This window comes from Triticum aestivum, chromosome 7B (assembly GCF_018294505.1).
Source record: "Triticum aestivum cultivar Chinese Spring chromosome 7B, IWGSC CS RefSeq v2.1, whole genome shotgun sequence".
NCBI lineage: Eukaryota > Viridiplantae > Streptophyta > Magnoliopsida > Poales > Poaceae > Triticum > Triticum aestivum.
The window spans coordinates 182,864,133-182,935,562 of record NC_057813.1 but is presented as its reverse complement, the minus strand read 5'-3'; the positions used below and the strand labels follow the sequence as shown (position 1 = coordinate 182,935,562).

General features: G+C 45.8%; 2 protein-coding genes, 1 long non-coding RNA gene and 1 other non-coding gene across 6 annotated transcripts; all 4 read right to left on the bottom strand.

Annotated features, from left to right (window-relative positions):
* Positions 1–28,574: 28,574 nt before the first annotated feature.
* LOC123157318 (peroxisome biogenesis protein 5) lies at positions 28,575–45,577 on the bottom strand. Of its 2 annotated transcripts, XM_044575571.1 has the most exons (15): positions 45,289–45,577; positions 44,438–44,563; positions 44,211–44,364; positions 43,930–44,123; positions 43,432–43,722; positions 42,480–42,599; positions 41,499–41,669; positions 40,654–40,823; positions 40,160–40,403; positions 37,600–37,684; positions 37,099–37,208; positions 31,577–31,801; positions 30,820–30,885; positions 29,080–29,174; positions 28,575–28,982 (listed from the first exon to the last, which is right to left on the bottom strand). In XM_044575571.1, exons 1-15 carry the CDS (start codon positions 45,403–45,405, stop codon positions 28,904–28,906), a joined length of 2,247 nt encoding a protein of 748 aa, XP_044431506.1. In that variant the 5' UTR covers positions 45,406–45,577; the 3' UTR covers positions 28,575–28,903. The 2 variants fall into 2 exon arrangements, with proteins under 2 accessions (XP_044431506.1, XP_044431507.1); XM_044575572.1 differs by lacking the exon at positions 41,499–41,669 and having other exon boundaries at positions 45,289–45,555.
* A 5,592-nt stretch (positions 45,578–51,169) lies between these two features.
* On the bottom strand, positions 51,170–51,276 carry LOC123163326 (small nucleolar RNA R71). Its single transcript, XR_006481845.1, has one exon. It is a non-coding gene; the product is annotated as a small nucleolar RNA R71 (small nucleolar RNA).
* Positions 51,277–61,437: 10,161 nt separating this feature from the next.
* LOC123159703 (uncharacterized) lies at positions 61,438–65,405 on the bottom strand. Of its 2 annotated transcripts, XR_006479853.1 has the most exons (3): positions 63,040–65,405; positions 62,881–62,927; positions 61,438–62,812 (listed from the first exon to the last, which is right to left on the bottom strand). It is a non-coding gene; the product is annotated as an uncharacterized lncRNA (long non-coding RNA). The 2 variants fall into 2 exon arrangements; XR_006479852.1 differs by having other exon boundaries at positions 61,438–62,927.
* Positions 65,406–65,547: 142 nt separating this feature from the next.
* LOC123162074 (NADPH-dependent aldo-keto reductase, chloroplastic-like) lies at positions 65,548–67,050 on the bottom strand. The gene is made up of 7 exons (XM_044579877.1): positions 66,940–67,050; positions 66,776–66,826; positions 66,626–66,702; positions 66,441–66,528; positions 66,077–66,349; positions 65,769–65,999; positions 65,548–65,701 (listed from the first exon to the last, which is right to left on the bottom strand). The coding sequence occupies exons 1-7, from the start codon at positions 67,048–67,050 to the stop codon at positions 65,618–65,620; spliced, it is 915 nt and encodes a 304-aa protein (XP_044435812.1). The 3' UTR covers positions 65,548–65,617.
* Between the last annotated feature and the right edge of the window lie 4,380 nt (positions 67,051–71,430).

Below are 71,430 nucleotides of genomic sequence, written 5' to 3'. Positions count from 1 at the left end.
CTTTGAGATTTTGTTGTTATCGGATTGAATACTTTTATGGATTTGAGAACACTTGATATATGTCTTGCAATTGAATACTCATGGTGACAATGGGGTATCATATTGATTCACTTGATATATGTTTTGGCACTCAACTCGCGTATTCCCGAGGTGACATTGGGGTAATCTATGCATAGGGGTTGATGCACGTTCTTGTCTTTGTTTCTCTGGTAGAAATCATGGGGCACTCTTTGAAGTTCTTTGTGTTGGATTGAATATTATAAATCTGAATTTGCTTTGGTTTTATTTTAGTATGAACTCTAGGATAGATCAAACGGAAAGAATAGCTTTGTGTTATTTTAGTACGAACTCTTGAATAGATCGAACGGAAAGAATAGCTTTGAGGTGGTTTTGTACCCTACAAACAATTATGTCTTATGTTCCCCGCTAGATAGGAACTTTGGAGTGATTCTTCATCGCACTTTGAGGGATGGTTATATGATCCAATTATGTTAGCATTGCTGAGAGATTGCACTAGTGAAAGTATGCACCCTAGGCCTCATTTTCCATCATTGCAATACTGTTTTTGTGCCTGTTTACTATTTGCTACCTTGCTGTTTTTATTTATTCAGATTGTAAAAATATATTTCTACCATCCATATTACACTTTTATCACCATCTCTTTGTCGAACTAGTGCACCTATACAATTTTCCATTGTATTGGGTGTGTTGGGGACACAAATGATTTCTTGTATTTGGTTGCAGGGTCGTTTCAGAGAGACCATCTTCATCCTACGCCTCTCACAGATTGATAAACCTTAGGTCATCCACTTGAGGGAAAATTGCTACTGTCCTACAAAACTCTGCGCTTGGAGGCCCAACACGTGTCTAGTGTCTACAAGAATATAGTTGCGTAGTAGACATCAAGCTCTTTTCTGGCGCCGTTGCCGGGGAGGTGAGTGCTTGAAGGTATATCTTTAGATCTTTCAATCGAATCTTTTAATTTCTTTTTTTATCACTAGTTTTGTTTATAAAAGAAATCTAAAAATGGAATTTAGGTTGCATCATATTATTGATCATCTTATAATGTCTTCCGTGAAAATGATGGAAAGGAAAATTGTGCTCAATTGATAGAAGAAGAATTATATAAAATGTTTGGCACAAAATATTTGAATGATGAGCATGATTACAATGTTGTTAGTATGAATTCCTTGAGTATCCATGATGCTAATGATATGCAAAGCCATAAGCTTGGTGATGCTATGTTTGCTGAAGATGATATTTTAGTCCCCCAAGTTTTGATGAGAAAATTTTTTTATGATGAAAGAATGCCTCCTATCTATGATGATTATGATGATGACATGTATGCTATAAAGAATAATGATGGCCATGAAACTTGTCATCATGATTTTAATTTTCAATCCCATGATAGTTATTTTGTTGAATTTGCTCCCACTACTATTGATAAGAAGAAATTTGCTTATGTGGAGAGTAATAATTTTTCTATGCTTTTGTGTCATGAAAAGAATGCTTTATATGATGGTTATATTGTTGAATTCATTCATGATGATATTGAAAATTATTATGAGGTAGGAACTTATGCTTGTAGGAACTGCAATAATATCAAGTTTCCCCTCTATGTGTTGAAAATCTTGAAGTTATGCTTGTTTTGCCTTCCTATGCTAGTTGATTCTTGTTCCCATGAATTATTTGCTCACAAAATCACTATGAATAGGAAGTTGGTTAGGCTTAAATGTGCTTTCCATGTGATTCATGATGCTCCTTTCCATGTTTCAATCCTTATCTTTTATGCGAGCATCATTGAAATCATCATGCCTAGCTAAAAGGCATTAAAGAAAAGCGCTTGTTGGGAGACAACCCAACACTTTTACCTACTGTTTTTATGTTTTCACATGATTAGGCTACTTTAATAATCATGTTTTCTAGATTTTGTTTCAATAAAGTGCCAAGTAAAGCCTTTGGGATCATGTTGGGTGATAGTTTATTTGATCTTGCTGAAAAACAGAAACTTTTGCGCTCACGAAAATAACTCTCATTTTTAACATAAGAGTTCTTTTGAGTTGATTCTTTTTGAAGAAGATTAATATACAAATTTATCACGTGGTAATATTTTTTTCATAATTGTTGGAGTAGCATAAGTATGGTTTGAGTACAGATTACTACATACTGTTCTGTTTTTGACAGATTCTGTTTTCAATGCATAGTTTGCTTGTTTCCTAGTTTCTATGGCTTATATTTCTCAATATAAATTGTAGAAATGATATAATACAGTAGGAAATGTGTGGAAACAATTATGAATCTTGTATTTTATAGTACCAAAAGTGAAATGGTTTGCTCTTTATCATACTAATCTATCTCACAAGGTTCCGTTAAGTTTTGTGTGATTGAAGTTTTCAAGTTTTGGGTGAGATGTCGATATGAGGAGAATAAGGATTGACAAGACCCTAATCTTGGGGATTCCCAAGGCACCCCCAAGGTAATATTCAAGAAAGATCAAGCAACTAAGCTTGGGGATGCCTCGAAAGGCATCCCCTCTTTCGTCTCCAACATTATCGGTAACCTCACTTGGAGCTATGTTTTCATTCGTCACATGATATGTGTTTTGCTTGGAGCGTCAACTTATTTTGTTAGGATTTGCTTGCTTAGAATAATTTTTTGTATCTTTTATTTCAATAAAAGTGGCAATGATAGCCTTTGCCATGCTTATTTTGCAAGTCTACATGTTGCTGTTTGAAAACAGAAAGTTTATCGATGTTGCAGAAATTCCCTAGAAAAGTCGGAATATGATAAAATGTTGATTTTTTGCATAATAAGCTCTGATAATTTTTCTAGAGTGTGATATTTGTTTCATAATTTTTGGAGTTTAATTAGTATTGATACTCTTACATTCTTTACAGACTGTACTGTTTTGATAGATTGCTATTATGTTTGCATTGTTTGCTTGTTTAATGATTCTATTTGAGGATAGGAGTATTAAATATGGAGAGGCATTTAGTATGCAATGTTGAATGATAATTTTAGTGATTTGCTACAGTAGAGAATGATACAGTTTTTGCATTGGTTTATACTAACTTATTTCACGAGTTCTTGTTGAGTTTTGTGTGGATGAAGCTTTTGAGATTTAGGAAAACCATGATATGAGAAGAATTAAGGAGACACAAAAGCTCAAGCTTGGGTATGCACAAGGCACCCCAAGATAATATTTCAAGATGTCTCAAGCATCTAAGCTTGGGGATGCCCCGGTAGGCATCCCACCTTTCTTCATCAACAATTATCGGTTAGTATCGGTTGAGCCTAAGTTTTTACTTCTTCAAATGAGTTGTGCTATGCTTGGAATGTCATTTTGTTTTGTTTTGCTTGTTGTTTTAATAAAATATTTAGATCTGAAAGTTTTTAAATAAAATATAGTACTCAAATAGTTGCCAGGGAGGCTAGGTAAGCGGCATTCACATCCCGTCAACGAAGCTCTTTTCCATGGAATTGCTCTTGTGCTTCACTTATATCCTATGAGTAAAATGTTGAATAAATTGAATGTCATGAAGTTGAAATCATATCATGCCTAGTGGTAGCTTCACATTGGGTTTAGAAAGTGAAAGTTTTTGAAGCTTGACAATCACAATATTGGTCATACAAGCAATTCACGAATAATTAGTATAAGGAAGAGAACTTTCACATGCAAATACACTACCTTGGAAATCTTTTGTGATTGTGAGCCCCCATCAAAATATTATATGCCAAAATTGTTGACGTTGGACAAGGAAGACAACGTAATGGTTTATGTTTGTTCATATTCACATAGAAGTTATATTGTCATAGATCCTTCAACATGTGGTGCTTGCCCCCTATCTTTGCTAGCCAAAAATTCCGCACCAAGTAGAGATACTACTTGTGCATCCAAAAGCCCTTAAACCCAAATCTTGTATTGAGAGTCCACCATACCTACCTATGGATTGAGCAAGATCCTTCAAGTAAGTTGTCATCGGTGCAATAAGGCAATAAAAATTGCATCTAAAAGTGTTAGATTATTTAGTGTAAGAGAAAATTGAGCGTTGTAAGAACTTATGATGGCAAAGAATAAAAGCGACCAGCTGCATAATAAAGGTTGCCATCATAAGGGGCAATGTAACGTGACGTTCTTTTGCACTAAGGGGTTGAGCATACAAACAAATAAGCGCATGGCAACCTCTGCTTCCCTCTGCGAAGGTCCTATCTTTTACTTTTATGTATTTACTTTTATGCAAAGAGTCAAAGTTTTTCTCTCTATTCCTTTCTATTTTTCTCTTTTGGCAAGCATCATGTGGTGAGGAAAGATCTAGGCACATATATCCAGTTGAATATGGGTAGCATGAGGTATTATTGTTGACATCACCCAAAGGAGAATACGTTCGGAGGCAAAATTATAAGCCCCTATCTTTCTATGTGTTCGTTTGAAACGTTTTGCTCATGTGTATGCGGTGAGTGTTAGCAATCATAGAAGACTATATGATGGTTGAGTATGTGTAGCTCTTACTTAGACTCTGTTGAATAAGTTGAATTGCAATTGCTTGGTGACTGAGAGCGTAGGTTGTTGAGTTTCAAGAGAATTCATTGTTTGAACCTTAACATGTGAATTGGTTGCTACTTGCTCGTGAGAAGTTTTATAAGAAAGAATTGTTGTTATGATGCTAGGAGAATTGATTGAAATTGTCATTGATCAAACTTATGCACTTTGCTAGCATTAACACTTCATAAATTATTTCTTTTATCATTTACACTCGAGGACGAGTAGGAATTAAGCTTGGGTTTGCTGATACGTCTCCAACGTATCTATAATTTATGAAGTATTCATGCTAATATATTATCATTCTTGGATGTTTTACAATCATTTTATAGCAACTTTATATGATGTTTTGGGACTAACCTGTTAACCCAGTGCCCAGTGCAAGTTGCTGTATTTTGCTTGTTTTTTACATTGCAGGAAATCAATATCAGACGGAGTCCAAACACCGCTTAACTTTTAGATTTTTTATGGACCAGAAGAAAGCCAGTGGGCCAAGGAAACACCTGGGGGGCTGCTCGAGGGGAGCAGCACCCACCAGGGTGCGCCAGGAGGCCTAGGCGCGCCTTGGTGGGTGCTACCCACCTCGGGTGCCCCTGGAACCGCCTCTTTGCCCTATAAATTCTAAAATATTCCAAAACCCTTTGGGGTAGCCCTAGATCAGAATTTCCGCCGCCGCAAGGCCTCTGTATCCATGAGATCCAATCTAGACCCCGTTTCGGCACCCTGCCGGAGGGGGGAATCATCACCGGTGGCCATCTTCATCATCCCGGCGGCCACCGCGATGAGGAGGGAGTAGTCCACCCTCGGTGCTAAGGGTTTGTACCAGTAGCTATGTGTTTAATCTCTCTCTCTTGATCTTGAGATGTCACGATCTTGATGTATCACTGGCTTTGTTAATATAGTCGGATCATATGGTGTTTTCCCCTCTCTGTCTAGTTGTGATGAATTGAGTTTTTCCCTTTGAGATTTTGTTGTTATCGGATTGAATACTTTTATGGATTTGAGAACACTTGATATATGTCTTGCAGTTGAATAATCATGGTGACAATGGGGTATCATATTGATTCACTTGATATATGTTTTGGCACTCAACTCGCGGATTCTCGAGGTGACATTGGGGTAATCTATGCATAGGGGTTGATGCACGTTCTTGTCTTTGTTTCTCCTGTAGAAATCTTGGGGCACTCTTTGAAGTTCTTTATGTTGGATTGAATATTATAAATCTGAATTTTCTTTGGTGTTATTTTAGTACGAACTCTAGGATAGATCGAACAGAAAGAATAGCTTTGTGTTATTTTAGTACGAACTCTTGAATAGATCGAACGGAAAGAATAGCTTTGAGGTGGTTTCGTACCCTACAAATAATTCCGTCTTATGTTCCCCGCTAGATAGGAACTTTGGAATGATTCTTCATCGCACTTTGAGGGATGGTTATATGATCCAACTATGTTAGCATTGTTGAGAGATTGCACTAGTGAAAGTATGCACCCTAGGCCTCATTTTCCATCGTTGCAATACTGGTTTTTGTGCCCGTTTACTATTTCTTACCTTGTTGTTTTTATTTATTAAGATTATAAAAATATATTTCTACCATCCATTACACTTTTATCACCATCTCTTCGTTGAACTAGTGCACCTATACAATTTGCCATTGTATTGGGTATGTTGGGGACACAAGAGATTTCTTGTATTTGGTTGCAGGGTCGTTTGAGAGAGACCATCTTCATCCTACACCTCTCATGGATTGGTAAACCTTAGGTCATCCACTTGAGGGGAAAATGCTACTGTCCTACAGAACTCTGCGCTTGGAGGCCCAACACGTGTCTACAAGAATAAAGTTGCGTAGTAGACATGACCCATCAGATAGTAACCTAGTTCCTGTTGACACAGCACCATCTCCACCACAGAGCTCCCAAACAAGAGCAGTTAGTAAGGCAGCTCCAGTGCCCAAAGCGCCAGTACTACCACGGCGAACTGCAAGTCCAGCTATTCATGTGGAGGAAGCACAACCAGCCATTCATAGTTTAGCATCTATCGCATTTGATGTTGTTAAATACTTTGTGAATATCTTCCCATCATGGAAATATTATACTGAAGATGAAGGAAAATGCCAGTTGCAGGTGTTTGTCTAGGAGTTATGTGTAAGTAATGTTATTCATGGCAATTACTTTGCTTTGTCCCATACATTCTACCTCCATGGTGTTCATAATACAACAAATGTTCCCATTTTTCTCTATAGAGAAGGACCGATTTGGAAACTCAGGATGAGGTAACCTGTGCTAATACCTCTGCTATCTTCAAGAATGCTTGGTAGCAGTATCAGAATTACCTGAAGAAAACTTACTTCACTGGCAAAGAAACTCATCAAATTCCCTTACGTTCTCCTGAGACACATTTACAGGACAATGACTGAGAACGCCTTGTTCTGTACCGGTCCCGAACCAAGAATGTGGTAAGGTCTATGAGCTCATTTTTTATTTTTAAGTACTATATGCGTGCGTCTTACTGTACTCCGTTCGTGTAGAACAAGTGCTTAAACCTAAAGAACAAATGTTCTCATTTAAGATTCCATTGCTATCGTGCATACTGCTTTGCTCTTGTATCACTGTATTTACTCATACAAACTTATTTTTAAATTGAAGGATCCAATTGAAACTCCAATGGCACAACAGGTATGTTCACGCATGTTTCTTTAACAGGTTTGCTCTTATAAATAGCTTTGTTGATTTCAATTTCAATTGTGTATATTTTTACTTTTCATATCATGCACATTACTAGCATCAACAGAGCCAATAGTGTTGTTGTACATGTAGACCCGTGGTACCCATCTGAAATCTTGTTGTGTCGTGTAGTTTCACACGCTTTGTATTCTTTCAATGCTGCTTTGTCTTGAACTGATATGATTTGAACTGTGTCTCTATTTTGATTTGGCAAGACAATGCAGTGACCATAGGACAGATATATGTTTGTTTGATGCTTTTATTATGTACTACTTGGCAATAGAAGACTTGGTAGGTTAATCCTGTCCACCTTACTAATGAACTGGTTCACCGAAATGAGTTTCATATACTAGTACAAGCTAAACTTGTTATGTGTCTGCTTGTTTCTTCTTTTAGAATGCTGACAGAATATTGGGGAAGAGTGTCTTATTAAGCAATGTTAAAGGAAGTAATGCAGGTAAGGTTCAGGATAGTGAGACATCCTTGTTGGTCTCCAACAAAGCTGATAAAACATCTAAGGAAAACTATCTTGAAGACAGTGAGACAACCCCAAAGTCATGTCTTGGTGTAGTGTTCGAGTTACTGGCCACTACCGCTGGCACAAGCTATTCAAACTCACTATTTGAATTAGTTCGGTTTCTTGAGTCTCAACTACAAGCTGAAAGACATCGATCAGTTGTGTTGCGACAAGAAGCCGAAGGACTGCGGAAGTCCCTGGAGCATTTAGATGCATACTTTCTGGTGCAACAGCAAGCATTAGAGGATTTTAGTGCCAAACAGGAGAAAGATAATAAGCTTGCTAAGTGCCAACATGGTGGATACACAGGATAACGTTTCTTGAGCTCTTCTAAAGTTTTTTCGGTTATGGACTTGTTTTGCTGCCGCATTTATTTGCACTGGTGGCCAATTTAGACAGCCAGTGTATGTAATATGCTGCTTTGTTCCCTATATTTGCACTGGTGGTGAACTTTGATGCCCAGTGGATGTAATATGTGTAATGGTCGTAATAGCCTAGCATTAGTTGCTTGCTTATTTATTTCCTTATTATCTTGTTTAGTTGTTTGCTTGTAGTCACTGTAGTTCTTTTTCCGTGCTTTTCTAGTGGCCACAATAACCTATTTTTATAACTAGGCCACAATAACCATGGCAACACACGGACTATTGTAACCATGGTCCTGCTACCTACTGTAGTGACCATGGGCGTCCTACGGGCCGTAGGATCCATGGGCCTTCTGCGGGTCGTAGGATCCATGGGCCTTCTACGGGTCGTCTAATCTATGGGCCTTCTACGGGTCGTATAATCGTTCCGCCAAACATGGGCCGTATTATTCGTGGACCAATAACGGTCCGCAAAATGGGCCATAAATGGGCTAGAGTGGAAACCGTTTGTTTTATGGCCCGACTATAACGGACCGTTAATAGGCCGTATTTGATGACGCTATGAAAACAGCCCAATGGGTTAACAGGCCACAAACGGGCTGACTGTAACCACGGCCTGAATTTGGCCCACAAGCGGAACACACTAGTAACGGACCGTAAGTAACCGAATTCTAGAAATGAGCCTAAGAATAAATGGGCCCTTAGAAGGCTGAAAGTTAACATGGGCTGGAAATGGCCAATGGAATAATGGGTCATTAATGGCTATAAAGCGATAAACTGTTCATTATGAGCCAGTTTCACCTCGGGCCTTTAATGGGCCTAGAGTTACAAAGGGCCTCGTATGGGCCGAAAGACGTCATGGGCCATACATGGGCCGAAAGTTACAACGGGATGGAATCATATTGGACGGCCCAGATGACGCTACTCGGCCTAATTCGGATAGGCCGTAACGGGTCGTGAGTTAGCGGGTTGTAAATGGGCTATATGCGAACAGGCCGTTAACATGCTTTCAATGGGCCGACCTGCTACCTTTTGACCAAGTCAAACGGGTCGTACTTTTCACCGGAATGGGCCTTTGTTGGGTAGTGCCACATGTTGACGTATCATAAGCGCCTTCGGTCCAATGAGTGGATGACATCTGTCCCAACGGTGAGCCGACACGTGGTACCTCTGGCCATTGAGAATTTTACAAGTAGAAAATCCTCATTGGTCCGGGCTGTTAATGGGTTATCGGATTCAAACCGGAACCCGATAACTTAATGGTGACCCATTACGGTGGATGCCACGTGTTGGTTACCCTTAATGAAAGAACTTCCATGATGCGCCATTTATCATCATGGAAGTGGACACTTCTATGATGATAATTTTGGTATTGTCATGGAACACTTCTACGACAGCATAGGTATGACTATCCTGATTCTGTCATAAAATCTTCATGGATGTACATGTATGACAGAAAACGTGACCTACTGTGACAAACATGTATCATCACGGAAGTGTATTTTTTTGTAGTGTTAATAAAAAGCTTCGTCAATATGTCGGGATTATTAAGTGTATCCAGATTCCCCTGATATTTATTGGTCGGAAGGTGTTCCAGGTTATGTCCACATATTTTGAACCTGTAGGGTCACACAGTTAATGGCTAGTAGCATGTAGGAGAACTAGGAGATTATGAACAATGAGAGAATGGGCTCCAAAAGTGTTCTAGGAGGTCTCGAGAGTGTCCCGGTGATACCGGGAGCGTCCCAGAGGGTGACAGAAGGGTGTAGAAGGTTTTGGAAGCTTCTAGGATATTATAGAAGGTTCCTAGGAGAACACCTCCATGTTGCCTTGGGGGTAAGGTTCCCACAAGTCTCCAAGTCGGTAGGACCACAGAGTCCAAAAGTGGCAAGGCACCTACGGGAGGACTCCTCCAAGGGTTGGTAGACCCCCTTGGCCCTTGCACCTATATATAGGTGGGGAGGAGTGCACCAAGAATCACACTAAGCCCCTCACCGGACCCCCTCCCTTGCAGTCATGCCATCTCTCTCTCTTCCCCAGTCTACACTAGATTTAGATCGGTACGTCACTAGGATGTCTTTCTCCGTCTAATTCTTCCCGTTGTTCTTCATGTTAGTTCCACGAAGTGTTGCAGTGTTTCTATATAGATATATGTGGATACCTCAAAGGTGTCATCTACTTCAATGCTAGATCGACGAATTATATTAAAAAAATTCTCATGGTTGGGAGGTATAACCTAGCTGTGGGAATCAACATCTACTTCCTCTCTGTCGCTTTCTTACTGGTGAGATTGGATCTATCTTTCACCTTCATAGTGATTTTGGGTGTGATTGTATGGTATTTTTGTTGTTGAGTAGTACCTTCCCCTACAACCAAGGTGTTCAGCTTTCGCTCGACACCTCCCACACACCTGGCCAAAAGGGACCCAAGCCACAATGGCCTCCAAAGGGGCCAACTAAGACAACTGGGAGCTCTAGATCCAGATCGAGGAAGGGTCATTTTCCAACACACCTACCTTGTCAAGATCCCCCACTGCTGCTGAATGGATCGAGATGGACCTAGAGGGGGCGAATAAGTACAGTTACAAACTTTACTTGATTATTAGCAAGTTTAAGATGTGTGGAATATAAATATGTGACTAAACAATTGATAAGGTGTGATACACAATATAGTATGATGAATCCAAGATTAAGTGACCAAAGTAAAGCACATGTAGGTAACTAGGGTTAGAAATAAGCAAAGAGGCGGAGACGAGGATGTATTCGGATGTGAACTTCCTTGGTGGAAAACTAGTCAATGTTGGAGGGATGGTGTTACCATGAAGACGCACCAACACCATGAAGGGTCCCCATATTCTTCTTGAGATATCACCATAAAGGCGATTCTCAACCACTATTTGTCGGTGTCGAAACCGGCGGATCTCGGGTAGGGGGTCCCGAACTGTGCGTCTAGGCGGATGGTAACAGGAGACAAGGGACATGATGTTTTACCCAGGTTCAGGCCCTCTTGATGGAGGTAAAACACTACGTCCTGCTTGATTAATATTGATGATGTGTGTTACAAGAGTAGATCTACCATGAGATCAAGGAGGCTAAACCCTAGAAGCTAGCCTATGGTATGATTGTCGTTCGTCCTACGGACTAAAGCCATCCGGTTTATATAGACACCGGAGAGGGCTAGGGTTACACAGAGTCGGTTACAATGGTAGGAGATCTACATATCCGTATCGCCAAGCTTGCCTTCCACGCTAAGGAAAGTCCCATCCGGACACGGGACGAAGTCTTCAATCTTATATCTTCATAGTCTTGGAGTCCGGCCGATGATGATAGTTCGGCTATTCGGACACCCCCTAGTCCGGGACTCCCTTAGTAGCCCCTGAACCAGGCTTCAATGTCGACGAGTCCGGCGCGCATACTGTCTTCGGCATTGCAAGGCGGGTTCCCCCTCCGAATAATTTATAGAAGATTGTGAACACCAGGATAGTGTCTGGCTCTGCAAAATAAATTCCACGTACCACCGTAGAGAGAATAATATTACACAAGTTCAATCTGCTGACGTATTTGGTGGCATGACGTCACACCACTACCAAGCCTTTACTTGAATCGTTTTTATTGTACCACCTCAGCGCGTTTAGCGAAGCGGTTTTCTTGGCATGTCTTGTCGAAGCAGAGATCGTGTTCCCCTTATTCCGGGATTCCCATCAATACGGACGTGGGTAACCCAACCGCGCCATTGATTGCGGCACTTGGGAGATAAGCGAGTTTTATCAGGCCGGTGGGGACACATGTTTTTGTCCGCCCATATAAGGGGATAAAGATCCAACCCTTTTACATGCGCCTTCTTCCTCCTTGGCTTATCCATCTCCGCGAACTCGAGCTCCAGTGCCCAAGTCCGCACATCTCACCTCAACCTTCTCCAAATATGTCCGGAGCGGGAGGCAAGTGGATGGCCTCCTCCGTCACGGAGGGGCAGATCCAGAAGCTGCGCAGCGCCGGATATTTGTCCAGCAACATCGCACACTGGCTCCCCGACGAGGGAGAGCTCATCCCCACCCCCAGGCCCCATGAGAGGGTAGTATTCCTTCCCCATTTCCTCCGCGGACTAGGCTTCCCACTCCATCCCTTTGTCGGGGGGCTCATGTTCTACTACGGCCTGGATTTCCATGATCTGGCCCCGAATTTCATCCTCAACATCTTGGCGTTTATCGTCATGTGTGAGGCCTTCCTCTGCATCCAGCCCCACTTCGGCTTGTGGCTCAAGACCTTCAGTGTCAAGCCTAAGATTGTGAAGGGCAGCCAAGCGGAGTGCGGAGGCGCCATGGTGGGCAGGATGTCCCACGTTACTTGGCTTGAGGGCACTTTCGTGGAATCCATCAAGGGGTGGCAATCGGGGTGGTTCTACATCACCGAGCCGCGTGACCCCGAATGGGCAGCGGCCCCCGAATTCAGATCTGGCATCCCCACACGGCTCACCCCCTGGAAAGAGAGCGGCCGGACATGGGGTGATTCGGAGGAGCTGACCGGACTCCAAGCCTGCATCCAAAAGCTAGTGGACAAGAAGCTCAAGCTTGTCAACGTAGTCCAGGTCATGCTCATCCGCCAGATTCTCCCGTGCCAACGACGGGGCTTCAACATGTGGGAGTTCGATCCGGCGCAGCACCAAACTTTGAGCGGGCTCTTCGACACTACGTACGAAGATGTCTGGAAGGTGCTGTTCAAGGGCGCCGAGGCTCCCGCATCCGCTACCGAAGATCGCGGATTCAGCTCGCAACGTCCAGCTGACGAGGTAAGTGATTTTGTCCTTTAAGGGACGCTTGTTTTCCATAGTTTGACTCTATGCGGGATCTAAACTCCCTTTCCTTTGACAGGACTGGCTGAAGAAGGCCGAATAGACTATCTGTCCGGCCCCATTGCCAGAGAACCCAGCGGACGCCCGCTTGATGGGGCTGCTGGCTCCGGCACTCCACGTGGTGCCGGAGAAGAAGGCCAAGAAGAAGGCCACAGGCACTCGGAAGAGCTCCCGTTTTCAGGTGTTATCGGATGATGACTCTGAGGCTGACTCCTCTCACAAAGGTGAGGAGGAGGAGGAGAAAGCCTCTCCCCCAGCGGGGGAAGGGAGGAAAAGGAAGGCCTCCCCAACGAGGGAGGCCGAAGGGTCCAAGAAGGGAAAAACTCTTTCCCCGGACTGCTCTGCCAACGCTAGTGACGACGACAAGGACTGGCCTCCAAGGGACAAGCCCCTGGCAAGATCGTAAGTATCCGGACTCCCGAATAACTTCATGGTTTTTCTTTTCGCCACATAATGTCTTTCTAATGCCGCATACAACCCTGCAGTCCGCCCAAGGATGATATTCCCGCTTCGTCGAGCGGGTCCTTAGGTGCGTCGAATATGGATTCTCTTCCGACCGCCTCCACCCCCCGTGATGCGGACGATGCCGAGGTGGGATCCCGGGAAGGGACCCACCAGGAGGAGGAGGCCCCGGAGGTGTCGCAGGACAACCTCCCAGACTTTGCACCGGACTCGGCCCCGAAACCCATAGCGGCTCCGGAGTCCGGCGGGCGACCCCTTCGTAAGAAGGGCAAGACCGTGACGCCAGCAGCCTCCGTCCAACCGGAGGCGCCGGATAGCTTGCTGGAGGCGCGCAATGGCGCCTCCATCGAAGAGGAACGCTGCACTGTTATGTGTGCGGTGATTCAGAAGGTTCAACTCGCCAAGAGCCAAATAACCGAAGCCTGCAGCAGCCTTCTAACAGGCTTTGAGGTAAGAATTTTGATATATGTAAAATAGTACCGCATAGACAGTAGCCCCTAATGCTCGGTTCGGTGTTCGGAAAGAAAAGCCGGACTGAGGTTCTAAAAAGATATACGCCGGAGTCATAAAAAATATGTCAATATGGGATTGCAGGCTGCGCTGCTGACCTCTGCCGCACTGACTGCGGAGGTCAATACTTTGAAGCAAAGCCTCGAACGGTCCGAGAACGAGCTCGGCCGTGCCAAGAAGCAGCTCGAGGACAAGGAAGGTGAGTAACACCTTATTAAAGTTGTACCTTACAGAAAAGGATTTTGGTTGCAAGAAGAATGACAAGGATAACGTGGGTATTGCAGGGGCCACTAACGAGGTGGCGACCCTGAAGGAGGCGGTGTCCGCGGCCGAATGTAATGCGGCCGCGGAATGCACCGAGCGAGAGAAGCAGGAGGCGCGAGTGGCGGAGGTACAGCAAGAGCTCCAGGCCTCATGGAAAAACATGAGAGTTTGGAGCGTGACTCGAAGACTCGAGAGTCCGAGCTTGCGACGGCTCTTGAGAGTGCCAAAGCCGCTAAGGCCGAAGCCTATAAGGCCCTCCAGGAAGTCGAGGCGGTGAAGAAAATAGCGGCGGGTAAGGCGTTTTTCATGCAAAGTAAGCATGTGAGTGTGAATTACATATCACTTACCCGAATTCGGAGCTCTCCAGGAGCGTTCGCAGATCTGCCCCGCAGCGTGTCCGATGCTGCCGCTTTCTATAGGGCCGAGGAGGGGAGCTCAACGAAGAAGGTCTTCTGGTCTCAGTATGCTGAGGCCGGACATCCGGTGCCCCTTAGCGACCAGCTGAAGCAGCTGGTCGAGCTCCACAAGGTGGCCGAACAGGCCATGAAGGGCCTCATAGTTCGGCTGTGGCCTAAGGAGGCCATGCCTGGGAGTTACTTCGGCCTGGTGCGGCGGCTGGTGGATGCGTGTCCGTGGGTAGAAGTTGTCAAGCACTCCGCCTGTATTGAAGGTGCCCGTCGGGCCCTTGCCCGCGCAAAGGTGCATTGGGGCAAGATGGATGCCCAGAAGCTTGTGACGGACGCGCCACCGCAGGGCAAGGAGCACCGCACGCCCGAGATGTATTATAAGAGTGTCCTGAAGGGTGCCCGCACTATTGCGGGTGAGTGCTCCAAAGATGTAATATTTGAGTAGACTCACATTTTGTTATCCTGTGCGCTGAAAACTTAGTTCATATGCGCTAAGCAATGCTTGTTAATTTAAAATATTACCTTCTGTGCGGCTGTTTATCAAATCTGAGAGATGGCAAGTCATCGGCTTCAACCCCCATGCCACGAGTGCTGGGGTGTTCGGGATAAACATGAGCACTCTTGTTCCCATTTTTGGGTCCATCTAGGGAGGCGCTCAACACAACGAACAAGGCAACCGGACTTATAATGCTTAAACACTCTCACTTAGCCATAGAATTCTATAATTTTAAATTTCGGCGAAGCCCCTAGTCTTCGGAAGGCCGAATTTGGGGCGCTATCCACGCCTGGGCCGGACAAAGCTGGCTCCTCGCTCTAAGCAGCATAAGTCTTTAGGGACTCGCAAAAAACCTCTCGAACAGCGACCGGCTCTCGCCTCATCATGACGATCAGTTTTAGCTTTCTCCACTGAGGCGCTCGCCCAGCTCAACTGAGGCGCAATCGCAGTGGTTCTCCCAGTGCTACCTTAGTCGATACAACGGAACGTAAGGTACCAAAACATGGGAGCCGGGCAAACCCAACCATTGACCCAAGACATGATTCGGAGCCGATGCATATAATGCTATAAGTTCGGGGTGCCGCACTCGTGAAAGTGTTCGGACTTATCACACCATGATGCGGGGAACATAAGCCCCTGGTGTATTTAGCCGTACCAAATTGTACGGATGCAACATGTCATAAATGAACATATGTATAAGAAAGAAAAGCAATTGGAAGCAAAAAGGTGCTGCATTACTTATTCAAGAAAAGACTGCTGTGAATGCAGAACGATACAAATGGTGCGATAAGCAAGGGATGGGACTATTAAACATGTCCCCCTCCAGGGGGTAGGCTGCGGAATGGTGTATAAAACAGATTTAATGCTCGTAATGGAGACCACCTGGATATTCGTTGTAGCCTTCCTTCTTCCCTGGCTGTTGCATCGTGAGTTCGGCAGGTCTACTGCCCAACAGGGCCTCTGACGAACGGAGTCCTGTGGGTAAAAAGAAAAAGGAAAAAAAAGAACAACACACTTGAGAGCCCCTGGTGTGGTTGAGCCGCATTCTGGGCCTATCATGGTCGTGCCCCTCTCCCCGTGCCCATGGTATCTCCAAAGTGTAATGGTGTACGCGAAGGACCTGTCTTGACGTTTTGCAGGGGCTGGGGTTGGGGCCGCACTGCTATGCGTGCTCGGAACGTGCCTGGTGGTCTTGTTGTAGGTTACTCTGGGCGCGTTTAGCCGTGTCCGGACGCTTAACGGCCGGAGTCGAGAATTGCCTTAAGAGGCTGCACTGTACTTCTGCCGCGAGAGCCGCTGTATGTTCCTCCGTTCGAAGAGAGCGTTCAGTATTTCCGTTGACCGTGATGACTCCTCGAGGGCCTGGCATCTTGAGATTGAGGTATGTGTAGTGTGGCACCACGTTGAACTTTGCAAACGCAGTACGTCCGAGCAGAGCATGATAGCCGATGTGGAACGGAACTATGTCGAAGATTAACTACTCGCTTCAGAAGTTATCCGGGGATCCGAAGACCACTTCCAGTGTAACTGAGCCTGTACAATTGGCTTCTACACCTGGTATGATGCCTTTAAAGGTTGTCTTGGTAGGTTTAATCCTTGAGGGGTCTATGCCCATTTTGCGCACTGTATCCTGATAAAGCAGATTCAGGCTGCTACCGCCGTCCATCAGGACTCTGGTGAGGTGAAGTCCATCGACGATTGGGTCTAAAACCAATGCGGCGAATCCGCCGTGGCGGATGCTGGTGGGGTGGTCCCTTCGGTCAAAAGTGATCGGGCAGGAGGACCATGGATTGAACTTCGGGGCAACTGGCTCCATCGCGTATACATCCCTGAGTGCACGCTTCCGCTCCCTTTTGGGTATGTGTGTTGCGTATATCATGTTCACCGTTCGCACCTGTGGGAGGAAACCCTTCTGTCCTCTATTGTTCGGCGGTCGGGTCTCTTCCTCGTCATCGCTATGCAGCCCCTTGTCATTGTTTTTGGCAATTAACTTGCCTGCCTGCTTGAATACCCAACAGCCCCTGTTGGTGTGGTTGGCTGGCTTTTCGGGGGTGCCGTGTATCTGGCACGAGCGGTCGAGTATTCAGTCCAAATTGGACGGACCCGGAGTAGTTCTTTTGAATGGCTTTTTCCGCTGACCGGGTTTAGAGCCTCTAAATCCGGCATTGACTACCGTATCTTCACTATTATCGCCGTTAATAAGGCGTTTGTTTTTGTTGCGACGCGACCTGCCATTACGGTCCTTGATATCCGGACTGCCAGAATTTTTGCTGAGGTTGTTGCTGCGTGCTAGCCAGCTATCCTCACCTGCGCAGAAGTGGGTCATGAGTGATGTGAGGGATGCCATGGATTTCGGCTTTTCCTGTCCCAGGTGCCGGGCAAGCCACTCGTCGCGGATGTTATGCTTGAAGGCCGCGAGGGCCTCCGCATCCGGACAGTCGACGATTTGGTTTTTCTTGGTTAAGAATCGTGTCCAGAATTGTCTGGCCAATTCGTCTGGCTGCTGAATTATGTGGCTTAGGTCATCAGCGTCTGGTGGTCGCACATACGTGCCTTGGAAGTTATCGAGGAATGCGGCTTCCAGGTCTTCCCAACTCCCGATTGACTCTGCTGGCAAGCTGTTAAGCCAATGTCGGGCTGGTCCTTTAAGTTTGAGTGGGAGATATTTGATGGCGTGAAGATCGTCACCACGGGCCATGTGGATGTGGAGGAGATAGTCTTCGATCCAAACCGCGGGGTCTGTTGTGCCATCGTAAGATTCAATATTCACGGGTTTAAACCCTTCGGGGATTTGATGATCCATTATTTCATCTGTGAAGCATAGTGGGTGTGCGGCGCCTCTGTACTGAGCGATATCACGACGGAGCTCAAAAGAGCTTTGTCTATTTTGTTCGGCCCGGCCGGACTTACTGTGTACGGCACGACGGTTGTCGTCACGTATCATGGGGCACCCACATGATCCATAGATCGATCTTGATTGTCTTGCCTTATCCTCCAATATATCTCGCAAGTCCGGAGTGTTCCCCTGTGGCCTTGTGCTTTTCGAGCGATGCCAGGGTACGGTTCTAGTGAAGGGCCTGGAGGCCTCTCTGTCGCGACCACGGGGTGGTCGGTCAGCCGTATTGTCTGCTGGTGATGCAGGTTCATACATATCCTCCTCTAATCGGGGGAGCAGCTTACGTTTAGGGTAGCTTTTGGAGGGGCGTTCGAGCTCATGCTCTTCGGCCGCGAGGACTTCAGTCCATCTGTCGGCTAGCAGATCTTGATCAGCTCTAAGCTGTTGCTGCTTTTTCTTGAGGCTGTTTGCCGTGGCCATAAGCCTGCATTTAAAACGCTCTTGTTCGACGGGATCCTCAGGCACGACGAATTCGTCGTCGTCGAGGCTTGCCTCGTCTCCGGAGGGAGGCATATAATCCTCTACCTCTTCTGCTGCCGCTCTCTCATGAGGGCTGGCGTCTCCGTCCTCCTGTGCTGAATCTTGCTGGAGTGGGTTGTCTTCGGCACTGTCTGGGGTGTTATTATCTCCGGTGCCGGAATCTTCATTCTTGCTGTGACAGGATTTAGAGCGGCGCCGCTGACGCCGGCGCTTGGGCTGTTTCTTGGAGGGGTCATCCTCCGCTGTTCCTTCGCCATTCCCCTCCTTTGGGATATCCACCATGTATATGTCATATGATGAGGTGGCTTTCCAGTGCCCGGTGGGCGCTGGTTCTTGGTCGTCTCCGGCATCGTCGTCCATACCGTCGATGTCTTCGGAGTCGTAGTCTAGCATGTCGGTTAGATCGTCGACAGTGGCTACTAAGTGGGTGGTGGGTGGGCTTTGAATTTCTTCGTCGTCCGCATCCCAACCGTCTTGACCGCAGTCCGGCCAGGGCTCTCCTGATAACGAGAGATACTTTAGCGAACTCAAGATGTCGCCAAAAGGTGAGTGTTGAAAGATGTCCGCCGCGGTGAACTCCATCATCAGTGCCCAATCGTACTCGATTAGAGGGGGCGCGGGAGGTTCGGAGTCCGGCGAGGAGTCCGGCACCTCGGAGTCACGAGCTTCATGAGGGACAAGGTCAGTGTTCGGCTCTATCGCTGTAGAGGTTGCAGCCCCCGAGGCGGTGTCTAGCCATCCGTCCTCGATCTGCGCAGCCGGCTCCGAATTGAAGATCGGAGCGGACTCGAGTGTGGCCTCCAGGGTACTGTCCGGCTGCAGAGCTAAATCATGCCCGTCGTGACAGTGCGGCGCGCCTGGCTGTGGCTCGAATCCGTCGAAGATCAAGTCCCCGCGGATGTCAGCCGTGAAGTTCAAACTTCCAAATCTAACCTGACGGCCAGGGGCGTAGCTTTCGATCTGCTCCAGATGGCCAAGCGAATTGGCCCGCAGTGCAAAGCCGCCGAATATGAAGATCTGTCCGGGGAGGAAGGTCTCACCCTGGACTGCGTCATTGTTGATGATCGGAGAATCCATCGAGCCTATCGGTGACGACACAGAGGAACTCTCAATGAAAGCACCAATGTCGGTGTCAAAACCGGCGGATCTCGGGTAGGGGGTCCCGAACTGTGCATCTAGGCGGATGGTAACAGGAGACAAGGGACACGATGTTTTACCCAGGTTCGGGCCCTCTTGATGGAGATAAAACCCTACGTCCTGCTTGATTAATATTGATGATGTGTGTTACAAGAGTAGATCTACCACGAGATCAAGGAGGCTAAACCCTAGAAGCTAGCCTATGGTATGATTGTCTTTCGTCCTACGGACTAAAGCCATCCGGTTTATATAGACACCGGAGAGGACTAGGGTTACACAGAGTCAGTTACAATGGTAGGAGATCTACATATCTGTATCTCCAAGCTTGCCTTCCACGCCAAGGAAAGTCCCATCCGGACACGGGACGAAGTCTTCAATCTTGTATCTTCATAGTCTTGGAGTCCGGCCGATGATGATAGTTCGGCTATCCGGACACCCCCTAGTCCGGGACTCCCTCAGTAGTCCTTGAGGCAATATCTAAACCTTCACAAACTTTTCGAGGCTAACTTTTTGGTGATCTTGTGTATGGCGTTTCAGAGTGTCGAATGAGCTCAATCGTTCACCTTGGTATATCCCTCTTAATAGTGAGGGTCCCTATTAACTCAATTCATTAAATCAAAAGGTGTTGAGAAACATAGTAGAAAATATAAAAAACACCCTACGATCAACCAGGAACACTATGAAGATGTTGGATCATGATTGTTACCGACTCCGAGTAGCGGCGGAAGTAGACGAGTTAATGTAGATCATACTTGAAGTCCCTCGAACAGTTCACGAATGATCCCTCAAATGGAAGACCGAAAGCACTGCCTCTCCACATATTGCAAGCGTACGGTGACTACGGTCTTCATGATCCGCAGTGCTTTGCCATCCAGAGCTAATCGTCACCAGAGAATTAGATGGAGAAGAAGAGAACCGCACACGGCTTATCTATTATGAGGATTTAGAGAGAATTGGACCTAGATCTAGTCTAGATCAAACTAGACGAGAACTATATCAAGAGAGAACTAGAGGAGGCTTCAAAAATTATGTTCTAGGGGCTATCCCTTCCCCTCTATTTATACGTTGAGCCCCGAGGTTGCAATTGGGGGAGGGGGCTCCCCAAAGTCGGTTTGGAACACAAGGAAGAGTCCTGCTTGGATTCCAGCATGAAACGCCAAGGTTCCTGGCGTTTCCAGAAATGCCACAGACCTCGGCGTCTGGCCCAGTACCAGATGCCAAGGACCCTAGGAGTCCGGCCCAGGACCAGATCCCAAGGACCCTAGCGTCTGGCCCCTGTCCTCCGCAAAATCCCCTTTTGCACTCACCTCAAGCCTCATGGGCCTTATCCCTTGGCCCAGCCAATGTGTCCTCGCACCATGAACCCTATGGATTTATCAAAAGGTTATGTAACCTTTTGGACATCATCAAAAGTTCCTAGGACCTTCCAGGACCTCGCAGAACATTTGTAGAAACATCTAAAACTCTTTCGAAACTCTCTCAAAGTTATTCCCTATATTCCTGAAACTATTCCGAGAATATTTTCTCATAACTCCCACTCCACTAACCCTCGGCAGATCTTGATTCCCTTAAGATTGTGACCCTGTAGGTTTGGTAAAACATAGACATGAACAAATCATCTTTTGTTCAATGACCAATAGCGGAACCGTGGACATCCATATCGAGCACTATGAATACACGAATGACATTCGAGTGAACTTTTGGTTATCATGTGATGTTCCCTTAGCTTTGCAATACTTTACAAAATCTGAGGTGTGATGTACCAGTATACTCTTGAATCATACACATGCTCACTATACCGGTCTACTCGTTCTTGGTTTTATTCTTCTTTCTCGTTAACATGTTTCGGCATCCCCGTGACACGTGTGTCTGGCTAGACGGTGTTGGATGCCATCACACCGGGAGAGCACTAAGAATATCTCCAAATCGTTGGAGGAGCAAATTCCACTCTCGAGTTATAGAGCCCCTTGTCAAACTTTCCGATGAACCTGTAAGTTGTCGTTATGATCACCAAGTTACTGATGACGTTTGAGCAACCCCAAAGTTCATTGTACAGTAAGAATTGACTGTGATACTCTCATGGTCTAAGGAACTAAAACACACGTTAACACTCCGTGTTATATCAATTGACTTGTGACGATATCATCTCAAAGTATAAAAAACAAGTTTGGGTTGATTCAATATGATCATTCTTCCAACGTCATATTCTCTAGTTGCTTTAGGACTATCGTTACATTTAGCGATATCCTAAGATCCGGAAAATGTGATCAAAAACAACACTTGAGCTAGTCTTAGAGGCGAGACTAGGAATCTTATTTCTACTATTTATCATTCCAGACGTGCATATGAGTTTTCCACTGAATCGCATATTCCAGGATCATAATAGTTATAGCATGGAATATAAACTCTTAACTATGAACATGGAAATATAATAATACAATATTATTGCCTCTAGGGCATATTTCCAACAAAATGCTACCATTTAAGCCTTCAAGGATCCACAAGTTTATCCTTATAATTGGGGGGAGGGTGATGCATCTTCATCAACAAATTCCTATGGCACTAATACCCGAGGTACAGTTGCAAACCATATTAGTCCATACAAGTGTGTTTCATCAACACCAAATCATGTTAAGTGCATGATTGCACTTTCAATTGCACACCTCTCCATCCACATGACCAAGGAACGCAGCCAACACCGCTGCAGCATTGCTCGCCAGAGAGCCAATTGCGCAGCCTGCCAAAACCCCATATCTAGGCAGGGACAAGCTCTTGCCGGCAGGCCAGCAATCCATGGCGAGGCAAAGCCACATGCCTAGCTGGTCGTGACCCCCCTGTTGGCGACATGCCAATCTTGGGAGAGGCCATGCTCTGGGCATGGAAACCCAAGCCACACGCACATGACACCGGCCACGACCTCACTATCTGACTGCCCACCTATGGCGTCGAGAAACGTAGTGGTGACTGCTTGGGTTAGCACCGGGACAAGAAGGGGGAAGAGGAAAGGGAGGATCATCCCGCCATTGCCTGAGATCATCCGGAGCTTTGCCCGGCACTGGGCTAGCCCATGGAGGCAATGGGAGGGTGGGGATAGGGGGATCTGGCGGCGACGGTGGTTGTAGGCGCCATCCCTGTCACCAGAAGTAGACAACACATGGGCCTCTCCAAGCATTTTATTTCAAGTATTCTTGACGTGGGAGATCAAGCATGAATCCCATGAGTCTAATTATGAATTACATGATTTAGCTAAGGCGTATATGCTCTGTCAATTTCAGCTGCATTAAGGGCTCATTGTCATTATGTTAATAAAAAGCGGTTCAGTGGTATGTTAAAGAGATGGTAATTGGTAATTATGAAAACTAGACTTTCTCAATTTAGAGACTTAAGAGCGAAAAAAACTCATCTCAAATGAATCACAAACAAATTTTTCATCACACATCACATAAATTGTTCATCAATCCATAAACATCAAATTAGTACACAAATTCTTCATCACACATCACATAGATTGTTTATCACACAAGAAGATGAAACTAGGGACATTGTTCCCTGTGCCACTTCCACAACTCCTCCATGATATGTTTTTGAATATCTATGTGTGTATCCGCATCGCAAATGTCATGGTATGCCTTGGCAAAGCATCAGATTTGGACCTCCCTTCTACGCGGTTGCATGGGTTTCCCATGAGCTCAAAGAAGGTTTCATCCAAATCTTTCCCACTCCCATTGTCTGTGATCATGTCGTGCATGATCACTCAGCTGTGATGATGTCTCAAGGGATCTGTTGATCCTAAAACCTAGTCGGTCCTTGTACAATAGCAAATTGGGCTTGCAAAATCTCAAAAGACCTCAAATACTCTGGCCTGAATGCCTCAACCACCGCCTTTGCAAATTGCTTAACATAAAAGATTGAAGTGCACTCTTCCATTGCCAAGTTAGCATCAACGAAATCAACCGGAACACCATATGCCATCATCTGTAGTGTGGTTCTCACCTTCTGGATGGTGATATGTCGATGATTGTCTGCACAATTCCTCCTTTGCTCGAAGTACCGATCATGTTGCTTCACACAATTGACAATGTGATGGAACAAATTCGAAGACATCCTAAACCTGCGGCGAAAGTATCACTCTGGATATGTTGGGGATGGACCAAAGTAGATGCGCTCCAATCTAGCATGCACCTCTTGCCTATCCCTCTGAATCACCTCACGTATGTAAACAGAACCGCCATGCTTCGGCTTATTGTTCTTGTGCATCATCAAGATCAAAGCAGCGTCCTCCTCTTTGGTCATGTCATATTCCTCTTCGGACGAGGAACCATTCTAGGAAGAACACCAATCACATGAACTCATCTACAACGCAATAGTTTGAATTACCATCTACTCATTTGTTCACAACAAAAATGAAAGAAAGCAAAAAAAAATACTTTTGCACAGAAATCGGTAAACACCTAGAGTGGGAGGAGGAGCACACCAGCCAGCGGCGCGTTGAAGACTATGTGGTAGCCGTGTCGGGACTAATCGGTTGCATGGACGTTGGGAATGGCCTGGTAACTTCCACCAGGTGAAGTTCTTGGCAAAAAAATGTCGTCGCGTCGTCCATGACGTCGACGCGACGCAATAAAGCAGTGCGGCTCAGTTGCGACGTCACGAGGCAGCAGTAGTCGTCCGGCAGCTACTAGTCCCTGTCAGTGGCTTCTGTGGGGCGAGGAGCTCCATTACAGATGGTCGAAGGCAGCTCGAGGCCGAAAGCGCTCTGGATAGCGGCTTGACGCGGGGCTCCCGCGGTCGTCTGGTGCAGTGGGATAGGTAAGGGAACTGCGACGGGGCCGAGACCGGGAGGAAGAAGGCGGAGGTGGCGACGGCCGAAATCATGCGTGACGCGCGAGATGCAGAGGCAGGTGCGGTTGTGCGTACTAAAGGAGAGCAACTAGTTAACGAGCGCTACTTCGGGAGCCTCGCAATGATCAGCGTCACTTGGCGCGCTCTCAGTCATTTGCCATGTGTCACGCTCTGAACGCTTCCTCTAGATTTTTTATTTTATTTTTTCGCACGCGTTTTTGACTTTTTTAGCTGGTTTTTTCGGTTTTTTGACGTTTTGGTTTCCCACCGGTCTTCCTTAGCTTTTCAATAAAAAGAATTCAAAAAAATTTGCACGAAAAAACACGTTTTCTTCTCTTTTTTCCCTTTCGCGAGAGTCGCGGTTTTGCTTCCGCGAGAGGCACGGTTTTGCTTTCACGAGAGTTACGGCCGTGCCTCTCGGAAACGGAAAAAAACGTGTTTTCTGTTTTTTTTCTTTCGCGAGAGTCACGGTTTTGCTTCCGCGAGAGGCATGGTTGTGCTTTCGCGAGACTCACGGTCGTGCCTCTCGAAAACGGAAAAAAACGTGTTTTCTGTTTTTTTTTCGCGGGAGTCACGATTTTGCTTCCGCGAGAGGCACGGTTGTGCTTTCGCGAGGGTCACGGACGTGCCTCTCGAAAACGAAAAAAACACGTTTTCTGGATTTTTTTCGCGAGAGTCGCGATTTTGCTTCCGCGAGAGGCACGGTTGTGCTTTCACGAGAGTCACGGCCGTGCCTCCTCGAAAACGGAAAAAAACGTGTTTTTTCTTTTTTTCCTTCTGCGAGAGTCATGGTTTTGCTTCCGCGAGATGCACGGTTGTGATTTCATGAGAGGCACGGACGTGCCTCTTTCGGAAAGGAAAAAAATGCGTGCTCCCTGTTCGGTTTTTTCGTCCATTTTTTTCGCCTTGTTTTTTTGCAAAAAAAAAGTTCATCAAAATCTATCAACATGAGATCTAGTTTTGAAGATCTCGATGCGAGAAATCCAACCATGAAAGCGGTTCGAGATTTAGATACACAGTTTAAGAGATAAAACATTTTAAATAAATGGATCTACAAAAAAAGGAAAAACTCGCAGGTTGCAACAAGTGGCGCACATGCAGCACGCCACTTGTCGCAACCTGAAAAGTTGGAGTAATCTTTGCAATGAGTACTCCTCAACTAGTGATTTCGGTACTAAAGGGTGTGTTTGGTTGCCCACAAAAACTCAACCAGACCCGTTGTATGTATCATCTTTTCGGTGTTGGGTTTTTTGGTTACATGAAAACATTGTTGCGTCTGTGTTCTTAAAGCATATCTGGGCGTGTATGGCTGGAAACGCTCAAGTCGTTCGTTTCCAAGGAGCCAGGACCGAGCGATGCTCTCAAGCCCACCTGGGTGGCTCTGGCAAGACATGTATGTACCTGATTAGCAAGTATTTTCTTCTAAGCACCTTTTTAATCTCCTTCATCCCTTCTACACAACCATGCTACGATTCGTCATAAGTTGTACACAAAAAATATGCACCACCTCGATATGTGATTCCATTCAGGCGATCGGATCGTAGTTTTGTTCACTCTATAGGTTGAATTTCGTGTTCGTATTTGAAGCTTTTCTGAACGACACACGGTCAACCTTTTGAAGTTTTCTTTGAGTAGTTTCACCTTGCTGTTTGAGACGACTTTGGTGTTGTGTGTTTTTTGTTTCACTAATCATAGACGAGCAGCCCTCGCTCCTCCAAACACCGACGCGTCTGCTTGCGCCGCAGCCGGTGAGCTTCTTGGAAGCCGCGGTGAGGCACGCCAGGCAGTTTCTCGCATGGGGTCGACTAGGAACGCAGGTGAACGTCCCGTTGTTGTCGGGCTGTAGGGACGTGAACCCCATCGGCACGGCGGCTCCGAGCAGCATGGCCAGGAGTGGCAGGAGGGCAAAGAAGAGGAGGGCGGCGAGGATGGCCATAGTGGTGAGCATGCAGGGGCGCCATGGACATGCATGACAGGCCCTCGCGCTGGCAGTGACAGTGGCAGCGAGCCGGTGAAGGAGGAGCCACCAGAGAACATTCTACTTTAACCTCTCTGTTCAGTGTAGTTGTTAACTGCTAATCACGAAGCATTATGCTACCAAACATCGGGTAAAAAATGCTTCCACGATGCAGGCAACCTATACGTAGGTGACCAGTCAACATGCAAAGATCGTATTTTGAATTGTATCTCCTCAACCAGGCTCCACCCAACCTGGCCCTTTTTTCATGCAACCTCTAAAAAAGATGCAGGTAACTAAATGCACCCAAAGTTTCCTGCTGCGGCTGGCCACGCTCGGGGTCATTTTCTGCGTTTAGGCACGGCCGCACGTGATATAAATTTGCATCTAGTGTGTTATTTTGGTCTGACCTAAAATGGGACCATAAAAATATACTTTTGCATCACCTGTTTGAACTTGGTTATTTGGCCACGGTGATGCATAAAACTGTTTTTACAGCAAATTGCTCTATTTTGCATCACCCGCTGAAGATGCTCTAAGCTCTAAGCGATCAATCAAGCAAGAAGAGATACTAAAAATATATGGAGCTCCTGGGTGCACGTACGCTTATGCTCAGGAGTACATAATTAGCACTAAACTATTGATATGCATGGGTATGCCTCATCCTGCGGCGGATAGCCGTTTGGTGCCATGCATGGACGGCTTGGTAGGCTTGTCGTCCAAAAATCATCTGCAGAGTGTCGTCTCCATAGCAGTGCTCTAAAAAATCATATACAGACAGTACGGACATCCGTTGCATTGGACACTGGTTTGCTCAGCACAGCACTGAAGTACACGAAAACTGCAATCACCATTATCTTATTGTCATACAGCACATCATCCTTTAAAACATCGACAAGTTTGAAAGGGCCTTCCTGTGGTCTGGGTCAGATAAGACAACCGGGGCAAAATGCAAGGTCAATTGGGACATTGTCAGTCGGTCGCTTGCGTATGGTAAGCTTGGAGTCCTCAACACCAATAAGTTTGCGCGGGCTTTGAGACTGCGGTGGCCTTGGTATGAATGGAAGGAGCCAACAAAATTGTGGGTTGGGAGAGATAACTAGTGTGATGAGAAAGATCTCAACTTCTTCTATGCTAGCACCACAATCAAGGTCGGGAATGGGACGAAGACACCCTTCTGGGAATCCCCTTGGCTTCTTGACGCAAGCCCAAGGACATTGCTCCTCTCATCTACGAGTCTTCATCGCGGAAACATTGGAAGGTATGGGGGGCCCTCAAAGAAAACGTGTGGATCCTCAAAATCAGGCCACCTTCGGTTGTTTTCACCGAACATGTAACACAATTCTTCACCCTTTGGATGCTTCTGCATGAGGTGCATCTTGATGAGCTTGCTAAGGACGACATAGTATGGAAACACTCGAACTTTAGACATTACTCTGCGGCCTCTGCTTACATGGCACAATTTTTGGGTTTGATCCTCTCCCCATGAACCAAATGGTTTGGAAGCCTTGGGCCCCACCGAAGGTCAAGTTCTTTGCTTGGCTCACACTGCAAGATAGAATTTGGACCGCCGACAGACTGGCTAAGCGGGGTTGGCTAAATTGTGGCCCTTGCCCCTTGTGCAGGGGAGTGCAAGAATGTGAAACACATCTATTCTTCAGATGCTGCTTCACGTTGAAGCTTTGGAATTTGGTTATTCAGAAATTTCTCATACAAGACATGGACACGTCGACGTGGAGCTCCTTCGACTCAGTCAAGACATGGTTGACGAGCACGAGCGCCGTGGGCACCACCAACCAAAAAGCAAAGGCCTCGATTACCATGCTTGTGTCATGGGTCATTTGGAATAAGAGAAACGCAAGAGTGTTCCGGCATAAGAGCACGCCTCTGCCAACTCTACTCAACATCATTATCGACGAGGCAAACCTTTGGATCACCACCATCATCGACAAGGCAAACCTTTGGATCACCATGGGGCAAAGTTAGGGTCTTTTTTATTGCGAGAATAATTGTCATGCCGTATTCTGGGTGTGTGTTGTAACAAACTCTTCTCTCCTTATTTAATATATGATGCAAATCTTTTGCCTCCGTTTCAAAAAAAAATCTTATTGTGCATCACAAGAACTGAAGAACATGTTCCATTCAACAACCGCCTTTTTATTCATTTGTACCTCCTTTATACAGAATTACATGTTCTATCCCCCGGTTGCAATCATTGTTTCTGCCATGGGATTTTACATCTACAAATTGGCTGGTAATCTGGCTTTCTATACATTCAACATCTCGGCAAACAGAAGATCAATTAGCTTACAGCAAACAGAAAAATACAGTAACACAATGACCGCCAATTTGTGTTTGTTTCTCCTTCGCATTCCAGAATATGCAGCCACGGAAACCATCCCATTTTGCTAGTTTCCTTCTACCCTTTCATCGTGGAGACCTCCTAATGTCTAGAATGTTTGGACTCAGAGGGGAAACTCTTTCTGAAGGACATCAAGGTTGCGGGAATCACATGCAGCAATCATATCACTGCGTGAAGCGTTACTGGTTGGAAAGGGGAAAAGGTGTTAGTAAGGTAAAATCATCATATAATAAACTGTCCATGTTCACATGTAGATAAAAGGAAGTGTATCCGACATACCCAAGTGAAATTCTCAAGTACTGCCAGGCATTGTCTGCTTTTGGATTCATGGAAACCGCCCTTACATAGTACCGAATGGAATCCTCGTACAGACCCTGCATAGAGAGCAGCTTAGAAATCAACCATGCAACAGGGGTTATATGTGAAAAACTGTTATCTATTATCATAATGAATTCCTGTGCTGAGTTGTCACGCCATTGGATAAAGATAGATTTCGGTGTTCATCGTTAGTGAGTTTTTTTTTTTTCGAAACGAAGGCAAAAGATTTGCCTCATCTATTAAATAAGCAGAAGAGAGTTATCCAGTTAATTAATGGAAAACCGGGCTAAAATCGTCACAAACCGCCGAGCGGCACACATGCTACCCCACACACGCCTCAACAAAGAGGGCCTCGTCAAGATACACTCTGGCATCATCGTCATCACTTCTCGGCGTCATTGCCCTCCCTAATCTCCGAGCAAGCGACTCCGACTTCGCTGAAGATGAACATCAACCGAACCCTCACCATAGAGGCCATGTGGAACACAAAAAGACCTATGCCAAACTCAGCCACCTGCATCAACGGCAGCACAGCTCCGACTCTGATGGAGAGCTCCGAAGGAGAACAATGCAAGGTTGGTGCCCCGAAAGACCACGGCCTGTCATTGTCGCCACACGGCCCCGCCACCACAGCTCCGACTTCACCGCAACAAGGCAACCCGAGGTAATCCCACGAACACGGCGGAGAAGAACCGACTACCTCAACCATTGCCTTGCATCCGACTTCGTACGCCTCCGCTATCGTTGCCATAGAAGCCTCGACGCCGACACCGACGCCTTCCACTGGTCCCACTTGCCGATGCTCGGCTCCAAAGACGAAGCCCTCGAGAGGGAAAACAACGCTAAGGCGTCGACAACGTCCGATCACACAGGATCTAGGGTTTTCCAGCCGGATCCATGCGGTAGGGGTGTGGCAGCACAGCAGCGATGCCTTCAAGAAGGTCTACGACGCCCGCAGCCGCCGCCATCGCCAGTTACATGCCCAAGGCCGAGACAGGGTCTTCACCCAAGCTCCCAACACCCAACCCGCATCCGTGTCGGCAAGTCCACCAAGCACCACCACCACCACCACCAACGAACCAACCCGCCGATGAAAAGGTCGTCGCCATCGCCGCTCCGCGCGTCGCAAAGACCACCAATGGCCAATCACCAGCGCCAGCTGCCGGATCCATTGACGACCGAGAACAGAGCCACCGGACACAGCACAACCACCACATCCTAGCACAACCACCACATCCTGTCAAGCACCATGCCAACAAGGAACGGAGGTGCACCGCCCGAGGCCACGAGGAGGTGCACCGCCCGAGGCCACGAACCACCATGGTTCCCGGTCGTGGCTCTGCATTAGGGTCCGTCGACGACCGGATCCGCCATCCCCACACGACAAGGCCGGTAAATGAGTAGTTCACATTATAACCGTCTGCGCTTAATCACATTATTCACTAGGTGACATTCATTGTACAAAAAGTGCCCAAAATTTTTATAGTATTGAGAGAGCATGATAACAAGACAACCATTTCAATAATAAAAGTGAAAGAACATAAACTCACTTATGTAATGATGACAAGCATGTTAGTGGGCCAGTGGAGTAATGTTAACTCAATATAAGGTTTCTTATCTCGCATCACAGGGTATTTGCGAAAAATGCAATTATACAGTCAACAACATGATTGAGCGATCATTGTGCCATACAAGAATTACCTGGTTGGCATAGCTAATTCCCATATTAGCCCATGCACGGACGTAGTTGGGCTTCAAATCTAGAGCCTGAAATAACAAGCAACATTTGGGGTTACTTCCAAGCACTTTTTAGCATACCACAATCAACATCCAAAGTAATAAGCCAAAGACCTGGGGTACTCTTTAGTATACCCGTATTTTCTGAAATGCACACTAAGATGGTTTTCATCAGTCATCCACTTTATAGTTTATACTAAAAAAATAAGTGAAGGATGCAAATAAACATGTATTTGTAGGATTGGACACCAAATCAATGGGATTGCACTGCATCACAAATAATTTGATTATATCTCATCTGATATACTGTGATGCAAGAAGCCTACACGCAGCAGCAAACACAATCTTGGTGTCAATCACACAGAAACTTATCCACATTCCACAGAGGGATTTAGCTGCCCCAATCCCAATGTTTGTGATATGCGACATTACTTTCCATACGCCAATCAGTCCATTAGTTGATCATTTCAGTTTTTTTAGCTCCAACATGTATAGAAACGCTTTATTTTTAAACTATTTTTGTCAGACAATAATCATACTGCTAGCTTTTGCAGTTTGCACTGGAAATACAACTGCCAGAGCATTCCTTAAAAAGGAATAGCCAGAGTCTGTGATAAAGACAAAGTGCTATACTTCTTGAACCAAGCATATAAATACACTTAAAAACAGAACGAAGCTTTCACCAAAGTTGAAGTTCAAGCACGTTCCAAAAAATAATTACCTGCTGGTATGCCAGTACGGCATCAGCACTCTGGATGCTGTTTGCTTGGGTCGCACCGAGCTTGTTCCAGAGAGAATAGTCTTGTGGTTTCAGCTGTAGTGCCGTCTTAAATGAAGCTATAGCTTTATCATATTCTCTTGATAAGTTGTACAAGACACCCAGAACTATGTGGACATCAGCATCCTCAGGCGACATCTGAGCAGCTTCATTAAACAATCTAACAACCTGGTGAGAGGTAGGTCGTTTAGTATCCTAAACTAATAACTTTTAGTAAGATCAGAAAACAGATTGTACAGACACATGATTACAGTTAATAATTGTTATGAAGTGAGCCTATATTCCATCGGGCCAACAGGCCAGCACATATACATGAAGGGAAATAAGCAAAGAAGCCCCTATACAATATGATAACTACACACACAGCACAACCCTGTTCTAACACCCCCCCTCAAACTCAAGGGGGATCTTGGACACCGAGTTTGGACAGGAAAAAGCTGTGTTGGGACCGTGTCTGAGCTTTCGTCAGAAAATCAGCAAGCTGAAGCTCCGAGGGCACATACTGACGGGCCACAATTCTGTCTTGCACCTGAGAACGAGTGTAGGAGGCATCAACACCGATGTGCTTGGTGAGCTCATGCTTAACAGGATCACGGGCAATGCTGAGTGCCCCAGTGCTGTCGGAGAGCAGAGGGGTCGGTGTAGCAGTGGAAACACCAAAATCCTGAAGAAGCCATCGTAGCCAAGTAATTTCTGCAGTCACGGACGCCATAGCTCGCAGCTCAGCCTCAGCACTGGAGCGAGATACAGCATTCTGCTTCTTGGTCTTCCAGGCAATCAGGGAGGAGCCAAGAAAAACACAATAGGCAGAGAGAGAGCGGCGATCAGTGGGATCGCTGGCCCAGGTAGCATCACAGTAGGCCTGAAGCTGAAGAGAGCTGGAGCGAGGGAAGAATAAGCGACGAGTCACGGTACCACGAAGGTAACGAAGAACACGAAGAAGGTGACTGTAGTGAAGTTGAGTGGGAGCAGAGACAAACTGACTTAGAATGTGCACAGCATAAGAAATGTCAGGACGAGTGATGCCTAGATAGACAAGGCTCCCAACAAGATGGCGGTAGCGTGTGGGATCTGCAAGGGGTTCACCCTCACCAGGACGAAGATGGAGACCAAACTCCATAGGAGTGTCAACCGTGCGCTGATCAGTGAGGCAGGCACGAGTGAGAAGATCTTGGATGTACTTCTCTTGAGAGAGATAAATACCCTCAGGGGAAGAAATGATCTCAAGTCCAAGAAAGTAGCGAAGAGAACCCAAATCAGTCATCAAGAATTGCTCATGTAGACGTTTCTTCACAAAATCAATGAATTGGTGGTCAGCCCCTGTGATAATCATGTCATCAACATAGAGTAGTAAAAGGGTGCGACCGCGAGGAGAAGTGTGAATAAACAGAGCAGGATCATGAACACTAGCAGAGAACCCGATCCTTGTGATGACGGCGGAGAAACGCTCAAACCAGGTACGAGGAGCTTGTCTCAGCCCGTAAAGAGCACGCCGAAGGCGACAGACAGTGCCATCAGAGATAGTATAGCTAGGAGGCGGCTGCATATAGACCACTTCCCGCAGCTCACCATTCAAGAAGGCATTCTTGACATCTAATTGAGAGATGGACCACTGTCGAACAGCAGCAACAGCCAAAAGAGTGCGAACAGTGGTCATGTGAGCAACAGGAGCAAAAGTCTCATCATAGTCACGACCATACTCCTGCTGGAAGCCACGCGCAACAAGACGAGCTTTGTAGCGCACGAGAGAACCATCTGAATGTGTCTTAACCTTGTAGACCCATTTGCAAGTGATGGGTCTAACGCCTGTAGGCAGGGGTACAAGGTCCCAAGTGCCTGTGCGCTCAAGAGCATGAATTTCCTCTGCCATAGCATGCTGCCATTCAGAATGAGCAGCAGCCTCACGATATGTAGACGGCTCAACAAGAGTGGTAGCAGCAGCAACATAGTACGCAGGAGGCTGGAGAGTGTGGCGATCACGCAGATTATACCGAGGAGCAGGAGGGGTAGGTGGTTCTGAAGGAATGGGACCCAACAGGGAAGGAGTGGAAGTGGAAGTGGGCGCATCCGAGGGAGAAGGGTGCCGAGCACGACGGGAGTAGACAAAAGGAAGCGGAGAGAGAGGGGAAGTGGAAGGTGGCGCATCAGAGGGAGAAGGGTGTTGAGCACGACGGGAGTAGGTAAAAGGAAAAGGAGAGAGAGTGGATGGCTCAACCCGAGTAGGAGAGTCAGGAATAGAAACCTCGTCCTGTGTAAGCTGAAGCTCATGAGCAGACACAGGTGAAAGGCTAGGAGTGGACCTACCAGGTGACGATAAAGGTGAAGAATCAGGTAGAGTCAAAAAAGAGAGAGGCTCGACTAACGACTCGGTTGTGGCAGTAGAAGAATGACGAGGGTAGAAGGAGCGAGACTCATCAAAAGTGACATCTTTGGAGATTCTCAGTCTTCGAGCAATAGGGTCCCAGCAACGGTAACCTTTGTGCTCCAAACTGTAGCCAAGGAAAACACATTCAACAGATTGAGCAGTCAATTTGGTGCGTTCATGAGGGTGGAGAAGAACAAAACAGGCACAACCAAACAGGCGTAGACCACTATAATCAGCTGGACCATCACCTAGATGATCAACTGGTATCCCTCCCTGAAGAGCAACAGAAGGCTGAATATTAATGAGATAAACAGCGGTAGAGACAGCCTCAGCCCAAAAGTGCGGGGGAACAGCAGAAGATAAAAGAAGAGCCCGAGCAGTCTCAAGGACGTGACGATGTTTGCGTTCAGCCACCCCATTTTGAGCGTGTGCACCAGGACAGGAATACTGAGGAAGGGTACCCTGTTCAGCAAGGAAACCACGAAGCGCACGAGATAAGTACTCACCAGCCGAATCAGCACGAAAAACTCGAACAGAGGAATCATACCGAGTGCGAACCATGGTAGCAAACGACTTGTAAATTTGAAGCACTTGACTACGAGATGACATAAAGTAGATCCAAGTGTGGCGAGAAAAATCATCAATGAAAATTATATAATATTTGTGACCCCCTTTCGAAACAAAGGGGGCAGGACCCCATACATCAGAGTGAACAAGTTCAAAAGGTCGTTGAGAAACAGAATTACTAGAGGGATATGGAAGTTGTATCTGCTTGCCAAGCTTACAACCCATACAAGTTAGTGAACTATCACCAGATACAGACCCTAGAACACCACTCCTAACCAAAGAAGACAAGCGGGAGCCACAAATGTGACCCAATCGATGATGCCACTGAGCGAAGGATGTGGTGGAGGTGGCAGCTGAAGCAAAAGGGGTGGTGATGTCCGACTGGCTAGAGGACGCAGCGGAAGGAAGGCGCAGCCAATCGAGCTCCCAAAGGCGCTGAGAGTCATGGCGCCGAGGACCGATCCCAACCAGAGTCCCCGTACGACGATCCTGAACACAACAAGAGTCAGAATCCAGAATAACACGACAACCCAAGTCAGTAAGTTGACCAGCAGATAGAAGTTGCATAGTCAGTTTAGGAACATGAGAAACGGCAGGGACATGAAAAGAAGACGTGGAAAGAGTCCCTCTTGCGGCAACAGAAAGAGAAGTGCCATCTGCAGTCTGAACTGTAAGAGGAGAAGGCACGGAATTGACAGCACAAAGATGATCTCTGTGTGGTGTCATGTGGAAGGAGGCCCCAGAATCAAGAATCCAGGGCAAAGATGTACCTGACGAAGAGTGCGGTGGTGGACCAGACGTCTGACCAGCAAAACCAGCAGAACCTGAGGATGGTGCAGAAGCAGTAAGGCGGCGCAGCAAGGTGAGCATCTCCTGGTGAACCTTCTCAAGGGAGCCCTCACGAAAATTAGAGGAGCCTCCCGAGTCCTTTTGAGGACGGCCACCACGGCGACCCTGTTTCCTCCTCTTGATGCACTCCGTGATCATGTGACCATCCTGCTTGCACTAGTGGAGGTTGCTGCCACCTGTGTAGAAGAGGGCACACCAGGCAGCGGTGGTGGAACGCGGGCAGCCAGGACTGCTGAAGAGGATGGCAATAAGCCCGTGCTCCGTAGGCGCACCTCCTCAGATCGCACCTCAGCAAGGGCCTCCAGAGTAGAGAGCCGAGGATGGCGTGCCAATAGCTGAGCACGACTCTGCTCGAACTCCGGCCGGAGGCGAGTGAGGAAGTCGTAGAGGCGACGAACCTCCAGCTTAGCTTGTTGCCGCACACAACACTGACATCTGCGACAAACATCAGCTCCCAGAGAGTCCAATTGGCGCCACACCGCCGACATCTCCTTGTAGAAATCATCCACAGTAGCATCTCCCTGTTGTAGTTGTTGCTCTTGACGAACAACAGAGAGATACATGGCATCCCCTGTAGACTCATAGCGATGGCGAAGGTGCTCCCACATCTGATATGCAGTGGTAAGGGCCACCACATCCATGGTGAGATCAACATCCATGCTGTTCACCAAGATAGAAGAGGCTCGAGCATCATCATTTGTCCATTGCTTGTATAAGTGGTGTTGATTCTGATACTCTTCAGTGGCCTCTTCAAAAGCATCTAGCATCTCACGTTGCTTGGTTTCATCGGCATCAACAGGGAAGGCCAACTCAGCTGGAGGAGTGGGCAGCAGGGGACAAGGCAGAGCACCAGAGAGGTGCTCCCAGACCAGCTGGCCCCTCATGTGCAGCTTCATGTGCTGCACCCAGTCCCTGTAGTTCTGTCCGTTGAAGATAACAGGACATCGTGGGACTGGGACAGCACCGGTGGTGGTGGAGGGCGCCATTGCAGCAGAGCAGCAACAGCAGCTCGTTGAAGACCAGCAGCAGCAGGAGGCACAGCTTGATGGCAGCAGCAGACCAGGAGGAGAAGAGCAGCAGCAGCCGCACTTTGAAGAGCAGCAGCAGCAGCTCGTTGAAGAAGAGCAGCAGCAGCAGCTCGTTGAAGAAGAGCAGCAGCAGCAGCAGAGAAGAGGAGCAGCAGCAGCAGCAGCTCGTTGAAGAGCAGCAGCAGCACGTTGAGGCGGCGACGCCGGCCGGGAAGGACGGCGGCAGCAGCGGCCTGGAACGGCGGCGGCCTGGACCAGCAGGCGGTAGCAGCTACCAGGAAGAAGAGGGGAGAGGCTCGATGAAGAGAGGAGCGGCGGCCGGCGGCGGCCGCGGCGGCGGCGGCGACCAGAGGCGGCGGCGGCGGCTGGGGAACCTAACCCTAGCTCTTATACCATGTTATGAAGTGAGCCTATATTCCATCGGGCCAACAGGCCAGCACATATACATGAAGGGAAATAAGCAAAGAAGCCCCTATACAATATGATAACTACACACACAGCACAACCCTGTTCTAACAATAATATCTCACAGAAAGGTACAATAAACTGAGACAGTTATACAGAATACCATTTGGAAGCTGCAGATGGAAAGGTTTAACAAGTTAAAATTGTTCGTTTGGTACACCATCATTATGAATTACATATCCCTCACTTACATCTGGACCATATGGTGAATCAGTTTGGTGGGGAGCGGCGAGAGCTCCATACTTTGGATGATTCTGAAGCCATCTCGAAAGATATCTTAATGCTTCTCCCTGTTCCAACTCTGCAGTAATCATATAAAATAAATAGATCCTCTCATGATGGTATACACAAATATTGAAGTATAAAAACCGAAAGTCGGCCTATTTCGACAAATTTCCTACTTCAACAGAATTTCAAAATATATTAGAACATGTTATGAGCACAACTATTGCAGCATTATTAGTTTATTACACACTGGGGAGGAGGAGAGGCTTGGAGCATTGGGAAGTTTTTCCAACTGTAAATGAAAATTGAAAAACCTGGAGGATGGCTTAGTTTTTACAATTGAAACTAGCTTGCACAATGCAGATACCTGTTAACTTCCAATCCTACCTTCTACCACTTCATTTCTTATAAGAGCAACTCCAGCAGATTAAGCAGGTCACTGAAATGCTCACATAAATAACACTCACCGTTTGTGTGACTGACACCAAGAGCAAGAAGAACTTCCAAGTTGGTAGGATTGGCCTCCTGGGCACGCAGCATTGCAGCTATGGCCTGAAAGCAAGGAAATAATTAATAATAGCAGACTCTTTTAGCAAAGAAGAAGCATGGAGCCCATCCCATAGATCCCAAGATTCTTAGAACTAACATTTTTTATTTGTTTTGTATATATGAATATCTAATTCTTGTGAGGTAAACTACATTAGAGAATGGTTCACATCATTAGTCACGAGAATTAGCATATTGCTTTGGCCTTTCAGACTAGATAAAACAATATTCCTTGAAGATGATCTAAACTCGGTCATGAACAAACATGATGCATCCAATACATCCAATACTTGGTATAGGGATGAAAACGGAGCGGAATCTTTGTGTCTGGTCCACAGAAAAACAGAAACGGAAAAAAATGTGAAAATGGAAATCTTGCACAACAGAATTTCTTAGACAGAAAGGGAAACAAAAACGGTACAACATTTTTTGGCAGAACAGCCACGAAAACGAAATATCTGTTTCCATAAATACGGAAACTTCCGTTATTACCATGGCTGTGTGTGGCGGACAACAGTGAACAGCACACATGCAATGTGTGGGCCAACCGGAATGCAAATACAACCTTAACCTAATCCCCTGTCCCTAATTGACAAAGGACAGAGCAGGCGAGCACGCCGCCGTGGCGCCATCCAATCATCCCGAGCCCACACGCTGCCACCCATCCATCTTTGCTGCGTTGCCATGCAACCAGAGCGCCTCCACCACCATCATCTGTCGCGGGGCCACTGCCCTCCTCGGTTGACGTCGATGCCTTATGCCAATAGGGGTGGAAACGGATCGGATAGTACCCTTCCCACTTCCGTTTTCATATTTCAAAAACAAATATGAATGCTGAATATGAGTACGGAGAGGATGTTACTCGAATATAGATATGGATCAGGTGTTTTTGCAATTCAGAACCGATACAAATATCTTATAATTTAGTGACATATGTTAGGTAAAAGAAATAAGTCAACAATTATATGACCTAAGATAATCGACTCGCAGCATACAATAAATCAATGACAGACCAGTAGACAGAGAAACACTGTTGAAGTATATGGGGAATGCCCAACCTTCTCCATCAGTTCGACTTTTGGAGAAACTGGTTGGTGCATGAAGCATGGTATGCTATCAGAGACAGAGGTCTCGAGTTCGAGTCCTGGCTAGTGTGATTGTTTTCTACAATTGCTGCTCGCTCCCTTCCACGTTTGAGGCACGCAGCAAGACTGATAAAGACTGCACACGAGTGGGGGTGTTGGTATATGCGGAATGCCCAACCTTCTCCATCAGTTTGGATTTTTGGAGCAACTGGTTGGAGCGTGAAACCTAATACATACTACTATAATGCATAATAGTTTCTAAGTTCGATCATACAAAAAATAAGTAAGATTCGACGACTTTTTAGGCTTTTAGAGTATCTCCAATAGGTGCCCTATAATAAGGCACCAAATTATGGTTGGAGCAAAATTTGCAACACCTAAAAGTGCTTTTTACAACACCAAAAACCTCCTTCCCAGTGCTTTTTTACAACACCAAAATTGTGTGGTCCCGAGTGGCCCCCCTGGTGTTGCAAAATTTGCAACACTTGGTGTAGGTCTTGTATATTTGGAGTAAAACTTTTTGCATATATATGGCACCTATTGGATCAGCGTTTTTGGCCCCTCGTGATGTAAAAAGTGATCCTGCACTATTTTAGGGCACGTATTGGAGATGCTCTTATGTTGGATACTCCCACCGTTTTTTTTTACTCTGCGTATAAAATTTGTTTGAAGTCGAACTACGTAAAGTTTGACCAAATTTATCTTAAAAATATCAACATTTACATACAAAAGTTCTATAGTATGAAAATTAATTTCATGATGCATCTAATGATATTGATTCCATATTGTGAATATTGATATTTTTTCTTATATAGTTGGTCAAACTTTACAAAGTTTGAATTTAGACAAATCATATATGCAGACTAAAAAGAAACGGAGGGAGTACTTAGCATATAGGGCTAGAATTGCTTAAATTGGCTAACATGTTTTTTTTCCGGATACGGATATATCCAGTTTCATATCCACATTTGTTTCAAAATCCCATACAATATTTGTATTTGTAAAAAGAATCCAGATATTTTCCACATCCATTTTCATTTTAGTTCGGATGCCAATGTTGACTTGCAATATAGGGGGTTTTCTCGAATATGGATATCGGATATTTCAATTTTTTTACCGCCACATTCCACCCTTCTACGCCGGTAAACCTCTCTGATGCCTACGTACGCGCCACGCCTGGATAGTTCAAGGGTTCTTTTTGCTCCAGCGAATGTGCCGTATTCGCTCCATACCTCTGCCCAGGGTATCTGTATTTGTTTCTGCTCCCACTAAAAAAATATGAAAACAAATGTGACATCACTCAATTCCGGCTGTTTCCGCTCCATTTTTCATCCCTAACTCGCCATATGAACATCAGAACATCACAGCATCTAAAATTAACGAGGGGCACAAATACCTGCTGGTCATCATCATTTTCAGCATGTGTTACTCCAAGCAACCTCCAACCTTCAGCATTATCAGGGTTCTTTAAAACTTCAGCCTCCAGAGCAAGAGCAGCTTCACTTAAGAGGCCCTTCCGAAAGAGCTCCTGCCCTTCCTGCATTGGATTAGGATGACCAACATATGGGTTCATCTCGGAAAAAACATAAACCCCTCGAGAAGCGCCAGAACTTTTGGAAGCTGACAGTTGGTTCTGAAACCTACAAACAATGTACAATGATATTTAATGGTAAGCTGCAATTGCTATGCGTAAGGGGCTTCTGTAAAACAGAGCATAACCAACCAATGGTAAAAACAAATGACTTCTCAATGAATATTAACCAAGCTCTAGGTTCTTTTAGTAATCTGACACAGAAATTGGTCAGGTAACATATCAAGAAAGAAGCAACAGAGGTTAGCTCAACCTTAATACTATTAGCAAAGACACAGAAACAAGAGACTTGTACTTACTCATCTGCCCATGGATCAGCAGAGCTCTCACCAAAAGCTCCTCCACTGAACTCCTCTGTCCAATCATCCATATTCAATTTGGAGAACTCATCGACCCACTTCTCTTTGAGCCCACTCTGATTCTGTTCACTAGAGAACTCACTAACCCAATTATCGGCCCCTTGTGAAAGCTGTAGAACAAGTATTAGTGAGGCAAAATTATCAGTGCCCAGCAGATGTAAGTGTGAAAGAAGGGACATCAATGTACTATTCCTAAATAGCTACAACCCACTACCTATTTTTCCTACACATGCAAGCATGCCACATGAGCAAGTCCTGCCATGCAAGTCATAAATTACATGTTTTTCGCATTACTCTATGCATGCAGGGCTGCCACATCATCAGTTTGTGCATGTTAGTTATAAGTTATTTTTCAATGGATTTTATATTGACAGTATATGCTTTGGGCGATTGCAGCATACCGACGTATTTCATCCTTCACATTTTTTGTTAGAAATGATATTCTGTTAACTGGAATTCATTTTTTATTCTCTTTTTATATGCTTCATGTTTTTCACCTTTTTAAGCTTACATTTGCTTTCCATTAGTTTTATATGTTTTTTAAGCAACTATTTATGCATAATCCAACAAGATTCCTGTAGCAATGCTTGGGGCATCATCTAGTGTTGCTAAATGACGATACCATTATTACACCACTGTTCCTTTTTTTACATTGCCTGGAAAAACTAGAACCCCGTTTGACCATGGAATGCATTAATTTACATACATCCAGCTCTCAGGTGAAAACTAAACCCCATTTAGCACACCATACAATCATTTAAATGCATCCAGCTCTCTGGTATTACCTCTTCATGCACAAACTGATCTGCCCAAGAATTTGCATTAGCATTATGCTGTGTTTGAAATTCATCAGCCCAGCCATTGGATTGGGATGCTGAACCTTGTTTTACTTGGTTATCTTCTATAATAAGTTCACCACGGCTCATCTTTGAAACAAACTGGAAGAATTTAGAATTCTTCCAAAAAGGAAAAAGAAAGTGTCATCAGGTGCTTAAGACAGGACGATCATAATGATGATCCTATATATAGTACTCCCTCCGTAAAGAAATAAAAGAGCGTTTAGATCACTAATGATCTAAACGCTCTTATATTTCTTTACGGAGTATAATATAAGGTTGCAAGCAATACAGTTGATTAACTTAATGTAAATAAACAATATTATTACTGGTGAAAGATACAGGCTTAAGAAAGAGTCCTCATGATCCAACATCCACAAAATTTGTGTCTGAACCATGAAATGTAATAGGCGGTATCCGTAGAATATCTGGCAGAACATATATAATAAATAAATAGGATTTCATATCACCCCAATTGCCACTGAAAAATAGTGTTTTTGACATAAACAGAAATATTGGACACGTGTGTGGTATAACACGATATATCAATAGTGTGTCGTATGCCAATAAGAAGAAACAATACAACACTCATTTACAATATGTTAGTTCATTTCTGCATATCCAATAGAGGTTCTTCTCTATCAGTTTGGAAAGCAAGATCCTATTTAGGAGGTTTGATCTGACTTTTGGAGGATTCATTGAGATACTTTAGGCCTGTTGGACCTAATCTAGAACATTAAGGTTTAGCCTAACATATCAAGATGCAAATGCAATCACATCAATCACAGAGATAACATGAGTAGGATATTTCCTTATGGAGAAGAAAAATAAATTATGATGAATTGTTGTTCAAGCAAATTTTCACTGTAGTGGGTAAAAACAATGTGCAAGCTAATAGAGTTACATGTACAACCAGGCCATCATAAATACCTGGAACTTTGGGTCATTGTTACTTGATAATGTTTCTGCAAGCATACGGGATTGCTGCATAGCTGCGAGATTCGCCATGTTCGCTCCTCCCATCTGATCCATGGCCATCTGAGACTGATGCTGAGACAACATAAAGTACATAGCATAATTTAAGCCATGTATCCCACAAATGAACATGCTCGTGCAGAAGGAAACTAAATTATGACGAGTATGCAGATTTCCATACAAATTACAAGGCTTTATTTATTTTTTTACTTTATAAGCCAACTAAAACTAGTTAATATTTAAGAGATATATTGAAAGGATGTGATCCTTTATCACCTCATGTTCTAGAATAACTACATATAGTAAAAGTAAGAATTCTATGTTTACATAAGACTGTCTAAAATACACACACATACATATACAAAGAATATCTTAAACTATATTTCTAAATACAGCATACAATTACTCATAGATACCATAATATCTCGCTCAATGGATAGGGTAGAGAAACTATCAGATTACAACTGGGTAATGGCATACCAAACCAAACACACATATCCTTCTCAAACAAACTTTCTTATTGGATTGTGTTTCCTGTTGGATATTAGGTATTTACTCACGAAAATGGAAAACATAATTTTCTAATGTTTACGAGAAAATTCCAGTAGAAACAGAACAAACTCAAGAATACTGCAGCGCATGTACAGATACAAATAAAATCCAGAATTGCATTTGGATACACAGATAGCCAGATATCATCATTTATTGGGCAATCAGATTATCCAGATAAAACGGTACCAATTGCAACATAGTTATACTGGCCTAGAAGCTAAACAGTATCTTCAGCATGGCTGAACTTGGCTCTAGGATGCATTGTCTGCTCATATGGTAAGTATAAACAATGAAAAAACATGCTTCGCAATTGATGGTTGTGAAAATGTCAAACAGGCTTTTAGAAGGCTCTGACCTGTTCAAACTCAGAGGCCCATCCATTGGGACCATATTGCTGCTCAAAAGAGTGCGCCCAACCCTCAGGGTTATTATTCTGCTTGCCAAACTCAGTGATCCAACCCTCAGGGTTATTGTTTTGCTTGCCGAACTCACTAATCCAATTATTTGCAGCATTGTGCATTGGGCCAGATCTCAAAGCACTTTGGGACTGATTCCAGTACTCCTCCATCTCTGGGTACGGCCCATGCAGGGGATTTTTCATTCGATGACTATTGTCAATATCAAGAGAATGCAGCAGTGTATTCACCTGATATACGGATAAAAGTGTTACATTCATGAATGTTCTTCTAGTAAACATTCATCAACGAAACATAGGCAGCACATGGAACTTTGAATGTCAAGCAAGTCAACAGGAAACTACTGAGCTAAGCTAATGGAGAAAGGACAGAAATAAGTGTTGTGAGCAAAGTTGTATGGTCAATGGCAATTCCAGTCACAAATGAGAAAAGTTAACCTGTGCTTGTATATATTCTTCAGGTTGATCGGCCAAAATATGGCGTGCCATTATGCAGCTGCGATCACGTATACATTGTTTGTCGGCTTCGGACAAACCAAGAGCTGGTACTGGGACAGGTTGAAATGGCACACCAGCTCGGCCACTTGAAAGAAAAGAATGCAGAACACCAGATAAGACCCTTTGTGGCGGACCTGGAACAGAAGTTAGGAGTCATTGCAATGTGAGGTTAATAGACAAGCATTCACAGTACACAGAAATTCTAAGACACAGAAATCTACCATCCAAGGCCGGTCCCAAGGTAGGGCCTGCATTGTTATAAATTTGCTCAAACTCTGCAAAGTTTGCTTCTGGCCCTCCAAATGCAGAATGCCCCGGAGGGCGAAAAGATTCAACCCAATCATTAGCAGGACCCCCACGCATGAAGTCGGCACCCTGCAAGTGTTCAACAACAGTTAGGAGTGGCCAAACGGGCCACAAAAAGACAGTTTTGGAGAATCACCATTACCCGTGCAAATGGCCGTTGATCTTGCTTGAACTCATTCTCAGAGCCAGGGACAGTAGACAGTGGAGCTGTGCTATAATCAGACGTAGTTGGAACACTAACTGAGGCTCCAGGAAGTCCCTTTAGTGACTGCACAAAAGAAAATGCTATAACCAATATTTTCTTGGACTTCAGCTATAATCTTTCAATGCATTTAGATGTTAAACATCCCGTATTTCCAACTTAATCCGCACAAATTCTTATAAAGGAACATGGAAGCTGGTAGGAGACAAAAAAATATGTCTTCACATATACCTCATGACTGATATGTTCAGAATAAGGTCAATCAGAGATTCTCAGATAAGTTAATTAACAGAGTAAACTTAAACTGGTGAAATGAGTGTGCTAAAGGTTAGAATCCTAGCACGATGAGCTCTTTTAATCCTTTACTCCTTTTTTAACAAGATAACAGAATAGGAATAGAGAAGCCTGCCGATATTATAGCGAACTTGGTAGCTTATAATTTACGAAGCACTGACTCAAGTATCTCGCCCAGCACTTTAGAGCATGGTTTCGGAGTAAGGTAAAAGGGAACAGATACGGAACCATGAACCAGTAATAGTTCTGGCCCATCTAGTCAGTCTAAATCAATACACCAAGCAATCAGAGACATGCGACAGCACAACCCACGAATCAACAATATTCTTCAGCGCTTCAAGACCGCACGGGATGTAGCACTAGCTTCGCGCAACAGAAGTAGCATATGAGCACGAAAAACCTAAAGGGCGCCAATTGATCCAGGCTATCGCAGATGCAGAGGGCAAGCCCTTAAGCTCGAGAGTCTTAGCCGACGGGGCGACGGGCTTAGGGTTTACCTCCGCCTTGTTGGACTGGCCGAGGAGGGTGTTGGCAAGGGCGCCGAATGGGTTGGAGGAGGATGCCCCATCCGGGGCGCAGTTGTTCTGGCCGGTGATGAGGTGGCGCGTCCCCATGTCCGCCGAAGGCCCCCGCCGGCACCGGAAGGAGGCGCTGGCGCTGCTCCGATCGCCGGCGGCGAGAGGCGTTCAGCCCGAGGAGATGGGGAGGGAGAGGGAGGGAGGAGTCGTGCGCGGCGCGGTGGCTTGGCGGGCCTGGGGAGGAGTAAGCTGTTGTGGACCCGATAAGGCCAGGACACGTGAGAGATTTTTTTTTTCTGTGTAGAGTACGTATGCGTGGTTAGAAACTTTTTTTTTCGTTCACACACGAGAAAAACAGGGAACTATTTTTTTCCTTTAAAAAATTCCATTCCAAATTGCAGGTTGGTTGAAGACTTGAAGTCTTTCCTATTTTAGTCCAAACATTCGCGTTCCAGTGTGAAAACAGGAAACGTTTTTCTCTCTTAAAAAAATCAAATTTCAAGTTGGTTGAAGACTTTGAAGTCGTCCTATTTTAGTCGGTGTGAAAACGCTGGAATTCTCCCAATTTTGCTCTTGCAAATTTCTTGCACTTTTCTGCGAAGTGCTTAGGAATTTCTTTGTGCAAAATGCTCCATGCGAGGTTGAACGATCAACGTTAAAGGTCGGTGCAGAAGGGCTCGGGCCGGACGGGCGAGAGGTTGTCGACGGAGCAACTGGCCATGGTGGAGAAGAACGACCTCGTTGTACAAGTCAATGGCATCGGCACCGCGGAGAAGGAGGAGATCAGGACGCCAAGAGTGAATCAGGGTAAATTAACCGCCTACGTGGCAATGCACAATCATCACTGAAACCAAAAAAATGGATGGGGTGATTTATGCCACAAATTTGCTTAAATTGCGTAAAAATGTGGGGAAAACTGTTAAATGGATTATTTCTGTCACAAACATGAAACTAGAGGTAAAAATGCAATTCACTATTTCTACTATGTTAAAATGTCTAGCTCTAAGGGCATCTCCAATGACAGACCCCTACAGCGGACATGATATTTGTCCGTTGACTGATCCGGATGGTTTTTAGAGATGGGATACAAGTCGGTCATCCAACATATATCTCAAATTTTTGTTTCTATTACCTTAACTTGATAAGAAAAAGAAAATAGTTTGATAAAAGCACCTGACAACCTTCACTGAATCACAGGAAGTTTTAGCAACCTCCCGCCAAAGCTAGTAATGTTTGGCTAGCAACCTTCCACCGTTGAAGCACTTGAAGCTTTAAATAGTTTAGCAACCTTTCGACGAAGTTAGCGCTAGTCACCGTGTGATTAGTGGCTTCCGCGCCCGTAGTAGGATTCCACCAAACGCCAAGCTAATTATCTTTCGGACAAAGAGGAGAGAGGTACGAAAGGTACGAGGTGGCTTTTGATTGGCTAGGCCGGTGTCCAGACTTCCGCAAAGCCTTCCTTGTTTGCTTTCGGTTTGCGGGATTTCGAACAGATGGATTGGTCTGTGGGCATATGCGGGACGACGTTAAATGGCAAAGTGCATGCAGACAGCTCGGTCCAAACACTTGTGGGCGATTTGAGAGTCCGATTTGGAGATGCCCTAAAGCCATTCTCAATTTCACCATGAAACATGGCATATAGTATTTTTAGTTTTTTACACCTTCGCCACAAGTTAGCTTCAAAATCTTGCATGGCAACCATCTCCTCCCATGTAAGAGCATCTATAGTCAGGCGCCTCAAACCCCCCTCAAACGACCGGGCAGACGGCCCGATCACTGACCGATAAAAAAAAAAGCAATCTAGACGGGCGCTCAAGCCGGCCTCAATCGCCCAGGCTGACCGGTAACTCTCATATCCAACCCAAATCTGAGGCGGGCATGGGGAGGCCCAGGCGCGCCCACCACGTTGAACTAACATGCGGGTCCCCCAAGAAAACACTTTGAAACCCAGCGGTCTGAAGCTCGTCTCCTCTGATGGACCGATGGTGTCGCATGTTGGCACTCCGGCGGACTGCACAAGGCCCCTAGCCCTACTTTTTCAGGCGGACGCCGACATTGAAACTCTACCCGTCCACATTTCCTCTCCTCCCTTCCGTCACCGCCACTTTCCAATCGTCGTCCACCTCCACATTTTCACTCGTCGGCTGCCACCATAATCAGGTATCCATGCCACCACGCCGACGGGTTAGGAGCTACCCTTATCTAACGTTGGAGCGCCGACTGCAGCTCCTTGAGCAGATCCAGACAAGGCGTGAAGCCCAGATCGCTGCAGGGCTACCTCCGGACGCGGTGGGTCATGAGGAGGAGGAGGCGGAGCAGGAGGAGGACAAGGACGACGCCGGTGACATGGATCTGCATGCAATCTTCGATTCCCTTTAGTCGGAGGCGAAGGCAGAGGCCAACCATTGTATCATCCAGGCGAAGCAGGAAGCGGATGCCGACAACATGCTTGCCTATATGGATGAGGAGGAGGAGCCGGAGCCCTCCTACACGCCCATCACCCGGCGCCCGACACGGATATCATGGACATCTTCAACAAAGCAACATAGTTGGGCTAGTGTGATTTGCGTAGTACGTAGGATTTATTTTGCATGCTTTGTATGGATCTAAGAGCATCTCTAACAGATTTGGTACACCCACGCCCCGCAAAAATAGTTTATGGGGGCATGTAAACTTTTTTGCGGTACCGCGAGCCCTCCGGCGCGAAAACAGATCCCGGGCTCGCGGTATCGAAAATAAAATCATAGGACAAATATTGACAAGTTTATCATCACTAGTTCATATCTAGTTCATCATCATATATATACATCACTAGTTCATCATCATACTAGTCCATCACATCCAAAAACATGCGCAACATACGAGGTATCAAGTTTAGCCTTACAAATGTGCGATCGAACAAAAACAAAAGATGCTCAAATGACATAGAGAAATCAAGAAACATCATCATTGTTGCGAAGAACGTCGCCGCCACCACCTCCCATAGCACCTCCATTGCCATCATCCACATTGCCCGGAGAGTGAGCACCACCATCCTCAAGAACTTGAGCCGAAGAATGAGCACTGGTGGAGTCGCCATGAATGGGGAGGTCGTGGCTGGCCGGAGGCGGAGGAGGAGCCCGGCCTCTTGATGTGATCGCCTTCTTCCTCAGGGCCTTCGCCCCGCGCACCCATCGGGCCGGTGGAGGCGGTCTTCCTCCTCCCGCCCGCAACCTTGACCGAAGGAACTGGAGCGGGGCCTGATACGTCTCCAACGTATCTATATTTTTTGATTGCCCCATGCTATTATATTACTTTTTTTGGATGTTTATGGGCTTTACTTTACACTTTTATATTATTTTTGGGACTAACCTACTAACCGGAGGCCCAACCCGTATTGATGTTTGCCTATTTCAGTGTTTCGAAGAAAAGGAATATCAAACGGGGTCCAAACAGAATGAAACCTTCGGGGCGATCTTTTTGGAACAAACGTGATCCAGGGGACTTGGAGTGCAAGTCAAGAAGCAATCGAGGAGGCCACGAGGGTGGAGGGCGTGCCCCTCCCCCTACTGGGCACGCCCCCTATCTCGTGGGCCCCTCGGGCATCCACCGGCCTACTTCTTCCTCCTATATATACCCACGTACCCCGAGAACATCAGAGGCGACCACGAAAAACTATTTCCACCACCGTAACCTTCTGTATCCGCGAGATCCCGTCTTGGAGCCTTCGCCGACGCTCCGCCAGAGGGGGAATCGACCACGGAGGGCTTCTACATCAATACCATAGCCTCTCCGATGAGTTGTGAGTAGTTTACCACAGACCTTCGGGTCCATAGTTATTAGCTAGATGGCTTCTTCTCTCTTTTTGGATCTCAATACCATGTTGATAGCACATTTATGCATATAGTATCTTTAGCCTTTTTGAGTCACAAATTAAACATATGATCTCAGTAATCACTCATAAAGTATGCATTCTTATTGAAATATTCTTATTATGATATAGTTACAACACTTCTTCATATTTTGCAGAACCGGTGCGTTTAGGCACCCAAACTTCTTCGAAAGTGGTTTCTACACTTAATCAGGGATCAACTTGGAGAAGGATTCAGCTCTGGAGGGGGCAAACTGAAAAGTGCTAGAAGAGGTCTTGCGCATCCTGTCAGACAGAGTGAAGGGAGGGGCTGATGGCGTGCATGAGAAGGGGCTGGTCTGCGTGACCGATCAGACGCCCGTCTGATCCCATGCGCGACTGAACCACGAAGAGGAGGAGTGGGGGGGGGGTCGAAGGAAAAAGAACCAGGGGGCTGACTGCTCTCGCTCTCCACGCTGCTCACCTACCACCAGATCGAACGAGAGGAACACCAGATCGAAGGAGGGAGAAAAGGGGATCGAGGGAAGCGAGAAGGAGAACCAGATCGAATCCACTGATCCTCTCCAACGACTTCTCGGTGTTCTGCTGCGAGGCTTCTCCGTCCTGACCGACTGCTGTTGCTCGTCTCCAACACCTACGCCCGTGCCGCTCTGCTCCAACATCGACGCCCGCGCCGCTCTGCTTCAACTCCGACGACCGCCGCTGCGGCATCTCCTGCGGGGCGCCGGACACCAGGTGGTTCTCTGCTTCAGGTGGTCGGCTGACCTCCCGCGAAGGCCACCATGATTCCTCCCCAAGGCCGGGCCCTCCGCTGCTGATCTTCACCAAGTCCTCTTCACCACGCTGCAGCTCAACCCCAAGGATCCTCTTCTGCTACTCTTCTTCGCCTGCAACTTCTACAGCTTTGAATCGAGGATCATCAAGACCCATAGGCTCTGAACCTCTCTCTTCTCCTGTTACTGTTTTCTGAATATATGCACTGTTGGATCTGAATATTGCTCTGTTTCCTATGTATCCTTGCTGAAATCTCATGTATTCTTGCTGGATGGTTGTGACACTTGCTGAATATTAAGTTAGTAGTTATTCTCCTGTGAGCTGCTGTCACTTTAATTGATTGCATGAGTGTGTGTGATGTCTGAACCATTTACCTTTGCTGCATATTATTTTTGTTTTACCTTGCTCTAGTAATTGCTTGTTGTCACTACTGTTTGATTCATCTGTCCGGTTATTCTGAATGTTTCGAGTGTGTGCTTCGAAGTTCTAGATCCCTGTGGAGAACACGACATCCGTAGTTTGGGCGTAAAAACCCCGCTATATTACAAATCATCATTTTGGCGCCGTTGTCGGGGATCTAAATTTCATTAGCACATTAGTAGAAGCAGATCAGAATTTATTTTAGGTCGATTACGTAGTATTGCTAGCAACTAACCATTTCCTAACATTGTCTGCAGTTTTGAGAAAACTAGCATGCGTTAATTTCAGGAACTTTACAGGAAATTGTCTTATGCTTCAACCTGAACATTCACTAGAGCCATTTGATCCAGAAATTGAAAGGACTTTATTGAGAAGAAGAAGAGAGAATCAAACACGGTTTCAAGTTGCTGAAACTTTGGAAGATCAAGAAGAAGAAAAGATGTCTGATCCAGTACCTTTGCTCAGGGACTTGTGGATCCCAAGAGATCATGGGATACCAGGAGAAATGGTGCAACCAATTATTCAGGCGAACAATTTTGAATTGAAGCTTGCTCTGATTAACATGGTACAACAGTCCAGATTTGGTGGAACAGCTTTAGAAGACCCACATGAGCATATAAGGACTTTCTTGGAGTATTGTAACACCCTCAAGCAAAATGGAGTTTCACCGACTGCTATCAGATTATCACTATTTCCATTTTCCTTGAGAGATGGAGCAAGAGTATGGCTTCACTCATTGCCTGAACATCTGAAGGATACTTGGGAGACTTTATTGCAGACATTTCTTGAGAGATACTTTCCACCAACAAAGCTGCTGAATACAGGGACAAGTTAACAAGGTTCACTCAATATGATGGAGAGAGTTTGTATGACGCATGGCAAAGATTCAACTCTTTAATCAGAATGTGTCCTCATCATGGTTTAGAAAGATGGCTGGTGCTACAAACCTTTTACAAAGGACTGTCTACTCAGACTAGAGCTTTTGTCGATTCTGCTGTTGGAGGAGGAATCATGAACAAAACCCTTGATGAAGCATTTGCATTGATTGAAAGTATGGCGTCTCATCATTTTCCAATGGTCAAGTGAAAGAGCAATAGCACCACCACATCCTGGTGTGTACAATGTGTCTGCAAATGATAGCATGGCGGCTCAGATTGACATCTTAAACAAGAAGATGGATAGTATCATGTCAAATTGCATCGGTACATCTGTAGCTTCAGTAAGTGTGCCTCAAATGTGTGATGTATGTGGCCAAGCAGGTCATCCTTCAACAGACCTTCTATTCAGCAATTGGATCATCGGTTTCAGAAGTCAGTTATGCCCAAAGTCAAGGTCCATTCTCAAACAGCTACAATCCTTCTTGGAGGAATCATCCAAACTTGTCGTACAAGAACAATCAGTCATATGCAAGTGGATCGACAATACAAGGAAATTGACCACCAAATCATCCAAGTCAATTTCAAGTGCCGAGGCAGAATGAACAACAAAATGTTCAGTCAAATGGAATGGAGGAAATCATGAAAATGCAGTTGGAATTGATGAGCAAGATGACAAATGAAGTTAATGGCTTAAAGGATACTGTTAAGATGCTTGTGAGCAAAATGGATAGTATGGTGGGAGAAAATGAAGCAAGGCTGCCTGCACAACCAATTCCAAACCCGAAAGCTCACTGTGGGGCAATATCTTCAGTTGATGCAGTGACTACAAGGAGTGGAGTTATGTCAGGACCATTACTACCTACTCCGAAGACATATGTCCCTCCTGCTATGAGGCCAAGTTCATCCGGAACTCCACCTTCAACATCATCAGAGAAACTAAAGGAGAAAGAGGTTGATAACCGAATTGAAACTGAAGTCGAATTTCCTGGTTTTCAAACAAGAGCTGAGCCTTTGCTAGAGGAAGCAATAACAACCAACAACATTCCTTTTCCTGAGCGGTTCAACAAATCCAAAGATGACAAGCAATTTGCCAAATTCTTGGAAACTATGAAGGGAGTTCAGATTACCATTCCTATTCTTGAAGCTGTCCTGCATGTTCCAATGTATGCCAAATATTTCAAGGAATTGCTAACAAAGAAAAGAAGCATGTCTGAGCCAGAAGTAGTGACTTTATCAAAGGAATGTAGTGCGATAATTCAGAATTCCATGCCTGAAAAATTGGATGATCCAGGAAGCTTTTGTGTTCCATGTGTGATTGGAAACAAAACTTACAGTGCCCTGTGTGATTTGGGCTCAAGTGTTAGTGTGTTACCACATTCAGTTAGCAAAAGGAAGATCTTGGGAGAATTAAATCCAACAGCCATAACTCTTCAGTTAGCTGACAGAACATATAGGAAACCTGTTGGAATTCTTGAGGAGTTCCAATCAAAGTTGGGAAGTTTGCTTATCCGGTTGACTTTGTAGTGCTAGATATGGAGGACAAAAGTGAGGCTGTGATCCTTGGAAGACCACTTTTGGCCACAGCTGGTGCACTTATTGATGTCCAAGAAGCTAAATTGAGCCTGAGGTTTGGAAATGAAAAGGTGGAGTTTGACATGAAGCATGCAACACATGTTCCACAAGAAGAAAAGCGCTGCTACAGAATTGATACACTACAGAAATGTGTGGAAGAAGGCTATGAAGAGAGGTATGGAAGTAATTGTTGTGAAGTAGTTGAGGAGGACAATAGTGAAATCAGATATGAAGAAATCAGACCTGTTAGCATATTGGAAAGCAGTACAAGGCCACTAGAGAAGATGCAACCAAGGCAAATCGAAATGAAACAACTTCCAGAAAGTTTGAAATATGCATTCTTAGATAATGACAATCAGTGGCCAATTATCGTGAATAGGAGTTGACGGAAAGGCAAATAAAAGGGCTTCAAGCAGTTTTGCAAAAGTACAAGGATGTTATTGGATATTCAATTGATGATATGAAAGGGATAAATCATGCTGTCTGCTCTCATAGGATTTACTTGAAAGAAAGCAGTGTACCAATTAGAGAAAGTCAAAGAAGATTAAATCCCCATTTGCAAGAAGTTGTTAAAAAGGAGATTCTTAAATTGCTCTCTGCCGATATCATATACCCAATTTTGGACAGCGAGTGGGTGAGTCCCATTCACATGGTGCCCAAGAAAGGAGGAATAACTATCATTGAAAATGAACAAGGGCAAACGATTCCTAGTAGGACTGTCACAGGGTGGAGAATGGTCAATGATTTCAGAAAGTTAAATGAAGTGACGAGGAAGGACCATTTTCCTTTACCTTTCATTGACCAAATGCTGGAAAGGCTTGCCGGGCATGAATATTCCTGCTGCTTAGATGGGTATTCAGGATTCTTGCAAATCCCAATTCATCCGGATGATCAATATAAAACAACTTTCACTTGCCCATACGGAACATTTGCTTACAAAAGACTAGCCTATGGACTTTGTAATGCACCCCAACATTTCAAAGGTTTATGCTCTCTATATTCTCTGATATGATAGGAATCAAAGTGGAGGTGTTCAGAGATGATATTACAGTCGTTGGGAAAAGTTATGAGGATTGCTTGAATAATTTGGCAGCAGTTCTTCAGAGGTGTTCAGAACACAATCTAGTCTTAAACTGGGAGAAGTGTCAGTTCCTTGTAAAGGAAGGAATTATTTTGGGACATTTGGTATCTGAAAGAGGAATTGAGGTTGATCAAGCAAAAGTTGAAGTAATATCAAAACTTCCACCACCTGTAAATGTGAAGGGAGTAAGGAGCTTTTTGGGACATGCTGGGTTCTATAGAAGATTCATAAAGGATTTCTCCAAGATAGCCAAACCCCTCACTAATCTCCTAAACAATGATGTTAAGTTCAACTTTGATGCAGAATGTGAAAAATCCTTCAACTTGCTCAAGGAAGCATTGGTCACTGCTCCAGTAGTGCAACCCCCTGACTGGGAATTACCATTTGAGATAATGTGTGACGCAAGTGACTTTGCTGTGGGTGCAGTACTGGGACAAAGAAAAGGAAAAGATTTGCATGTAATATACTATGCTAGCAAAACTCTTGATGGTGCTCAAGCTAATTACACAACCACAGAAAAGGAGTTGTTGGCAGTAGTGTATGCCTTTGACAAATTCAGGCAATATCTTGTAGGGTCTCATTGTGTAGTTTACACAGACCACGCTGCAATTAGATATCTACTCAGCAAGAAAGAAGCCAAGCCAAGGTTAATTAGATGGATACTCTTGCTTCAAGAATTTGATGTGGAAATCAAGGACAAGAAAGGAGCTAAAAATGTTGTGGCAGATCACTTGTCGAGGTTGCAAAACAATGCAGTAGACTCCTTACCTATCAATGATGTTTTACCAGGGAGCAATCTTCTGCAAGTGACTAGTATACAAAACTATACACCATGGTATGCAGATATAGTTAATTATCTGGTCTGTAACAAAGTCCCTATAGATTTTGGGTATCAAAAGAAGAAGAAATTCTTATCAGATATGAAGCACTTCTTTCGGGATGAACCTTACTTATTCAAACATTGTGCTGATGGCATTGTTCGAAGATGCTTGCCGGAAGGTGAAGCTAAAAGTGTGATCTATCATTGCCATTCATCCCCTTATGGAGGTCATGCAAGTACTAGGAAGACTCAAGCGAAAATTTTGCAAGCGGGATTTTACTGGCCAACTTTATTCAAGGATGTACATTCCTATATTGAAGCTTGTGATCCTTGTCAGAGAACTGGAAAGATTTCAAAAAGGCATGAGATGCCTCAAAAAGGAATTCTTGAAGTAGAGCTCTTTGATGTATGGGGAATTGATTATGTTGGACCCTTGCCATCATCAAAAGGCTACAAATACATATTGGTGGCAGTGGACTATGTGTCAAAATGGGTTGAGGTTGTACCAACCGTCAATGCTGATTCCAAGTCAGTTTGCAATTTGTTCAAGCAAGTGATCTTTCCAAGATTTGGTGTGCCACGGATTGTTATCAGTGATGGAGGAACACATTTCAACAATTCCCAACTAGAATCTCTCTTAGCAAAATATGGAGTTCATAATCACAGAATTACAACTCCATATCACCCGCAAGCAAATGGGCAAGTGGAGTTGTCTAATAGAGAAATAAAGGCCATTCTCGAGAAGGTAGTATCAAAGTCAAGGTCTAACTGGGTACTAAAATTACCAGACACACTATGGGCATATAGGACAGCCTATAAAACACCAATAGGAATGTCACCATTCAGGTTAATATATGGAAAAGCATGCCATCTACCCGTTGAACTTGAACACAAAGCTCAATGGGCACTAAGGAAACTCAATATGGACCTTGATGCAGCAGGAAAATATAGAAAACTTCAACTTTGTGAAATGGAAGAACTGAGAGCTGACTCTTACGAGAGTGCAAGAATTTACAAAGAAAAGACCAAGATCTGGCATGACAAGCATATATTGAGGAAAGAATTTCATCTTGGACAGTTGGTATTGGTCTATGATACTAGGTTTCATTTATTTCCTGGTAAATTCAAGTCAAGATGGTATGGCCCTTGCAAGGTGAAGAAGATTATGCAAAATGGTGCTATTCAAGTGCAAAGTACTTCTGGAGGTCTCTTCCTTGTAAACGGTCAAAGACTGAAGCCCTACATCCCTGGAGATCCACTTCTTATTTCTGAAGATGAGAATGCAAGCGAAGATCAAGACCCAGAGGAGGAAATTCAAGAAGGCGAGGGGACCCAAGAGGTGTCAATCCCTGCAGGACCCTGACCTCACTAACGAGACATGGTCGAGCTAAAGACCTAAAACAAGCGCTTTTCAGGAGGCAACCTGAATCTTTAATAAGTTATTTTCCTTATTTAGTTTTCATAGAATTTTTTTGTGTTTATGTCTTTCTTTTTCAGCAAATAAAGGCGAGAGGAGCGCAAACAGGGAACACAAACAGAGAAGAGTGGAGAGAAGAAAGTAGGAGAGATGAGTATACAAATACCAGGTGATTCTGTTCCACTTGAAGCAACCTTTAGAAAATTTAATACGAGAACTGGCATTTAATTGCATTGGAACTCTTTTTTTTCTGCAGTGTGACACGTTACTCCTCACTGCAAAGTAGGATTCACTCCAAGAAGATTGTTGATTCTCTTAATACTAAAACTATGCAGATGCATTCTTCTTATGGTAAATTGTGATAATGAATACTTTATACCCCCGTGTAAATGTCCAATGGGAATGCCTTGAGTATAAGTGAAACTTACTGATGAATTGATGTGCTGTGTCTGACTGTCCCAAGTTAAGCTAAGTAGCTGGTGGCACTTAAGTAGTAACTATGATCTCTGGATCTGTAGTCTGTGAAAAACAGTGCCATTAGCTATGGATTCCTCTTTCAATTATTCCTGTTTTACTTAAGCTAAGTAATTTTCAAATAACTAAATAAAATAATTATAATAATTTAAGTCCGATCGACCTACAGTAGCATGTCATGTTCTCGGGATCGGTGGCTTGTAAAATCTGGTAGATTGGACTGTAAAAACAAATTATATAAAAAATACTATTATTGTCGAACCAGGTGTATACCATGTTCTCGGGATCGGTGGTATGTTCCTTTGGGGAGATAATAACAAAAAAAATATACTAATAATTTGTCGAACCAGGTGTATACCATGTTCTCGGGATCGGTGGTATGTTCCTTTGGGGAGATAATAAAAAAAATATACTAATAATTTGGTCGAGCCAGGTGTATACCATGTTCTCGAGATCGGTGGTATGTTCCTTTGGTGAGACTGATATAATTTCATCACTTGTTCTTTAATTTCAATAAGTAACTTGTTTTTCTAATTGATTTTGGGGTCCCAGCTTATCTCAGGGCTGAAGACAGAGCCAACTCTTGATTATTAGGATGCACTTTGACTCAAGGCCATTGACACGGAACATTTATAGTGTGTTATAAATTATTGCTTATCACAATTTAGCTTCAGTAGAGTACACTTGCTTAGTTCCAGTATTGTCGGAATTACTATCTATCGGAAAGTGCATCTTTACTAGGCAGTGTGAGTTGTGTCACCATCATTTTTTTCCTTTGCTTGAGGACAAGCAAAAATTTGAGTGTGGGGGAAATTGATAGCACATTTATGCATATAGTATTTTTAGCCTTTTTGAGTCACAAATTAAACATATGATCTCAGTAATCACTCATAAAGTATGCATTCTTATTGAAATATTCTTATTATGATATTTTTACAACACTTCTTCATATTTTGCAGAACCGGTGCGTTTAGGCACCCAAACTTCTTCGAAAGTGGTTTCCACACTTAATCAGGGATCAACTTGGAGAAGGATTCAGCTCTGGAGGGGGCAAACTGAAAAGTGCTAGAAGAGGTCTTGCGCATCCTGTCAGACAGAGTGAAGGGAGGGGCTGATGGCGTGCGTGAGAAGGGGCTGGTCTGCGCGACCGATCAGACGCTCGTCTGATCCCACGCGCGACTGAACCACAAAGAGGAGGAGTGGGGGGGGGGGGTCGAAGGAAAAAGAACCAGGGGGCTGACTGCTCTCGCTCTCCACGCTGCTCACCTACCACCAGATCGAACGAGAGGAACACCAGATCGAAGGAGGGAGAAAAGGGGATCGAGGGAAGCGAGAAGGAGAACCAGATCGAATCCACTGATCCTCTCCAACGACTTCTCGATGTTCTGCTGCGAGGCTTCTCCGTCCTGATCGACTGCTGCTACTCGTCTCCAACACCTACGCCCGTGCCGCTCTACTCCAACATCGACGCCCGCGCCGCTCTGCTTCAACTCCGACGACCGCCGCTGCGGCATCTCCTGCGGGGCGCCGGACACCAGGTGGTTCTCTGCTTCAGGTGGTCGGCTGACCTCCCGCGAAGGCCACCACGATTCCTCCCCAAGGCCGGGCCCTCCGCTGCTGATCTTCACCAAGTCCTCTTCACCACGCTGCAGCTCAACCCCAAGGATCCTCTTCTGCTACTCTTCTTCGCCTGCAACTTCTACAGCTTTGAATCGAGGAGCATCAAGACCCATAGGCTCTGAACCTCTCTCTTCTCCTGTTACTGTTTTCTGAATATATGCACTGTTGGATCTGAATATTGCTCTGTTTCCTATGTACCCTTGCTGAAATCTCATGTATTCTTGCTGGATGGTTGTGACACTTGTTGAATATTAAGTTAGTAGTTATTCTCCTGTGAGCTGCTGTCACTTTAATTGATTGCATGAGTGTGTGTGATGTCTGAACCATTTACCTTTGCTGCATATTATTTTTGTTTTAGCTTGCTCTAGTAATTGCTTGTTGTCACTACTGTTTGATTCATCTGTCCGGTTGTTCTGAATGTTTCGAGTGTGTGCTTCGAAGTTCTAGATCCCTGTGGAGAACACGACATCCGTAGTTTGGGCGTAAAAACCCCGCTATATTACAAATCATCACATGTTCTCCTTGATCTTCTTGGAGATCTATTCGATGTAACTCTTTTTGCGGTGTGTTTGTCGAGATCAGGTGAATTGTGGGTTTATCATCAAGTTTATCTATGAGAAATATTTGAATCTCCTCTGAATTCTTTTATGTGTGATTAAGTTATCTTTGCAAGTCTCTTCGAATTATCAGTTTGCTTTGGCCTACTAGATTGATCTTTCTTGCAATGGGAGAAGTGCTTAGCTTTAGGTTCAATCTTGTGGTGTCCTTTCCCAGTGACAACAGGGGCAGTAAGGCACGTATTGTATTGTTGTCATCGAGGATAAAAAGATGAGGTTTATATCATATTGCATGAGTTTATCCCTCTACATCATGTCATCTTTTCTTAATGCGTTACTCTTTCTTTATGAACTTAATACTCTAGATGCATGCTGGATAGCGGTCGATGTGTGGAGTAATAGTAGTAGATGCAGGCAGGAGTCGGTCTATTTGTCACAGACGTGATGCCTATATACATGATCATGCCTAGATAATCTCATAATTATTCGTTTTTTTATCAATTGCTCGACAGTAATTTGTTCACCCACCGTAACACTTATGCTATCTTGAGAGAAGCCACTAGTGAAACCTATGGCCCCCGGATCTATCTTTTATCATATAAGCTTTCAATCTACTTTTATTTGCATCTTTACTTTTCCAATCTATATCATAAAAATACCAAAAATATATTTATCTTATCTTATTATCTCTATCAGATCTCACTTTCACAAGTGGCCGTGAAGGGATTGACAACCCCTTTATTGCGTTCGTTGCGAGTTCTTGTTTGTTTGTGTAGGTGCGTGGGACTTTTGAGGAGCCTCCTACTGGATTGATACCTTGATTCTCAAAAACTGGGGGAAATACTTACGCTACTATTGCTGCATCATCCTTTACTCTTCAAGGAAAACCAACGCAATCTCAAGACGTAGCAGGGCCGAAAGAGGAAGGTGCCGCGCCGGTTGCAGCCCCTTGGACGAGGTGGTTCCCCTGCCGCTTCCTCTTCAAGGCGGCGACGGAAGGAATTTGGTCAACACCGGCATGAACGGGGGCGGGCGGACGGAGCGACGGCAATGGAGGTGGCAGCAACACATGTTGTGGGGCACCCGGCCACTGCGAGTACTCCATCGGGCGGTTTCCGGCGCCACGAGGCCGGACGCCGAGGTCGCAGGCGAAATTTGAGGTGGCGGCGGCGCGGAAGCAACCGGAACTTATTTCGCGCCACGGAAAAGGGGATCCGGTAAAAACAAAGGGATTCCAGTAGATATGATGGAAATCGGCCGGGGTTTGTAGGATCCCGCAAAAAATCCGGAACAGACGAATATACGGAATCTATTTCGGACGGAAAAAACGGTTGTCCCGTAAACTGGCGGTTATTTTGCCGGACGGCATGGTTTACGGGATTTGCTAGAGATGCTCTAGGATGAAATATGACGTACTTGGATGCAGGGGAGAAAATGTGAGGTGTGACCGATCACTGCTTGCGGACGTGCCCGGTCCCGTTCACGGGTGTTTGAGGGATCGGATTTGGTGTCCACGGTTGTAGATGCTCTGACCTTCGAACTGTTCCAAAGCTTTTTCTCCATGTATGCATTGCTATATATTCTGAACATACAACAAAAGATTAAAAAGAAAGAAGAGTACTGCTGTAAAATTGCTGGTTCTATGCTTCTATTCCTGGTCTCCTCTCTAGATATCCATGCATACCGCAACAATGCCGACGACGTCCTGCCAAGAATGCAACAAAATGCACACCAAGAGGTCGCTGCGTCTTCTGGCATGATACGTTCTTTCCCTCTTACTAGTAAACGTGCACGTGCAACGCACGTATATCCGTAGAACAATGTGTCTCTGCTTTTTGGTTTGAGCTAAAAAAATCACTTGGGTAAGTAGATCTCACATGTTCAACATCGACTCAGCTCCCCTGATGTATTGTAAGATGCAGTTGGGTCATTGACATGTGGGCCAAACTGCTGCCAGACCCACCAGTCAGTGGGCCAACTGCACCTTGCAGTATGGCACGGGAGCCTCGTCCGTTCAACATGTGGATGCCTCAAAACCCAACAAAGTGGTCAAACTTTCACATTTTTTACTTCTTCTATTAACTGGTTAATTTTTTGATTAACCGGTATCTTAGCTCAGCAAATGTCGAAACATTTCCACTTTGCAACTATTATAGTACATCACAAAAATGGTATCTAAAGATAATTGGTACCAAGGTAAATAAGAGATATTTGGTTGCTCAGTTTAGCCTTCAACAAAATAGCCATTTTCACGTTAAATAAAGATATTCTAAGATAGCAGAAAATTAGGGAACAACATCATGTCTAGATCACACTTGGACTACACAGATCATGTGCCCACTTAACTATGCTTGGTGAACCACAAATATTCCCCAACAAACTGGATGACATAATCCTAATGGTAAACTGAAAACATGTATTGAAGCTAAACATAATTATTTGCTAGGAAAAAATAAATGTTCTAAGAATTATTATAAACTAACATGAATGAACATTCTGAACATTTTGCCTCTTAGATAAATAATAATGTTAAAAACATATAAATTTTAGATGGATGCATAATGTTTGTGATGTCACTTGGGATATATTTTTAAAAGTGAACACATCACGTTACCACATAAAAATAATAATATGATGTTTCATCCATTTGGTCTCTAATAAGTTGTAAACGATGAACATCAAATTTACTAATTAATCGTATCAAACCCCCATTGTTAAACATATTGTGTCACTGGACAAGCTAATTCAGCTTGATTCTTCTTAAGACAACATGATTGTAGTATGCAACATGATTTCAATATACAACATGATTTCAGTATACAACATAAATTGGTCCCAAGAAAAAAGATCTGTTTTAAGAAGGAAATAGGGCTACAATTTACACTCTTCGGTATCCCGTACCATAGGTCGTTCCCTTGATGATTTCTCCCACAGACTCTTGGTAAACTTTCCATTTCCTATGCTTCGGATTGAAGGGGAATCTGTCAAATATTTGCTTAGAAACTGAAATCAGTATGTACTTCCATTTAATTCTAAAAGAACCGGTAATTATAAGCTCTAATTGTGTGGTAGCATCTAGGGTGAGCATGCAAAATAAAATCATATGCATTTTGGGCTCTGACAATTCAACTCTGTCAAACAACAAAGTGAGTAGAAATATGTGGAATGGATGGCAATATATTCAAGTGAAATTACTCACACTTGTAATTTTAGTCCATAATGCCTTCTACCATGGTCTACAACTTATACATATGTCATATGCTAGTACTACACGGTGCATAACTACATTATAGAAGACAATGCAATTGGCGACTGTTTTTTCAGGAGGGGTTATGTTCATATTGTGAGATGAACCAGTTGCATATAAATCTCAAAATACAGAACCAGGAAGAAAGGCAAGGATACCCAGCAGTACATACACCTAAGAGCACCTCAATGTGACCAATAAATATAAAATATGAAAGTAACAAAAGAGAGCATGCTAGGAGTCTACATCCAATTTTCTGATAATTTTTATTATTCTGGCTTCCTCATCTGCCATGTTTATTGTGCTTTTTAACTTCTAAGAAAGAAAATGGTTGCTCTTTTATAAGTAGTAAAGATAGCGATGCAGGAAAACTCACTCACAAATAGCTAATCATAAGGCTACTGAATATGAAACAAGAAAAAAAACTGATTCCAATAATAGCCATTTTTCCTTACTTGCCAGTCGTATAAAATAGAGCTAATTACTCGAGCTTCTTCTAAAATTAGGATCAAAGGCCAATGCACGTCTTCACTAATATGAAATGCGCATATCCGAAACAAAACTTTGGAGGAAGACTTTAAGAAATAAGACACACGACAAAAGTAATAACAATGAAGGAAGCAAACAAAAGAGATAGTTAAACCCAAATATGTCAAGCTGGCAGTTGTGTCCTTGACTTTTTTTAGCTTAGTCCTTGAGTATTATGAAGAGGACAACTTTGTCCCCTTTGAAGAAACAAGTCAGACCTGCATATATTGGACAAATTTGTCCCCTTCGAAGAAACAAGTCAGGCCTGCATATATATGACCAATTGTCACATATATCTAGAGCAAAACAAACAAAATGAAAGTACTATTTTACCTTTTTACTGTGAAGGCTGCATATTCATACATTTTCCATTGTCATCACTACCAAGTTAATACATGAGAGATATATCAATGCATTATCAACTTGAATTTTTGGCTGCTCAATTTCAACAGTACAATCTAGTAGCAGAGGGCAACAATAAAAGAATATTACCTCTTGTCTCATGTCCTTACTGATGCCTTTGCCATATCAAAAATCTTCCTCCAGCCTTCCATTTGACCGTACTTCTGAAATCACCGTGCTGCAGAAAGAAACACCAAGTTCAGCAAGCCAAATGTTCATTTCTATTCTATATATTACCAAACTATAAAATTTGTAAGTTAGGTCTCAAAAGTTCAGCGAGCCAAAAGTTTATTCCAGTCAAGTTTTTTATTGGACATCCTATATCGCTTGGACGTGCAAGTCCAGCAATGGATTTGCATTGTACATCCTATAGTAGTATCCATATCTACATCAAGTAGTACATGTCTTGCTATCTTGTAATTTAAATCTATAAGCAGGAATAGTTCATGATTATTCTGAGCAAAACTGGCAATATAAGGACTGTCCAGTGAAGCATGCTCCCTACACTGTACACTGAAAGAGAATGATTGGATTGGTATAACGTGACTGAAGTAACAGAACTTATATCGAGTGAAATGAACCTGAAAAGATTTGCAAGTGAAAGCCCATAAAATAAATTTGATCTTCTCACCATCATTTTGTACAAGCACAAATCTGCTTTCTTCCTGTGCATAAAAAATGTTCCAAGTTTTCAGCCTTCTCAATCCTGCAAGAAAGAAAGGGTGGTTTCTCTATGGTCGAAAGGTTATCTAGCTAGCTTGTTCGTGCATGCTTGTCTCCCAAAATCAATCAATATGCGTTCTTGCAAGCACTTGTACGTGCATGATGCTATGGCCGAAAGCACTTCAGACATACGCCTCTGACAAATCACTGCAGGACCTAATTCCGTTTGATGTTGCAAACCTTTAGGGATCTAAAGTCAGCTCTAAAATTAGTCAAAGACCTTGTGAGATTAATATTCTACTTATTAGGATTAACTATAAAAATCAGCTAGGTTAATTTGTACAACAAATTGCAAAAAGATTACTCAGATAAATCAATAAGCGTAAAAGGATGTGGCCAGATAGATTCACCTAATTTTTATGTTTTGCCAGGATATGGCCAGACCGATTCATCGGCAAATAACTTGAACCAACAAAAGCCAGCACGACACTGATTGCTAATTAAGCTGTGGCAAACGTACCCATGATGCGACTGGCCTCGGTGACCATGGACGGGTGTGGTTTGGGGGTGGAGGTAGGGATCAGCAGCAGCAATTCTCCCGTGATCTCGACATCGGATCGCATGCCGCAGCACCACCTCCGTCTATGCATGGCAGCGTCAAACAGCGAGCGAGGAGGGCGGACGGATCCCGCGTTGGTGTCGATGCATCGGCTCCATGCTGGTTGACCAGGAGGCCGGGAGCCTCAGTGGCCACCAAGGCGCGTGGCGGCGGCGGGAGAGCGCGGAGGGGCGGCGGCCGAGCGCAGAGGCGCGCGTGCCCTGCCCAGGAGGGCGTCGTGGGGGAGGCGAGGAGGGCTGGTAGTTTTTTCCTTTTTGTCGTGCGTTGCGAGCGTGATTGTAGGCGTAAGAGTTGCGGACGTGCCGCCGATTACGCTTTGAGAAAAAACGTACTTGGCGGACGATTTTCTGGCAGAGTGCGTTCATCCGTTCGCTTGTTTAATAGAAGTCTAGCTAGCTTGTTCGTGCATGCTTGTCTCCCAAAATCAATCAATATGCATTCTTGCAAGCACTTGTACGTGCATGATGCTATGGACGAAAGCACTTCAGACATACGACTCTGACAAATCACTGCACGACCTAATTCCGTTTGATGCTGCAAACCTTTAGGGATCTAAAGTCAGCTTTAAAATTAGTCAAAGACCTTGTGAGATTAATATTCCACTTATTAGGATTAACTATAAAAATCAGCTAGGTTAATTTGTACAACAAATTGCAAAAAGATTACTCAGATAAATCAATAAGCGTAAAAGGATGTGGCTAGATAGATTCATCTAATTTTTATGTTTTGCCAGGATATGGCCAGATCGATTCATCGGCAAATAACTTGAACCAACAAAAGCCAGCACGGCACTGATTGCTAATTAAGCTATGGCAAACGTACCCATGATGCGACTGGCCTCGGTGACCATGGACGGGTGTGGTTTGGGGGTGGAGGTAGGGATCAGCAGCAGCAATTCTCCCGTGATCTCGACATCGGATCGCATGCCGCACCACCACCTCCGTCTATGCATGGCAGCGTCAAACAGCGAGCGAGGAGGGCGGACGGATCCCGCGTTGGTGTCGATGCATCGGCTCCATGCTGGTTGACTAGGAGGCCGGGAGCCTCAGTGGCCACCCAGGCGCGTGGCGGCGGCGGGAGAGCGCGGAGGGGCGGCGGCCGAGCACAGAGGCGCGCGTGCCCTGCCCAGGAGGGCGTCGTGGGGGAGGCGAGGAGGGCTGGTAGTTTTTTCCTTTTTGTCGTGCGTTGCGAGCGTGATTGTAGGCGTAGGAGTTGCGGACGTGCCGCCGATTACGCTTTGAGAAAAAACGTACTTGGCGGACGATTTTCTGGCAGAGTGCGTTCATCCGTTCGCTTGTTTAATAGAAGTATAGATATAGATGAAACAAAGCCGCATAAATTTCAAGTCTAGTCGCAGATTGCATTTCATGCGAACGCTGATTTCAGTTATATCTCACCATCCCAGAGCTCGTCAATTGTTTTGTAAATACTCTGAGAGTCCACCAATGATTCGTTCCTGATTCGCTTAACCTGTTCACCACGAAGAACGCGTTCATTTTCTGCACTCACGGATAACTGAAAAAAAAGGGCTCTGTACCTGTTCAATTTTAGAAAACTTGTCACACAGTTCGTCAGGAATGGACCAGCCAAACAGGTCAATGTTCTCCTTCAACCTCGACTCATTGGTAGTTTTCGGAAGCACGCTCTGACCCTGCTGGATACCCCATCGCAGAACGATCTGTGCCGGGGTTCTCCCCAAGCTCTCTGCTATCGATGTCACCACCGGGTTATCCGCGACGACTTTCATCCTGCCTAGCGGCGCGTACGCCTGCAGAAAGAAGAACATGAGCAAACTGCCAGTAAATCTTACATGCCAAAGCTTAATGTATCATTTGAACTACTCACAGAGAAATGAACTCCATTGGTGTGGCAGAATGCTCTGAGCTTGGCCTGCTGCCAACCAGGGTGGCACTCCACCTGATCAACAGCCGGAGGAACACGGGCCACGGCAAGCAGATCGGCCAGCTTCTTGGTCGAAAAATTGCTCACACCTATTGCGCGGGCCTTGCCTGAATCGTACAGCTTCTCCATTGCCCGCCAGGTCTCGGGCATATCGAGCTCGACAAAGTTATCAGGGCTCAGCTCACTGCCTTTCCTTATCTGAAAGGGCCAGTGAATCTACCAAGATCCCAGAGTTATCACTTGTTATTAGTGGCGAAGAAATGCCAAGCTTAGCTTATCTGCAGCGCACACATTCGAGCCAAGTTACCAGGTGCAGGTCAAGATAATCCAGCTGCAGATCATTCAGAGTGGCGTCGATTGCCGACGGAACGTCTTCGGGCGCGAGATCGCTGCACCTGCATAGCTTGATGCCCCGGTTGTTACGGCACTGATGGGCATGAGCAGATCGAAAAGATAATCGTTAGCAAAAATATCAAAGGGAGCACGCAGTACCATATTTTCGAAGTGATGAAGAGGTCCTGTCGTCTGACGCCGTCGTCGTCGAAGAGCTTGTTCAACGCGACGCCAATCTAGGACCACGTTAAGGGCAAGTGGGCAACACTGATACTAAAGACACGGGTTACAGGATTAGATTAGGACTACCTCCTTCTCGTTCTTGTACAGCGGCGCGCAGTCGATGTGCCGGTACCCGGCCTGCCATGACAAGCAAGCAAGCAAGCAGAGTCAAGGTCCGGGCTCAAGCAGCACCCACAAAGCATGCTTCTGAGCAAAACAAACAGGACATCAAGTGTTTATTGTTTTATTACCTTGACGGCGGCCGTGACAGCGCCGGCGACGGCGCCGGGGCCGGACTTGTAGGTGCCGAGGCCTACCGAGGGGATACGTGCCCCAGTGTTGAGCGTGAAGTAGGTGGCCATCTTCTTCCTCCTTTCCTCCCGGCCTCTCCTCTTCGTGGCTGTTTGGAACTATACAATTTTTAGAGCAACTCCAACACGCGCGGCAAAACGCGCGCCCGCGCGGTAAAAACAGTTTTTCGCGCGCGCCGGTTGGTTCCGCGCGCTCCAGCGGTGGCGGGAAGTTACTGCGCGCGAGAGAAAGCGGCACGCGGCGCGGTAGATTTGGCGCGCCGCTTCGCGCGCGCCTATAAAGTCCCGCGCTCGCCACGCGCACAGAACATCCACGCACCCTCCTCCTCGCAACCTCGCCGCTTCGCTGACTCACCGCTTCGCCGCCTCGCCGTTTTGCCGCTTCGCCGCTTTCCGCGCAACCACCGCCACCATGCCGCCGCACCGCCGGGGTGCTTCGGGCTTTCGCGGCGTCCGCGAGCGCCCCAACGGCTGGTACTCCGCCGAGATACGGGCCGGCGACGTCCGGCTCGGCCTCGGGACGTTCCGGAGCGCGCACGAGGCGGCCCGCGCGTATGACGCGGCGACGTGGCACTTGGAAAGGCCCCGGTCGCAGATGAACTTCCGGGACGTCTTCACGCGCGAGCAGGCGCAGCGCGTCGCCTCTCCGCCGCGTCTCATCACGGACATGGACCGTGCCGACCACTCTCGGCGGCAGCGCCGTCTCCTCGTCGCCGAGGAGGACGAGCGAGCCATGGCGTAGTGGCGCCGTCGCCACCCGGAGGACGTCGACGCCGAGCGTGCCTACTGGGCGGAGAGGACGGCAAGGCGCCGCTCGGAGCGGGCTGACCAGCGTCAGCGGAAGGCACTGGCGAACGAGCAGTGTGACATCGTTGGAGCAGGTGGGAGGTCGTTCTTCACCCCAGACGGTGAACGTTGGGACGATATATGACTCTCAACCTCGGACGACACCGACGAGGATGATGATGGTGATGGTAGCGACTTGAAGTAGTTTTCTATCTATGTATGCCGTAGTATCTATCTATCTATGTATGTCGAACTATCTATCTATCTATGCCGTAGTAGTTGCACCAATGTAAAATATCTTTGTAACATTTTTTTATCTATGCAATTTTAATTTAAAAAATATTGTAGAATGAGCGCGCGCGCTGCATTTTACCGCGCCTGCTGGAGCTGCGCGCGGGTGGCTGCTGGAGCAAACGCTGCGCGCCGCGCCAAACCAGGCGATGGGCGCGCGCCAAATCCGTTTTTACCGCGCGACGCGTTGGGCGCCTGTTGGAGATGCTCTTAGGCAAGTTTGGAACTATGCATGACAGGAAGGGATAAGGAAGGCGACGGAAACTGGATCTCCCCATCCCCAACCAGTATGGCTCCAACCTGGGCTCGGTCACGTCCCCCCCGGTGCGGGCGGTGGCGGAGCCTGGTGCGGGCCAGATGGAGGAACCGTTGGGGGAGGCGCGCACTCCTATTGCGGTGTCCATGGAGTCGCAGCCGCTTGCCTCACGCTCTCCATCCCAAGGGGGGCGCAACTCCAACAAGCTCGGGGCGGTGAAGCAGCTCAAGAAGGTGGCCGTGCGCAAGGTTAGCGCGGAGGCCGTTCGTGTGGCGGAGCTCCAGGGTGCGCCGGTGACCCCCCGGCAGGCGGTGATGGCGCTGGCTGTGCCCACCTCCGCTCCGACCGCGCTGGAGGCGGACAAGACGGTGCCTGTCCCGAAGGCCAAGCGTACCAAGACCGTCGTGGACGGGCAGGTAGCTCATGTGCGGGTCAGCGCGCGGGCTAAGGGCGCTAAAGGAAACATGCCTTCGCTCCAACGCGCCCAACTCCTCCAAGCACAGAAGAATCTGGAAACCTCAGGTAATCCATTGCCCCGCTTCTCGATTTTGGATTGTTTCTCGGACGAGCACCTAGGCGAGGTGTTGGTGGAGAGTGGAGTTGAACCACCCGGGGAGGGCGGGGTTAGCGAGCTAATCTCGCTGGTGCGCGCTAAGGAACTGGCTCAGGCGGCACTCGCAGCGGCGGCTGCTCAACACGCGGAGCGTATGGCTGTCGAGGAGGATCCCTCGATGTTGCTAAGTCTCCGGCCCGAAGGGGAGACAGCAACAGGGGTTGCTGCTCCTCCCTCGCCTCGCTGCGGCAAGGCGAGGCGCGTGGCCAAGGCGATCACCTCTAGGGGGATCCGCCTGCGAAACCGCGTCATCTAGACACGGATGCTCATTTGGAACATCCGTGGCTTCGGCCACTCGGGGCGGCGCACCCAACTTCGCGACTACATCAGGAAAGAAGGGATAGATATAGTAGGGCTCCAGGAAACAATTAAAACTGATTTTCGTCACCAAGACCTCGTAGCCATAGACCCTTTGGAGCGTTTCATTTGGCAACATAGCCCAGCTAATGGGCATTCGGGTGGCATGCTGCTTGGCTTTTGCAGTGCCATATATGAGGTGCTGTCCTGGGAGGTAGGCACCTTCTTCATTGCAGCCAATATTCGCGTGAGAGCTTCGCTACGCGAGCTCGTGATCCTGCAAGTCTATGGACCAGCAGATCACTCACGTTCGGTAGAGTTTCTGGGAGAACTCGAAGCCAAGGTGCTGGCAGTTGCCGCATCCCAGGTCCCGCTCCTAGTGGGTGGAGATTTTAACCTCATCCGATCGAACGCGGACAAAAACAATGACAACATCAACTGGTCAAGGGTGACCATGTTCAACAGCGCAATTGTGTCAATGTCACTTAGGGAAGTGGCAAGAACGGGGGCAAGATACACTTGGACCAACAAACAACTAGCCTCGATGAGATCCGTCTTGGATCGCGCCTTCATGTCTCCGGAATGGGAAGTGGTGTTCCCATTATGCTCGCTCCTTGCTGAAACAAGGATCGGCTCGGACCATGTTCCACTCATCTTATCTTCAGGGGAAGATAAGGTACGTCGCAGCCCGCATTTCTTTTTCGAAACAGCGTGGTTCGAGGCCCCTGATTTCGACAACATCTTTCGGGAAAGATGGTTGAGAAGTGTTCAAGCCACGGGCCAGCAGCGCGGCCCTATGGAGTTTTGGATAGCGGTGGGGGGACGCTTGCGTGCAAGCCTCAAGGGATGGGGCGCGAATCAGGGACGAGACGAGAAAGTTTTGAGGGCGAGACTTCTCGATGAGATCGCAATCCTCGACACTCAAGCAGACTCGCGTCCATTCTCGGAGCATGAATGGGCGCATCGATACGCCTTGGAAGGGCAAGTCGAGGAGTTGCTCCGATCCGAGGAGGAATACTGGAGGCGCCGAGGAGGACTTAAGTGGACGCTCAAGGGAGATGCGAACACTGCCTACTTCCACGCGTACGCGAATGGACGTCGTAGGAAATGCCTAATCCTGAGGCTGCAGACGGAGCAGGGGTTCCTTCTCCAGCAACCAGCGATTAGCAAACACATCTACGACTTTTACATAAGCCTGATGGGGACCGACGAGCCTCAGCGCGCCAGGCTGAGCGAGGACGCCTGGCTGCCAGCTCAAAAGGTCTTGGAGTCGGAGAACGAAGAGCTGGGGCTCGCGTTTCTCCCCAAGGAGATTGACGAGGCTCTCCAAAGCATGAAAACTGACACGGCACCGGGGCCTGATGGGTGGCCGGTGGCGATGTTTAAACACTTTTGGCCACTGTTGCGTGAACCCATCTTCGCGTTGTGCAATGGCTTCATGCGCAGTTTTGTGGACATTGCTAGGTTAAACTTCGGAGTGCTCTCCCTAATTCCGAAAGTACCGGGAGCGGATAATATCCGCCAGTACAGACCAATAGCGCTCATTAATGTGCCCTTCAAAATTTGCGCCAAGGGTTGTGCCACGCGGCTTACTCCGATCGCACACCGCACAATCAGCCGTTCCCAATCTGCCTTTATCCGCGGTAGGAACATTTTGGAGGGACCATTAGCGTTGCAAGAGACCCTCCACGAACTTAGGCGCACGCGCGAACCGGCGATTTTACTTAAATTAGACTTCGAAAAAGCTTACGACCGCGTCAACTGGGATTTCCTCAGACAAATCCTATTGAGCCGAGGCTTCTCGCCGGTGTGGGTGCACAGAATCATGCAGTTGGTCTCGGGGGGCCAAACTGCGGTGTCGGTGAACGGAGAGGTAGGGCACTTCTTCTGGAACAAGCGCGGCCTTCGCCAGGGTGATCCCATTTCACCGCTCTTGTTCAACTTCGTGGCAGATGCACTGGCGACCTTGCTCCGGAAAGCAACGGAAGCAGGCCACATCAAAGGGGTGTTGGGGCACCTCATCCCAGGGGGGATATCGCACCTGCAATACGCTGACGACACGCTACTGCTGTTCCAACCGGACCTGCACAGCGTGGCCACGATCAAAGCCCTATTGATTAGCTTTGAACTTATGTCGGGGCTCAAGATCAACTTCCACAAATGCGAAGTGATGCCCATGGGACTCAAG

Bases quoted from the DNA above. Each gene is read 5' to 3' on its own strand.
- LOC123157318 (XM_044575571.1), bottom strand. From the start codon at position 45,405: ATGGGGACGCGCCACCTCATCACCGGCCAGAACAACTGCGCCCCGGAT. The intron at 44,124-44,210 runs GTAGATTTCTGT...CTTCTGTTCCAG, and splicing joins CTTGGGACCGGCCTTGGATG to GTCCGCCACAAAGGGTCTTA. The intron at 29,175-30,819 runs GTAATTCTTGTA...CTCTCTATGCAG, and splicing joins GAATTAGCTATGCCAACCAG to GGTCTGTACGAGGATTCCAT.
- LOC123162074 (XM_044579877.1), bottom strand. From the start codon at position 67,050: ATGGCCACCTACTTCACGCTCAACACTGGGGCACGTATCCCCTCGGTA. The intron at 66,529-66,625 runs GTACTGCGTGCT...CAAGCTATGCAG, and splicing joins TTCATCACTTCGAAAATATG to GTGCAGCGATCTCGCGCCCG. The intron at 65,702-65,768 runs GTACAGAGCCCT...CGTGGTGAACAG, and splicing joins AGTTTTCTAAAATTGAACAG to GTTAAGCGAATCAGGAACGA.